Raw genomic sequence first — 72089 nt, 5'->3', positions numbered from 1 at the left:
GCACTTTCCCCAATGCTGTAGACTGCTTTTCTCTTGTTCTCCAACTTCACATGGTCATAAAACAATTGTTTTACCTCCCAATATTGTGGCATGTGCCCAACAGGAAGAGAGAAGAGCAAGAATACAAGTCAGAGTGTCATACCAGTCACTTTTCCATCTTTAAAAACCCAAACGTTTTTTTTTTTCCTGAGTCCTACTTAACCTCTTCCAAATACATGTCTTTGGTCAAACAGACTTGGGTCACTTATTTGTGTTTTAGCTGCAAGAGATTCTGGAAATAAGCAGTCTAAATAGGTGCATCATCACCTCCAAACAAATTTGGGGACTTCAATAAATGCAAAAAACATAGAGAGTGGGCAAAAAATTGTCAGTGTTTGGTACAACAGTATTCTGCCTCTCAATTTGGATTCTGCATGAGCTCAGTGGGAAAAGTCACTGAATGTGAATCAAGGAGGGGACATGTGTATAGCGGTTACCTTAACTACTAATCTCCCTTCATGATATCCATCCTTCTCTCTTGAAGTATATTTGGAAACCAGTCTGTGAGATCTTAGCATGAAAGCTTGAGTGCAGAGTAATACAACTTCAAGTGAATGATGGAGAGTTCTCATCTCTCTAATTATCCCCTAAATCCATCGAATGTTTCCAGGATTATGATAATATAGCAGATTCCATGACTGCCCCACCCATGTTCCCTTAGAATTTACCTATCCTGGGCCTGTCAGCCTGACTCCTAAGTGTATGCACCTGCGCCTTGTTGCCTGTAGGCTTTCTCTAGCTACTGTAACCCATTATGCTGAAGCAGGCATCAGGCCTGGAGGCTTGCATAGTTGATGCCCACTCTTCAGAGCAGCCTTCAATCAATGACAGTCGGGAGTTGGTGGATAAATACCCCAGACCTCTTGCCCCTCAGGTAGACTAACTATAAGATATATTTCCTACACGGTCTCTTAGAGTTCCCTAGAGGGATAATGTTCCAGTTGCCCATTGAGATAACTAGCTTGATAATGTAACCCTTGTCTGGTTTCCTTTCTTTCCTTTTCTTATTTTCAGTGATAGCTAATTTTCTGTCAACTGACTTAGGCCATGGTACTCAGGCTTTTTGCCAAACAGTCTAGCTGTTGCTGTAAATGATATGATTAATATTTATCCTCAGTAGACTTGGAGTAAAGCAGATTACCCTCCATAGTGTGAGTGGGCCTTCTCTAATCAGTTGAAGGCCTTCAGAGAACAGACTGAGCCAACTTTACCTACCTGAGCAATAAGAAATTCTACCTCCACAAAGCCTTCATAATTGAAACAACACAAAGTCTTCTCTAGGACTCCAAAAGTTAGACTTTCCTGCATATTTGAGACTTACCACCCCCAATAATTGTGTGATCCAATTCATAAAAACTCTATCAATCAATCTCTGTCTCTGTCTCTCTCTGTCTCTGTCTTTGTGTCTCTCTTTCACACACACACAACATTGGTTCTATTTCTCTTGAGAACACTGACTGATATACTCTCTCATTCCCTTATTAGTCTTTCTCAAATAAAAAGAAATTCAAATCCCTGCCTTGGGATACTTGTCTCAGAGAACCCAAAGTAAATCAGACAGATCATTTGCCTGCCTATGAAATTGATGCTCATATCTGTTATCAGTGTAAATCATGGGAGAAAATGATCTATGCAAAAATTTTGGTTTTCATTGAGGACCACAGTTGGCTCCCCAGCAATTGGTCTGTGTATCAGAAGTCAGTACCCCCTTTACCATAAAACTTTCCACCAGAATTCTTCCATGAATGTAACTTTAAAAAAAGCAATGGCATGTTTCTGAATGTCTCCATTCATATTTAGAAGAAAGTAAATTCATTTCAGTTTCCCCCAGTGATTGCATTTGGGAAGGTCAACTATGGTCAGGAGTGTGGAGTTATGGAATTCAGCATGATACCAAGTTTGTTGGAAGCAAACCGTGTGTGTGAAGTAGATAATTTCTAGAGAAGTACTCGATAGACAAAATACTAAGCACCCACTACTCCAGAGCTGAAGCTTTTCTGCCAATTCAAAAACATAGCATTAGCATCAATTATAATGGTAAAGAACATGAGTGAGACTTTACAAATGGGGTTACTTATGGATAAATCCACATCCTTATAAATATGAATGGATAACGCGCTGTGAGGATGCACATGTAAGGCTATTAGGAAAGATAAAATTACTGTAGATTTCATTTAGGGGAGGAACTTGCACATATCTGGGCTTCCTGCAGGTGAAGAGAATTTACCAGATGGAAATGGAATGAAACATGAAAAAAGTGTTTCCTCTGCATATGGAGAAAAATACTATAAATAGATATTAGTTAGGCAATAAGAATAAGGCATTTTGTGGTACTGAACCTATTCTTTATTTCTGTAAAATCTCTCAATAAGAGTTAGACAGCTTCTCACAGAAAGCCAAGCAGGCATGGCCTGTCTGTATCCTCCACCATGTACTATCTTCCTTAGCGAGTGGCTATCACAGGATGACTCTGAACAATTAATTTGGTTTTTTCTATAGCAGGTCAGAATTCTCTTTTTTTTAACTTGATGGTGTTCAGGTTGTTTCTGGCTCTGCACTCCAGAATCACCCGTGTGCTTGGAGGACCCTGTGGGATACTGGGGATTGAACCCCTGTGGGCTGCATGCAAGGTGAGTGCTCTGCTTGCTGTATTATCTCTCTAGTACCGTAGGTCAAATGTTTTTGGACCTCCTTTAATGCATATGTGTCTCTGTTGGCTGTTTTCACCAAAGAAAAGACATATGCATTCTTAGGCACTTGACAGCTTTATTATTACACAAATTCTTTCCAAAGAGAGAGAAACACCTAGCCCTACCAATCCAGATGGGGGTGGGAAAGAGAAAAGAGAGTAAGGGCTGAAAGCACGTGGCTAGACTCTTCCATCACCACTTTAGACTGAGATCCTGGAGGCTTAGGAGAATACTAGTGGCAGTGAAATTTTTGTGCTTCCCTACAGGAACTCTGGTTGAGAGACTGCCAGAAAGCATGGACCCAGTACCAATTATAGCCATACAAGTAGCAGCAGAATATAGATGGCTGTGCATGCTGATCAGAAAGTGTTCTGGGTTCGGATGGCCTACTGCTATGTAATAGATGATGCCCACAAACTTAGTGGCTTAAAGTAATTAATTTTGCTCACAGATATACAATTCAGATAGGACTCAGAGGAATGAACTTTGCCCCCTGCTTCACAAGGTATCTCCTGGACAGCTTGAAGACTGGGACTGAAATCATCTGAAAGCTCACTCTCTAACAGGCAAGTCATTCAGTGCTCACTCTTGATTGGGACTTAATGGGGATGTTATCCATACAAGTCCAATTTCTATGGTACCTGGGCTTTCTTAAAACATGGGTTCCAAGGATAAGCATCCCAAAAGGAACACGTCAAAGCTGTACTGTGTTTTTATGATCTTCGAAGTCATACAACATTACTTTTTCATTTTAGGCACTGTGATTTGCAATAATGATATCAGCAGGGACCCATGCATAAAATATTACACCACACCCTCCACCAGAATGTCAACTTACCTCACCATTGCCCCACTATCCTCACTACCCTCTTATTCACTGCCCCCTCATCCCTCATCCTACTAAAGGCCACTTCTCAGCTTCTGTAATCTTTAGGTATTTTTTGTTTGCTTACTATGTTTCTTTATATCCCACATATGAATGAGATCATTTTGTCTTAGTCTCTCTCCCTCTGACTAACTTCACTTAGCATGACATGCCCAGATCCATCCACCACGAGCATGTTGCTTGACTTTGACTTTCACTGTAGCCAACTAGTGTTCCATTGTGTATATGTAACATAGTTTCTTTGCCCATTCATCTGTTCTGGACACTTGGGTTGTTTCTGGATTTTGTATATTGTGAAAAATGTACAGCATCACATAGTCAGAATTCTTCCCAGATTCAAGGGGAGAAGGAAATGATATTAAGCTAACATCTGGAACCTCTCGCAGAAACCTAGATTTGTGTAAGATGCCCAAAATTTCACAGACTCTATGGGTCTGCAGAGGACAACTGATTGTCATTCTGGGAACTGACATCCAGTAAAGTTGATATATCTGATCCAAGTGTCAAATGGTGTCATGGTTATAAGTCAAGATACCACCAGGAATCAACATTGGGGCTGAATAGTCTATGGTAAGGGTGACTGAATTTTCTAGTTGAGGGTGGCAAACAATACTGAGTTGGCATGGTTGTTGGAATTACAGGAATGCTTATTGGCAATGGAAAGAATACAAAGCCTGAGACTGGGGCTGGGTTAGTCATAGGACATGGCAGCCTAATACCCTCAATGGAAGGTAGAGGATCTGTCCTGGGCAGAATAGGCAAGAACAGCACAGTTGCAACAGCTACATGAATGACAGAGAAAGGATTCTGATGGGAAGAATGGAGCTGATTTCCTAGGCTGAGTGCTGGAATCTGTTTACATCAAGAATGAGAGTATCCTTATGTCATCAGCATCCACACACGTGGTTCCCTCAATTCTCCCACATCAAATCCCTATGAGACAGACATGGTCAGCCCTATTTAATAGAAAAAGAGAATGGAAATAGGAGAGGTCCCCACTGGTTCAAGGTCATTTACTGAACAGTGAAGCCAGATTATTTTTTTTAATCTTTCAGTTCTGTCCTTTAGAATGTTCTGTGACAATAGAAATATTCTCTGCCTGTGCTGTCACATGTGGCTGGTGAGACCAAGGAAGTGAATTTTAAATTGTATTTAATTTTAATTCATTTAAGTTTTCATTTAAATAGGCATATGTGTCTAGTGGTTCCCATATTGGCTGGGGCAGACACAGATCATTAGCAACTCTCTGCCTGTCTAAAGGGAATGGTGGTCTGTATCAGTATCTGATGGGGAGCTTTGAAAGGTTCAGAGCAGTTTGGAGAAGATAGCCCAAAGTTATAGAGAAAATAATTCCCATGCATCTCTTCATATCAGTTTGGAAGGAAGTGCTTTCATATCAACACAGAGTGAGACTTGAGAAACTGCTCTAATATTAAAAGTGTGGAAAAATCACTTTCTGTCATTAAGCTGGAAGAATATAAGTGATAGCAAACTACCTATGGACTGAAGATTTGTGTCCTACCAAACCCCATCTGTTGAAACCAACTCCAAATCTAATGATACTCAGAGGGGTCCCCTTTGGGAGGTGATTAGATCAGAAAAGTAGAACCTTCATGAATTGGACTAGTGGGACCAGTGCTCTTATAAATGACTGCCCTGAGAGCTTCTCCCTCTTTTTGCCATGTGAGGATGCAGAGTGTTCATCTTCTTTAAGCCAGGAAGCGATTCTTATCAGACACCAAATGTGCTGCTACCTCGGTCTTGAACTTCCAGCCTTGAGACCTGTGAGGAAGAAATTCCTGTTAGTTATAAGTGACATAATTCAAAGTGTTCTGCTATAGAAGCACATGCTGACTAAAGTACAAGCAGAAGAGAACATTGGTAGCATTTTTCTCTACTGTGTCAAATTGTATCTACTGTGTCAAATGTATCACACAAAGAAATCTAGGATGACTTAGTGATACCTGCCCACACTAATGACTCTATTACAAAGATTAGAGATCAATAGTTCTCAAACTTTGAGAAAGGGAAGGAGGGAAAGATTTCTAAAAAATTTTTTTTTATTGGTGAATCACCGTGAGGTACAGTTACAGACTTACAAACTTTCGTGCTTGCATTTCAGTGATACAATGGTCGAGTATCCATCCCTACACCAGTGCCCATTTTCCACCACCAATGGTCCCAGCATCCCACCCTGCCTCTGTGGCAAGGCATTCCCTTTTCCTGAAAGGAAGATTAAAAAAATATCTCAAGCTACTATCATGGCTTAATAAACCTACTTTAGTGTATCACTATCACTATCACTATCATCCCGTTGATCGTCGATTTGCTTGAGCAGGCCCAGTAATGTCTCCATTCGTCCTATCTCTAAGATTTTAGCAGCCTCTTTTTACTCGTCCTTCCCAACGGTGCTGCATTAGAGGCTCTTTCAGGGTCAGGAGAATGAGACCCATCATTGTTACTGGTTTTGGCATATGAATATGCCATGGGGAGCTTGCCAGGTTCTCTTATGCTGACAGGAAGCTCTTGGTAGCTTGCTAGGTTCTCCAAGAGGGAGAACTAGGCTATAAGACGTAACACGACTGCTTTGCGGCTGCATGCTTCCGGGAGTTTGGTTTTATAGTCTCTGGATGTTGGTCATTGATGGGATTACATGGCTCCAGGGGCAGTTTGTGGGTGTGACTGCCTAGCTACTGAAAAATGGGGGATCTGGGCAGAAGAGGCCCAGTCCCTATTCGAGCAGGCTTAGAGATCTCAGCCCTGGGTCCCACACACCAGGGTTCCTCTGCTGGTTTCTTCATGCGTGAGACTCGTCCAAGCATGTGGAGAGTGGCCTTGAGCATGGCTGTGGCTGGGTTCAAGAGGTTTTCAGTTGCCGGGGTTCTGCTCAGAGGCGAGAGGGAGACTCAACCCATCCCCTCTGAGGGGCCCTGATGAAGACAACCAGGCGTGTGGGCAATATACTCTAGGGTATATACAACTTAAAAAGAGTTGCCTTTTAAAGTAGTAATTCTAAGTATGTTGAGAGCAATGGTAACATTACAACATTTTTAGTTTCCATTGATAACTTCTCAAAAGCGGTAACAAGCACTTGAACACTTTTATTTATGTATTCATTCATTCATTCATTCATTCATTCATTCATTCATTCACTCACTCATTTTCTTCTAAAAATCACTTATCCAATTGCTCATTTTGCTTAAAATGCAGTGTTATTGCTTTTCCATCACACCTTCTACTTGATAAAAATAGATTACCATTGCTTGATTAACAACCTGAATGCTGGGACATGTTAGAAAACAGTGGTTATCAGAAACTCTGTGCTGAGCTTGCCTAAAGATAGCCACATTTGATGCAAACAGATCGAACAGTCGGCAGTGCCATACATTGCACAATTTATCCAATGATGCCTCGTGACATTTCAGCTCTTTCTTTAGATCTTGCAAACAATAGATTTTCAAAGCAGTGGACCTGAACATTGGTAGCATTTTTCTTTCCCATGTCTCGCTTACTCCATGTTCTCTCCCATCTTGCTCCTTACCTTGATGCTTATAGGGAAATTAAGTGGTTGAGATCTTGGGATTCCACCCCTCCCCATCATGCCATTTTCTAAAAGGAAAGTTTGCTTCTTATTTGATTTTTAACAGACAGAAAGGGAAGGTCCTAAAGATAAGGCCAGAGACAGAGAAGGACCAGAGAGATACAAAGAAAATTAATGAAAGTACCTGGCCAAGGTATACATGATTAAAAACAGGGATCCAATGTCAAGACTAAATTAAACATGCAGAAACTTGCATAAGTCAGAAGTTTTGGATTTGTGAATGATCTGAAAACCATATGAAAATGGCCTAACGAAGAATGTAGGTTTATGAGACTGGGAAGCTCATGGGTATCACAAATAGATGAATTCAGACACTCAGTTAATGTTACAAGATTTCTGTACCTTACCTTTCATCTGTTTCCCCCTGGGTTTTTAGACAGAACCATTCTTACTTCTGTGGTTTTTTTTTTCACTTTGGAGTTCAGAAACCCTGCTAGAAATGTTTTTATAATTACTCCTAGTAAAGTTTCCAGGATTATATCCCATTGACCAAGCTTTGGACAAATATTTGTCGGTCCGAGTCCCTCTAGCCAGAGAAAGGAAGTGCTCTGTGTGGTCAACTCTGGATCCAGGGTGACATCATCTTCACTAAATTCATGGGGGATGGAGAGTGGGAGAAGGGTGATCTCCAAAATAGAATCCAGATGCTCTTGTCCGAAGAAAAGAGCTAAACATTGTATCAGTTAGCTCTTGCTGCATAACAAACTACCCCATAATTTAATAGTTCCTTTGACTTACCTTGTAGAGGACATTGGCCTTAACCATGTGCTTCCTGGGTCAAGTACTGGAAGAGGGATTAGTATGTGCAAAGGTTTCAAGGCAGGAGAAATTTTTGTGTAGTTGAGAAACCAAAAGATCAATGTTGGTGAAAGAAGGGGGTAGAAAGGAGAGGTTTGTAGTGAGGGGTTCACTGCGGACCTTTAACCAAGAAGTGATATTTCCAGATTTGTCTTAGAACTCTCTCTATACATTCTGGATAAAGAACTGGGTAAGATATTAGAGAGGGCAAGAGAAGAAGTGGGTCTCTGGCTCTGTAGTAAACATAAGCAAAGGTGAGGAACTGTAGAGATGGTGTGAAGTAGACATTTTGGAGAAAACAGTGTTGGTAGATGCAGACTGGGGGTGATGAGGGGTAGGGGAGGGAAGCCAGAGACATCTTTGATACTGGGCACCATGCTAAGTCAGGGAATGCTGAGGAAGCTGGTAGTCATAGGACAAGCACACAGTGGGTAGCAGGAGCATTAATTAGTTCATATTGGCCTGCATATTCTCAGATAAAAAGGCTTTGTAATCCTCAAACGAAGCATGAAATTTGGAGGCTGTGTAGCGCAAACGAAGATGAGAATGGTTGGGATGGATGGACTGAGGTCATTTGTCAATTACAGGAGCTTGAATATACTGGGTCAGGTCAGTGTTTTCCAAAGAGTGGGCACATCTGGTGGTCATAGTCTTTCAATGACCCACCTCCCACTGGAGCTGAGATGATTTTTTTTAAAAAAAATTTAACCTTAAAATGAAAGCCCTTTCCTGAAGATGATACCTACCATCAGGTTAATTTCTTCAAAAATGGAAAGATGAACAAAAGGACAGATTGAAGGGGTCTTAAGCAGATTATCAGAATCATTAAAACTTCATTTAAACCTGCGGGCAGCTTCAACCTAATTCAGAGACATTCTCCCAGTTGTGTGTGCCCTGGGAGGGGTGAGGAGCTCTGGGCAGGGTGGGAAGAGCAAAAATTGCTCCCTGGGAAGCAATTCTGGTGGATGCAGATTAGATGGCAGTTTCGTCATTTGGACATTTGATGTTTGTCCCTCTCTTTTATCTGAACATTCTTTCCAGGTTGTTCAGATAAAGCGTCAAAAATGATATTAATATGCTAGTTAGGAAACATCACCCCCAACAAACCCTGTTCATCAAAATGTTAGTGCTCTCTCCGGGGGCTTGCGTTCGGTTTGTCAACAAGCTGAAGCTGTTGAGCTGGGGCTCCGAGAGGCCCAGGAGCATGATTTAATTAATATCCTACCCATAATACCTTGCTGGGTTTATGCAAACAAAGCCCTGTCACTCCTCACCTTAGGATTTACCCTCTCCTTGAAGCAAGCATTTATTTACACACAGTTTGACCTCATGATGGTGTTCAGCAGATGTGGGTCTTACTTATTTGCATTGTTTTGTGACAGTTGCAAAATTCATTAGTGGCTCAGGGAGAAATCCTCTGTGGACTGCCCCAAAGATAGGTGAAGTAAGAGGGTTCACTTTAATTAATCCTCCCTCTTCAGCAATGCTGGATATTAATGATAGCAGAGTGCCCCTTTCACAGGTCGCCTGTATCAGTTCAAAATTTTGCCATCAAAACTGACAGAAATGGACTCTTGGCTACACTGGGCAAAGGGGATGCTATGGCATGATATAGAGAGCTGCAATCAATGATAGGAGAGAGAAAACCTGGGCAGAAACTCTGCAGAGCAGCAAGTATAGTAGACGGTAGGACAGGACTCTGTATCTGGGACAGAATGCATTTCCTCCAAGTCCTGTTCGGGCTTGGGGTTTCTCTGTTAGCCACTCACGCCCCTCCTGTGGTCACTTTTATAGCAGGGTAGTGAAGTAGAGCCCTCCTTGACTTCCATAAGGAGTTTTCAGACTCCTTGATTATTACCCACCTATGTAACACAATAAAGTAGAGGAAACTACTCACCAGCAAAGCTAGTGAACTGCCAGAAGATATGCACTGACGCAGCCTAATGAAGATTCCTCATACTACAAATTGCCTGTGAATCAATGCAAGTTTCAAGACCTGTTGCTATAGAATGTTCCCCCACAAAACATCTGAGGAAAATATCATGGGAACTGGGATTATCCCATTCAACAAAGAAGATTCTATTGGGATGGAATCAGTGGAGGTATAAGTGCACCATCTCTCTGTGAAGGTAAAAGCTTGATTTGACTGAAGTCTTTGCTTGTTCCTCAAGCCAACTGGCATAAAATGGGGGAGGGGATGGTCATTCTAGTCTATATAGATGAAAAGGGCAGGCATTTCTTCCTATACTTTTGCTCTGGGGCCATCTAGTTTTCTGGAGGAACTCTTACAGGAGAAGTGCTTGCCTGGATAATAAAAGCCAGCTTATTTTTTTATCTCTCCTGAAAGGTAAAACTGAAGAGATGTGATTCATGCAAACTCTCGGATGGGACAGCCAAGTGATATAATTATATAATACGTTCAACACATTTTTGTTGCGTATCTTTCCATGATGTGCAGTCTAGGTATTAGCAGGAAGAGTATTTTATGGGCACCCATTTGAGAACTAGGAAGGCAGCAGAGCCTTCCTATGATGCCAGGTTGTCCTGCACCTTCTTATTCTGCAGGATCTGAGCCGCAATACTGGGGAATCTTGTCCATAATAATGGGGCTATAATAATTCTAGAAGGATTCATCAGGTAAGAGTACCTTGGTTGAAGAGCAAGTCTAAGGATGGGACCAGGGAATGTGTGGACCTGAAATCCTAAGGCAAGGAGGTATAGTTGGACCATCTGTTTTCTACCTGAGAAGGTTTTATGGACAGGAATAGGATTTTAGGAGCATTTGAAAGCAACAGAATCAGAAGACACTACAGAGAGCCTGGAGGGAAAGGGCCGGATCACTACCTCTTCTCATTAACTTGTAGGGCGTTCAATTTCCTTGGAATGATGACAGTTTCCATTTGTGCATCTCATGGCCAGACAGACATCTTCAGATCTGTCCAACCACAACTGAACTCCTGCTCTATTCCCCAAATTGTGTGACTCTCCCACCAATACATATCATCTCAGAGGAGAGCAAGTGCCTCATCCAGTGACTCATTCTTGATGCCTCCCTCATCATCACCTTCCTCCCTACAAGATCAAATCCATCCAAGTGCTGCTGATTATCCTTCCCTAGTCTGTCACCTGCTGCCCACTCCTGTGGCCACAACACTAGAAAAGCCCCTTTTTATTACCTCCTGATTCACTGCAGTTTCTCACGACCATTGTTTGATTCTCCTCCCAACTACAAAACCTAAAACCATCACCCTAGTGCATTGAGGAGACAGTCACAGCTCCTTACAAGTTGCACACGGTGTTTTTCTCACTCTGGTCTTGTCACCAACCATAGTCTTTTCACTCCCTGTTCTTCAAGATCTGGCCTTTCTCTGTCTCTCTAATGAATGTGACAAGGTCTCCTTTGCCTCAATTGCAGCCTCACAGGGAAAGGGTTAGTGCGGTTGAATCAGGAGTGCCAAGGCTATTTTGGGGAGTTGGAACACCCACAAAGGAGAAGGATCAAAATTGTACTGGACAGGGGGAGTCAGGGGACACAATGTAATATGAAGTCTCTGCCTGCCCAGTGAGAGCTCCAGGTAAAAGGTGGCCATTAGAAGAGCTTTGTCTCAGGCTGAAATGGCCAACCAGCACCCTGTTGAAGAAAGTCACCTCATAAACTGAGGCTGATCCATCTGAAGGTTGCAGGCTGACTGCAGTTTGTATAGCTGGGAGGCAAGACCTCTTTGAAGGGAATCTGAAAAGTGCTTCAGCAGTTGGCCCTGGGAAATCAATACAAGCTCTTCCTCTCACTCTTTTCCCTTCACTTATATTCATAGCTTTAATAGACTATTGGTGTCACCAGTGGGTGTGCTCAGAGCACAAAACAACGTCTAGCACATAATCGATATGCAGCAAATATTTGCCCCAAAGAATCAAGAAATAAAGGGGGAAAGGCAGAAGGGTGAGAGAAGAAAGAGCCTGAATAGTGGGAAGAGAAGGCATGCAAAAAGGAGAGATGAAGAAAGGAATGGAGAAAGGAAGGAAAAGAGAGGGGGAACAGAAAGATGGGTAATTGAAAGGAATCTCAACACATTTTGGCCATCCTTTATCTCATTTCTCTCCGTCCCTATGCTAATATCCCATGTTCTCCTACCTCTTTGCATTTGCTAATCTTTCTACCTGGAAGATTCACCCTCCTACTTTTCATCCTCTCACCATTCAGGTATAAGCTTATTAATACTTTTTTCAGGGAGGCCTGTCCCTGAACCCTTTCATCTATCAAGATTCTTTCAGCCACCAGTAACAGAACAGACTTCCATCTATCAGCAATTAAAACAAGATAGAAATGTATTTCTGGTTCTTACACACAGACCTAGAGGTAGGCAGCACGGGGTAGGTCAGACAATTCTCTGAGAAATCCTCAATTACTGAGATTCCTTTTATCTTTTTGCATCTTGAGTGCAAGTTGTCAAGGTCATTCTGTGCTCCAAGATGACTATTCTGGCTCCAGTTATCACATTCATATTCCAACTAGTAGGAAAGATGAAGGGGCAGAAAGGGTCATGCTTCCACTCTTAAGAACTTCCAGGAAGCTGCCAACATTATTTCTGCCTATTGACCAAAGCCTAGTGGTCACAGCTAGCTGGAACATCAGGGAAAATCATCTCAGCTAGCCACATGGTCAATTAAAATTAGCAGGTTTGATATTTATTAAAGTAAGGATATTGGGACACAACCCCTAGTAGTCTCTTTCATAACCCAATCTAAATGAGGTGCTCCTCTTATTAATTTCCTTAGCTTCTTTTGCCCTTCCTTCAATAATTAATCCCAGTTGTACTTACTCAGAGTCTATTTTCACTGATAGACTTTTGAGTTATGTGAAGACAGTGATCTGGACAGTTTTATTTTTTTCGTCATCTTCAATGTCTAGCTACACAATAATTCTAAATAGATATTTGTTGAATGAATGGTTGAATGAGAACTCCCTCTCATACGGAGTCCCATAGTATCTGGAATATACATTATAATAACTACTAGATTCCAGTTTGTGTGTGTGTGCATGCGTGCGCACATGGGTGCGTGTGTATGTGTGTGTGTGTGTGTGTGTGTGAATTTTTGTTTTTATTGGAGTATAGGAAATATACTGAGAAATGTCACCTTGAGCTATGCCTCCCCTCCACCCCAAATGTCCATTCTAATCTTCCTGGAACAGATTTTGCATTGCAGTAGTTTTTAAAATGAGGTTTTATATTGAAAAAATCATACATGCTTATCACTTAAAAATTATTAATGCAGGTATTTTACTGTAAAGCCTGAAGCTCTCTAGGGGTAGATTAGATTGTTGGACTCAATTCTTCCTTCCTTCTGTTTCCCTCCCTATGTTTTGTTGGGCCCTTTGATTTTGGGACTTGGCCAGTGACATGTTAGCAGAAATGAAATGAGCAGCACATTGAAATGTGCTTGTGTGATTGTGCTTTCTCTGTGGTGTCTCTGTCATCACCATGAAAAAAAATTCCCCAGAGAAGGGCCACCCACTTCAATTGACTCATGACTAATATAGACTCAGACCCAAGCAAAGCTCCCCAGACGAAGTCAGGTCAGATTGACCAAACCAGTCAACCTATAGCTATATAAGAGCTGTTTTAAAGTATTGAGGTTTGGGGGTGTTTGTTATGGCAGCAATAACTAATGAATAGACTCCCCTTCCTCTCTGCCTTGTGCTCCAGTTTAGCAATTATCTTGATGTCCTCTGAGACTTTTATTCTTCTTGTGCACAATATTTATTTGTATATAATCACCTTTACAATTTCTCCTCGGGGTAGGATTTTGGGCCACACCCAGAATGACTTCTGGCAATATTTGGGAGAACATATGTGGTACTGGGGATTGAATTTATGTTCAAGTGCCTTACTTCCTGTACTTATGTCTCTGCCTTCTCTACAAACTTGGTTTTTTGTTGTTTGTTTTGGGATCACACCCAGTTGTGCTCAGGGCTTACTATTGGCTCCGAACTCAGGGATCACTCCTGGCTGGCTCCATGCTCTGGGGACCATCTGAAGTGCTTTAGCACTGTAGCACTGTCATCCTGTTGTTCATCGATTTGCTTGAGCGGGTACCAGTAACGTCTCCATTGTGAGACTTGTTGTTACTGCTTTTGGCACTTCGACTACACCATGGGGAGCTTGCCAGGCTCTGCTGTGTGGGCGGGATACTCTTGGTAGCTTGATGGCCTCTCCAAGAGGGACAGAGGAATCAAACCTGGGTTGGCCGCATGCAAGGCTGCTGTGCTATTGCTCCAGTCCATCTGAAGTGCTAGGTATAGAAACCAGATCAATTATGTACAAGGCATGCACCTTACCTGCTGTACTATCGCTCGGCCCATCTCTCTACAACTCTTTAAAGCTGGAACTGAGCCTTACTTGTTTTTACTTTTCCTCACTAGAATAGTGATTAAAAAGACAATAGAGTAGGAAGACAGGTTTTGATATGTACTGCTTCTACATTAGCTGTGTTACATGAGCTAAGTTAACTTGCTGGGCCTCAGTTTTCTTATCTATAAAGTGGGAATATTAAAACTTACCTGATATGGTTTCTACATGGTTGTAAAAGGGTTCCAATTGCTAAGTGTGAATCTCCTAAGAGGGTTCTTGGCTTAGAGCTTTTCCATAGCAGGCACAGAATCCATAAAAGTTTATTCTTTGTGGGGCCGGAGCGATAGCACAGCGGGTAGGGCGTTTGCCTTGCATGCGGCCGACCCAGGTTCGATCCCCGGCATCCCATATGGTCCCCCAAGCACCGCCAGGAGTAATTCCTGAGTGCACAGCCAGGAGTAACCCCTGAGCATCGCTGGGTGTGACCCAAAAAGGAAAAAAAAAGTTTATTCTTTGAGGGGTGGGGTCACACCTAGCAATGCACAGGAATTACTCCTGGCTCATGCACTCAGGAATTAACTCCTGTCAGTGCTCAGTGGACCATGTGAGATGCTGAGAATTGAACCTGGGTTGGCCACATGCAAGGCAAATGCCCTGCCCACTGTGCTATCACTCCAGCCCTAGAATCCAGGAAATTTTTAGGATAAGTAGCTATACCACTGATAAATAAGGAGCTCATGTGGACAGTGAGGTGGCTCAGGACTTTTAGGAACTGAAGTCCCTTTTCACTCTTGTCTTGTCATTGCCCTTTGCTTTGGGTTTATCTAACTTCATGGCCAAGTTTCATGGGAAGAGAAGCAGCTGGCCCTTTGGATGTCAACTGTTAGAATGGAAAATGCGTATGGTTGAGTTTATCCCTTAAAAGCCCCAGGGGCTGGCCCACCTGTCATTGACTGAACCTACCAATCCACATTGACATTATCATTCCTGTATTACAGGTGAGAAAACAGACTTGGAGAGGTTTCACGAGTCACCAGAGAACACAACATCCATTGCTGGCAGAAACAAGGATAGAATCTGAACCTAGAGCTTTCCTACTATACCACACTGCCTCCCAGACCGTTAGAAAAAACCATGTAATCCGACCCGAGGATTCTTCTCTGGAAGCTCCCCTAGCCTATCTATCTGAAGATAAAAACAACCACAAATTCAGTTTACATCTTCTTTTACTCCCTAGCCTGTTTGAGCCAAGGCTGAATGGTGCCAATTTGCCTATGGTGGTTTTTATGATGTGGGCTGGGATCGCTGGGGACTGTTCTGAAACCATCAAATTCATTTCAATTAGAAGTGTAACTTAATGTCCAATTTTCAAACCAGATTCCCTAGGTGAAAGAAGGCCATTTTGTTTGCTGAGCTGCCTCAACCCAATGAACAGTATTTCTGGGTGCCAATTATGCCCAGTTGTGTGCCTGAATGGGGCATTTTCTCCAAGTTAATAGGAGGTGCAACTCCATCAGAAGAGGGGTGGCAGAGGCAGCATGGAAAGTGGGGCGATATGTGAAATTTGATCCAGTGTAGATCAATTCCAGAATGTTGCCCAGGGATTCCTAAAAAGAACCCAGGGAAAAATAAATACATCTCATCCCTATTAACACTCCAAACCCTTAAATGAGTCCTGATGTTAATCCCTAAGAGATGCCTAAATGCCTATTTCAAATTGCTGCCCCACTTGTCTTATAAAACAACTTGTACTTCTTTTTATTCTCTCCATGTCCAAAAATAAAGGAAATTCCTTTTGCAGTCTAAGGCCAAGGAACAACCCCGAGCCTGGCTTTGATTACTGAGAGCTGGAGAATTTTGAGTGAAAGCTGCAGCCGGCTGCCAGCCTTGTTATTAGCAATAAGCATCAAGCGGCTCTCGGGAGAGCAGGGGCCTTTTGAGAATGGTCAGCCCACAGCCCGCGTCTCCCCTCAGCAGCACCTGCAGACACCGCTGGAGGTACAAGCCCGTCCAGCACTCCATTTCCCCTTGGCTGAATCAGCAGCTGTAATCAACAGAGAAATCACCCCTTATGTTGATATAATATCTACCTACAAGCAACTCAAATTGCCATGCCTCCTGTTTAAGATTCTACAATGGCTCCCATTGTCCCTCAGAGCAAGTCTAAATGCCTAGGTTTATTGTTCCAGGTCTTGTGACAACAGCCGCCTCTTTACTTATGCAGGAGCCTTTTTCTTTCTTTCTTTCTTTCTTTCTTTCTTTCTTTCTTTCTTCTTTCTTTCTTTCTTTCTTTCTTTCTTTCTTTCTTTCTTTCTTTCTTTCTTTCTTCTTTCTTTCTTTCTTTCTTCTTCTTCCTTCCTTCCTTCCTTCCTTCCTTCCTTCCTTCCTTCCTTCCTTCCTTCCTTCCTTCCTTCCTTCCTTCCTTCTTTCTTTCTTTCTTTCTTTCTTTCTTTCTTTCTTTCTTTCTTTCTTTCTTTCTTTCTTTCTTTCTTTCTTTCTTTCTTTCTTTCTTTCTTTCTTTCTTTCTTTCTTTCTCCCTCTCTCCCTCCCTCCCTCCCTCCCTCCCTCCCTCCCTCCCTCCCTCCCTCCCTCCCTCCCTCCCTCCCTCCCTCCCTCCCTCCCTCCCTCCCTCCCTCTCCTTCTTTCTTTCTTCTCTTTCTTTCTTTCTTTCTTTTCTTTCTTTCTTTCTTTCTTTCTTTCTTTCTTTCTTTCTTTCTTTCTTTCTTTCTTTCTTTCTTCTTCTTTCTTTCTTTCTTTCTTTCTTGTTGCATAGCATTGGTTTGTCCTTGCTTCTCTCGCAGGGAGCTTAGGTTTATTGACTTTCTCCCACAACAGTGCACCTGAGGCACACCCGGTTTCCATCAGTCACTAATAATTCTATATTGCTTTTCTCTTTCCTTTATGTCCTTTGCATGGTTTAGCAATGTCCTTTTTCCTGTAGACACAGGAGACAGTTGATGCTATGCTTTTGTAACATGGGAGTTAATTGACTCCGAATAATATTTACTCCTGGGCATCCATCATATTTACCTGAATTAAGTCTCAGTTGCTCTTACTTGCTAACATCCCCCAAAGGAGGGTCTCAGCGAGGGACAAGGATGGATCCAGGGTAAGATGTAGGCTACTCTGGCATCACGAAGCACCAGAAGTATAATAAGCACCAGAAGTATAAGTTAAGCGCACAGTAATCGAACAAACTGTGTCATGACCCAAAATAAAATAACTGAATAAGGACCCTGCTGGGGTTTAGGAAAGACTAACCTGGCCTGAGGACTGCAGTCTAGGATATATAGGAAGATGTCCTCAGGAAGAGCCAGCCTTTAAGCTTAATATATCTCTTACTGTGTTTATACAAAATGACTAGAAATATTAGTAGCACTGCACTGTAGCATTGTAGTCTCGTTGTTCATCAATTTGTTCAAGCAGGCACCAGTAGTGTCTCCATTGTGAGACTTGTTACTGTTTTTGGCATATCGAATACTCCATGGGTAGCTTGCCAGACTCTGCTGTGTGGGTGGGATACTCTCGGTAGCTTGCCGGGCTCTCTGAGAGGGATGGAGGAATCGAACCCAGGTCAGCTGCGTGCAAGGCAAATGCACTATCTGCTATGCTATCTCTCTAGTCCAGAAATTTTAGTTTGAAATAAATTTACTATGATTGTTTAGATGCTGAGGAAAGGAGAAAGCAATATGCCCTAGATGGTATCCTACCCTTGAGTGGATCTCCTAGTGATCTAGAGTGCTGAACCCCCAGATGAAATTTTGTCCTTGAGTTAATCTAGAACTTCCCCCCGAAGGAAGGCTTTACCTCAGTTGTTATGATAACATTCAACCCCACATATGTGTACTCCCACCTTTACGGTTTCTATATAACTATGCTGTAAGGAGGAGGGGGGAATAACTATGCTGGGGAAGAAATAACTGCACTGTAGGAGAAAAACTACATGGGAAGTTGAAAGGATGAGGATGAACATAAAACGAATTGTCACTGACTGTCACTCCAGCCAGCCTGGAGCCCCGTTCCTTCATTCCTTTGACCGTCTGGCCGTGAGCTTGCTGGGGAAATGGTTCTCCCTGACCCAACACACAGGTCCCATGTGACCATGCTTTTTTGAACTCACACACAAACTCTTTTTCCCTCCCTCCCTCCGTCCCTCCGTCCCTCCCTCCCTCCGTCCCTCCCTCCCTCCCTCCCTCCCTCCCTCCCTCCCCCCTCCCTCCCTCCCTCCTTCCTCCTTCCTTCCTTCCTTCCTTCCTTCCTTCCTTCCTTCCTTCCTTCCTTCCTTCCTTCCTTCCTTCCTTCCTTCCTTCCTTCCTTCCTTCCTCCTTCCTTTCTCCTTCCTTCCTTCCTTCCTTCCTTCCTTCCTTCCTTCCTTCCTTCCTTCCTTCCTTCCTTCTTTCCATCTTTGTTCTTTCCAGATTTTTGTGCCAGTTTTGCTCAGTGCTTACTCTTGGCTCTGTGCTCAGGGATACTGGCAGTGCTTGGGGAACCATAGTGGTGCCGGGGATTGAAGCTGGGTCAACAGTGTGCAAGGGAAGCACTGTACCCACTATGCAATCTCTCCACCCCTTCTGTTGTTATTTTGTTTTGGGTAATCCTTGGTTGTGTTTGGGGATACTCCAAGCTCAGTGCTCAGTTGTTATTTCTGGAAACGTTCTGGGAAACCATAGGGTACTGAGGATGGAACCCAGGGTTCCAACAGACAAAGCATGTGCTAGAACTCATTAAACCATCTCACTGGCTCCCTTTTTCAACTTCCCAGTCCAGGCATTCTTTTGCAGCCTAATAGGATTGTTATGGTGACAGTGGGAAGAGTTCCCAAGGGAGAAGGATTGGTTGAGGCTCAGTTCTGCCTCAACTGCAGGATGCTATAGGTCCCCATCCTCCCTAGGACACCAGCTCCATTCAAGTCTGTAAAATGATGCAGTCACAGTGGCCATTGAGCATGCATGTCTGTTTAGAATCTGAAATATTAACAGTACTTTGCTCAGACAACAGTGTTTTCCAGCCTTTTTCTTTCTTTCCTACTTCAATCAGGAAAAATGGAAGGGGTTAAGATGTTTACTTCCTAGCCTCTTCTTTAACCAGGAGGGCCAAACTATGTAGCTCTGGCTCATAATATGGGGAGGAATGATCTTCTTTAAGGGTATTAATTATATGGTCTGTAGATTGTAACTCATTATAGGGACATATCCTTGGGAAAGGAGGGAATTTGTATGTCAAATCCCTAAAGCTCAGGACAGTCACAGTCAGTCTATAGAGACAGAACCTTTAAGGGAGTGATTAACTTAAAATGAACTCTAAACCAATCTATGGTTGTCCTTTAATGAGGGCACCTGGAAACAGCAGGGATGTGTGTGCAGAGAAATGACAGTGTCTAGATAGAGGAGAAGATAGTAACTCTCAACCAAGGGCATGGACCTTAGGGATGTCCTTCCTCTGATTTGGGTCTTTTAGGCTTCAGAACTGAGAGACAATTTATCTGTGCTTTTTTCATTTAGTTAGTTTTGTTTTGTTTTCTGGGACACACCTAGACTTCTGCCAATACTTGAGGCACCATATGTAGTGCTGGAGATTGAAAATGGGTTGCAACAAGTCTTGCGTGTTGTATTTTCTCTCCAACTCCTATCTTGAAATGTGAGTCTCCTTCCCCTGAGATGACTTGAATATGAAAGTCCTTTGTTATATAACATGGTAGCCTGTGGTCCTGTTATATGACATGGTGCTCCCTGCCTGCACCATGGGAATTGTGACTCTGCCCATTGCCCTGAATATGTGGAAATGTTCTTGCTATGTGGCCTCTGAGAGATTTGGGGATTAAGGGGGCTTCCCAAAGAGGTTGAGGACCACTTTCGGTGATTGTCAGTTAATTGGATTGCTGGTTCAATGGGCCCAAGAACGGTGCTACTTGGGCCTTGCAGTGCTGAGCTTACTGGGGCCATACCCAGTGGTGGTTTCTGGGATCTTGTGGTGCTAGGGATGGAACAGGGGTCAGCTGCCTGCAAGGCATATACCTCAACTCCTGTGCTCTCTCTCTGGGAGTGATTGGAACTCACTAGCTGATTGGGATTTCCAAGCCCTCTCAGAACCTGAGCTCCCTATACGCTGTGAGCTCACTTTCCTCATGTCCTTTTGGATTCTGTCTCCTTTCCACCATTTCTTCCATCCCCCTCCTTGACCTCATCTTCTGAGCCTGAAGCTACACCTTCACGGCCTCCTGCTCCTCCCAAGGGGTTCACTAGTCAGGACTTAGAGGTGCTCAGGACTTACTGCACTGCTCCTTCTGCTCATTCCTGGGTCCCCTTGGCTACAGCTCCATAATCATCACAAAAGTATGTGGTCCTCCCCTGTTCGATGTGGCTCAAAGATTTTGTATGTACCACCAAACCTGCTTCAGATAGGACCCTTAAAACCTTTCCTTGGGGTTATTGGAATAGCTTCTTAACAGGTCTATTCCTCACTCACCTTGCCAGCATCATACTCACTATGCTCTGTTAACAGCTTGTCCTTTTAAAGAATACCCCTGAACAAAATATTTCCTGACTAGGACATTCAGGAGTGCTTATTTCTTTCCTTTTAAAGGGATGGCACCCCAGCAGTGCTTGTGGAATTTGAGGGTCACTCTCGGCAGTACTTGGCCTGACTATGAGGATCTGATGATCTACTGCTTGGGCTCAGTGGTGCTGCGGACCACCAGTGCTAGACCCAGTGATGCTTTTGGGGCATGCAGTTCTGGGAACGGAACTTGGAGTGTTGTGCATGCAAGACATGTGTTCCACTTCTTTGAGTCATCTTCTCGGACTTACTACATTTTTAAAAACACCATTATAAGTATTTTATTTATTTTTTATTGAATAACTGTGAGATACACAGTTGCAAAGTTGTTCATGATTGGGTTTTAGTCATACAATGTTCCAACATCCATCCCTTCACCACTGTACATTTCCCACCATCAATATCCCTGGTTTTGTTCCTGCCAACCCTCCCGCCCAACATCTGCCTGCCTTTATGGCAGACACATTCTCTCTCTCTCTCAGGACTGAGTACTTACTTCTTTTTGTTTTGTTTTTCCACTTCATTTTATTTTATTGCTAAAATGATCAGTGTATGATTGTGAGGCTATGCCTTATGTTTCTAAACCTCTTCATTTTGCTGATATTGTCCCCTTAACTTCACTCCCTCCATCCCACCATGGAATGTCAAATTGACATTTCAACCTTTGGGCATCCTCAAAATGCCGTCTCCTTCCCTGCTGGCCTCTCAGATACCCAGCATCAAATTAAAAGTTGGTGCTCCCCTTCATCCGGTGCAGGCAGTAGCTTTGTTCTTGCATTCAGCACTCTGCATTCTATTTTGAGATATATAAAGTCTGGGCTAAGGTGTGAGTTAGGTATAACCCACTGCAGGAAGCATTGTCCCTTGTAACTTCAAGGTTACACTAATTTTTGGATTCTTGATATGCCCACTGACAACCTCATTCTTAGCACTAACTTACTGGATTTTCACAATAGCCTTGCAAATGAGTGTGACACTCTGTTTTGCAGACATGGAAACTGACATCCAGAAAGGTGGCAACATTATTCCAAGTTCTCACAACTTAGAAAGTCCCAGAGCTACAATTCCTATCTTAGCTTCTCTCTGTGTAGCATACAACTGCAAGAACTCCTCTCTTGAGTGAGTCCTGGCTACTATCTGTAGGAAGAATGAATGTGGGCAAGGCTAGCAGTGTGAACATGTTAGCAGCCATCAGATAGCCTGGCACCTGGTACCAGCTCTGATGGGTACTTTGCCATGTAAATTTGACCAAGCATCTTCACAGTTCTGAATTTCAAAATTTATGAGTTAGGGATAAAAACAAGTCCAGTCCACCTCACCTGAAGATACTTTTACAGGGAAGACTTAAGCTAGAACATGTAAAAGCCTTTTTTATTTTCTTGATAATTGGTTGGAACCTTGCAAAATTGACAAGGCCCAGGACAGAGAGGTTACAGGTGGGGTAATTGCAGCCTGTGGAGGCCGATGCTGTGGGCAGTATGACACTTAGTCACAAAGTGATTCCAAACATGCAAACTCAATATGCAGAAGGTTAAGGATTCTTACCTTCACCAGTTCCTTTTGAGTATATTTTCCTTTGCACAAGAGTGCTATATCATACAAGCCTGTCTAAATAAATTTTCAAGTGCTCTTTTAATAACTATGCAATAAAAATTCTAAGTGAGGTGAAAGCATTGTATTAGAGTTTAAATGGTGGCATACTTTTTTTTATTGGTACATAGAATAATGGAAGGTCTTATCCCTTACAGATCTCAGATCAATCACATATTCCTTTCATGAAGGAAAAATATTACCTGCTCACGAGAGCAGGTAATGGACTCCTGACCCTATCTTGGGCATCAAGAAGGGCTTCCCTGAGGAAGTGGCATTAAGTTGAGGCTCATAAAAGATCAAGAAATCTAGGAAAGAACCTTTTAATTATATTAGGAGGGAAATATGGGTCCCATTTCTCTCTATTCTCTCTGGAATACCCGTTGTAACTCCTATGCAGGGCAGACTATTGGTTTCCTTTGATGCAATTCAAGTTCAACAGAGCTTTCAATGATGGTATTAGTTGGTAAGCAAGGACTAAATGATACCAATGAGGACAAGGCCCAACTTTATTATTATTATTATTATTATTATTATTATTATTATTATTATTATTATTTTAGTGTTAACCACACCCAGCTGTGATCAGGGCTTATTCCTGGCTTTGCACTCAAAGATCACTCCCGTCAGTACTTGGGGAACCATATGTGGTGCCTGGGATCAAACTCAGGTAGGCTGAATGCAAGGCAAGTGCCCTACCCACTGTACTATCTCTTTAGACTCAACAGGGCTTAACTGTTTATTCTCCAGCTTGTGCTTGTAGTGTCTCTATTTGTGACTCTAACCATGCCAGATTCAGACATTGATTTTGTATCTCTTCAGTTTAACTTCAATTTGAGGCTTCATAACTGTTCATTTCATTCACCATATTTCTCACCATCCTGAACAGCATCACTAGAAAAAGGTTTTTCTTAAAGTACTATAAGGGGAAGACATTGAGCCTTTGGATATGTCCACAGTGAATATCAAATCAGGAACTTGGTGAAGTTGAAATAAACAAAAATGGTGATTTTCGGATGCATAAGCCATCAGACTAACCAGTAAGGAAGCTAGTGTAGTCGAGAGGAGACTCTGTGGCATATGTGCCATGATTTCCTTCTTCTTAACTCCTGGAATAGATGGATTATCCACCATGGGACTCCTACTCTTCTCAGATCTAGCCTCAGAATCCTCACCACATTGGTGCCAGGAATCTCCTGCCAATCAGTTGTGTAACTGACATCAATACTTGGGAAAGAAGAGCTGGAATCCCAGTCAGGAGATATGCTAACCATGTCTGCTTGTTTTTTTCCCTCATCTATAAAAGAAGAAAATTGATCTGACATTCAGTTCTCTTCTGATTGTCATAGTCTAAAGTTATGAATAGCAAAGAGCAATGGCATCAGAAATTGATGTGAAAAGTCCATGCCACATGGACAGTTTGAAGGGCTACCTCATGATAATTCGTCTGCATGGAAACAGAAATGTCAAGCTGAACATGCAAGATTCTGCATGTGTATCTTGGAGGTGAGCCTGGTGTCTAAGAAATAATTAGACAAATGAGAAAGTCTGGGACAGAGAAAACCTGAGAAGAGAGAGTTCCACCTGGAATGGATAGAGTTACACTAGTCAACCACTACAACAGTTCTGTGTAACTGCCTCCCCTCTCCTCCCCCCAACACACATGATCTTAGTGATATATAACAATGCACTTTGATCTCATTCCTTGGTCTGTAGATTTGGGTTACTCTGGGCTGGACTCAACTGATCACTGCTGGGATTGCTCATGCATCTGCAGCCAGCGGGGGTCAGCTGGATGACTTTGTTCACCTTGGGCCAGACTCACTCACATGTCTGTGGGTCTGGCTCATAATCAGCTCATCTAGAACGGCTGTGCCTGCTCTGACCTGGCTCACTCAGATCTGCTTCTTACTCCTTTCCTTGCTGGCTGGCTAGTCCTGGGCACGCTCTCAGGACATTAGCTCTGACCCTACAGTGCAAAGGGAAACACACACGCACTTCTTCCATCTTGCATCACTAGGCTCACTTCCTGGAGGTGGAGGAAAGCCATCTGCAGCTTTGCTTTCATAACCTTGAAGATGTTGCTTTGGGGCTGAAGGACTATTTTCCTCAAACTGGAATGAGTGATTATGCCACCCAGCAAAAGATTACTGAGCCACTTCTGTAATGAGTTGGTCTGTACAGTGATTTTCCCTGTAGATTGTTTCAGGGAATAGTGGAAGAGGAAAGGTAAGACTTTAGGCTTTGACACTGCAGCAGGATTGGGGAACATAATCCTTAATAGGGATCCTTTTGTGATTTTCTAAGATGGTGTTCAGGAACTGTTCCAGACCAAGTTGAGTGCCACTCTAAGTTTTCTGTGTCCCATCTCTCCCCACCTCCACTATTTGGCTACTTGTGCTTCCTCCTTCAGAATAGTGTAGGTGACTGCTCTGTTTATACAGTTGTGAGATACTACCCTCTTGGCTTATCTGTGCTTCAGCCTGACCTTTCACTTGTCCACGCCATATCTCTAGAACCACGAAGAATTTGGCTTCTGTAGAAGTGAACAGTCAGGTAAAGGGAGGAATGTAGCCTGTATTTTCTGGGGAGTTAACAGCCTCTGACACAGGCAGTTGTTGAGAGACATGGGGCAAGAAGTGATTGGCATCTTCCCAGCTTCCAAACCCCCAGCGAATTCTGTGGTGGATCCATAGAGCTTCTTTGAAGATGATCACCATGGCTGTGCTCTTAACCTTTCATCTTGTATAGGCCCTTGATCTCCCTTCCTGCCCTGCTTTTCTTTTCTACTCATACCCCATCTCAGGGATCAACTCAGAAAACATCAGCATTTTTTTTAACTTCAGCATCTATTTGGGGGACCCCAGGTAGAGCATCAACCACACTTTCCTTCTGCAGTTTTGACTTCTAGGGTATATAAATAGGAAAGGGGACTCCAGATTTCCCAGATTTTTATTACACAACCCCTTCCATTATGTCATATGTACAGAAGCTTGTGTAAAATGGCATTTTGGATTTATAAATGAGTTTCATATGAAAAAAAAACATTAGAAAGGCACACTCATTATATATATATATTTATATATATCATTGACCAAGATACTGAGCCAAGGAGACTGAGTTCAGACCTTGGTTTTAGGTCTTAGGTCTTAGGTCTTTTGTCTTCGGACAAAACTATAAGGAAGTGTGAGGATTTTTTGCTACCTCCTTACTTCTTTTCATGGAGAATGTGCCCTCATAGTCCTAATAATGAAAATGAGAACTAAATTCAGACAGATAACAAAGTTGGAAAAAATATGATAATCCTGATTAAAGTAATAGCTCAATCATGATCTGAAGGAAAATTCATTTTATTAGGGGACACTTGAAAAATAGAAGACTAATTTCAAAAGAAAATGAAAAGATCCAGTGGATTTTAGACACCCTATCAGTTGCCAGGTAAAATGTTATGTACTGAACTTTGGCTTTTGTGCCTCTGCAGTGGTGACTCCCACTGACCCTTTTGTAAGGAGAAACAGCAAAGAGTATCTCACCAGGCACTAGGAGATGTGATGTGACTTGTCCAAGATCTCCTTGCTGAATAGTAGCAGGATGAGAATGAGTTCTACTTCCTCTACCATTACTCCCATGTGACATGAAGAAGACCAAAATATTGTTGACCCTTTCTGTAATACTATGACCTTTTAAAAAGGTCCTCTTAGTTCTCAGAAAATCCAAATTTGATGCATTAAGTTCAGCAAAGAGACTTGTTTTGGCAAAGAGCATTGCTGTTACAGCTGTCTTACCTTTTAGATCAAGACCTGGATTCCAAAGGATAGAGTCCCTGGTGGTGATATGACAGTGACAGTCATCCCGTTGCTCATTGATTTGCTCGAGTGGGTACCAGTAATAACGTCTCCATTGTGAGACTTGTTGTTACTGTTTTTGGCACATTGAATACACCACAGGTAGCTTGCCAGGCTCTGCCGTGGGGGCGAGATACTCTCGGTTGCTTGCCGGGCTCTCTGAGACGGGTGGAGGAATTGAATCCGGGTTGGCACGTGCAAGGCAAATACCCTACTGCTGTGATATATTGAGAATTTTTGCAGCCCAAGAAGCAGCCTAAAAGCTCTGGCCAGAACTGTAGTTGGGGCCAGAAACAAGGCCTGAAATGGAATTAAAGGGCCTTCAGCATGCAGGCCATGTAGAACTGAGAGTGGTACAGAAAGTCCATAAAGCCAAGTAAGTGCCAAGACCCTGTTTCTCAGACAAATGAGGACACGATTTTATTTTCCTATCTCCAAGGGTTATGATGCAGTGGCACAGGGAGAACTTTAAGTGCCACACAAATTCAGAATGTTGATAGGAAAATAAAGATCTTCTATAGCATACTATGACTTGAGAAAAGTGGTACGTATGATTTCTTATTGCTGTAACAGAAGACCACAAACTTGGTGACTCAAACAAATTCACATTTCCTTATTCTCTTACAGTTCTGTGGATTAGGCTCAGCAAGCTTAAGCTAAAGTGTTGGCAGACTGGTTTGTTCTGGTAGCTCTGAGGGAGAGATTCATATCCCTGCGTTTTCCAATTTCTAGAGGTTGTCTGCATTCTCCAACTCTGGAATCCACATTCCTCTCATCATTTCACAGTCCTTAGTTCAATCATACTGCAAAGTTCCTCTTGCCATATCAGGTAACATTTTCAAAGGCTATGAGGATTAAGATATGGACATCTTTGGACACTTTATGAGCATATCCTGAAGTCTTTCCCTTCCTCCCTAACAGAATCACTTTTTGTAACATTCTCAGAATAATTCTTAGCACATTCCACCTATGTCCTAACCTTGTGTGCATTTTTGTGCATGTGGACCCACTTCCAATTGACCAATCCATAGTGAGCGGCCAAGTTTGTGATCATCTGTTACAGCAATAGGAATACGAATCCATAGATCAGTACCTTCATCTCTGTCTGAGGGTTTGGGGCCACTGTGTGTGTCAGACAAAAGCTATTTTCAGTACCCTTCTCTCCAGACCCTGGAAGGCTTCAACCAAAGCCTAATTGTTTTTTTTTGGGTCACACCTGGCAATGCACAGAGGTTACTTCTGGCTCTGCACTCAGGAATTACTCCTTGTGGTGCTCAGGGGACCATATGAGATGCTGGGAATTGAACAAGGGTTGGCCACGTGTTAGGCAAATGTCCTACACGCTGTGCTATCTCTCCAGCCCCAAAGCCTAATTGGATCTAGTAGATGAATGTCTTATGTCTCCTGTCTCTGGGTTGGAATAACCAAAGAACGCCCCCAGAGGAAATCGAGGGATGGCTTTGCAATTGGTTAGAATGTCAACTAGTTCAACAACACTCACTTCCTTGGTTGCCTTTTCTGTTCTACCCTTCCCCATTACCTTACTGGTGTTTTCTAGACTTAACTCCCCAAATAAACTGCCCAACTCATTAACCCTTTCCTCTAAACTAAACTAAGATCTGGAATTTGTGAGTATTTTGTTTGTTTTTGTTCTGGTGCTTAGGGTTTACTCCTGGCTCTGAGCTCAGAGATTATTCCTTGCGGGGCACAGGGAACCATATGGGGTGCCGGGGATAGAACTTAGATTGGCTGTGTGCAAGGAAAATGCCCTATCGGCCGTACAATTGCTCTAGGATCCTTGTGTGTATTTATTCATTCACGCAATTATACCAGGAATGTTTTTTTCACTTCTCAAACCCATCAACTCCTCTTTCTAAGCCTTTTTCCCTTACTGGGGTATTTTCCAGCACTTCCGAGGCTGCCAATCTTTCTCCTCCTCCAGCCTATCCTAAGTGGTCACAATAGATGTTTTCTGTCTCAAATAATTGGAAGACATAGTGCAGTGCAGCACGTAGGTTAAAATTTTAAAGCTAGACTATGTGGATTCAAACCTTTCTTGCCACTCACTTACATACTAGTCAAGTGATTGAAAGGGAGCAGCTTACTTAACCTCTCAAAGCCTCCACATGGGGGTGATAATTGAACCTACCTTTGGAGTGGCCTGTGAGAAACAGATGTTAGTATAGATAGTCTTCTTAGACCAGCAGTTAGTAGGTAGCAACCGCTGAAGAAGTGGTGACTATTATTAGCCACTTGAACCAATATAGGCAAGTAGACAGGGAAGGGCCCATGACAATGGGATTCCTAGGATGTAATAAAACCAATAGCCCAATGCTGCAAAGAGCCCAGCGTTGTGAGCTCAGGCCTAGTGCCACAACAGAACCAGAGAAGGCTGGAACACCACTGTAAAAAACTAAAGCTCGAGAGGGGCATGTGCACTCACGGGCTCTCCGGGCGGCTCTGTCTCACCGCTCGCGTTCGGTGCTCTGGAACCGCTGTGTATGGGCTGGTTCGGGACAGCCGTTGGCCAAGGACAGGCGAAGGAAGAACGAGGACCAAGCTGGTTGCTGATTAGTTACCATTTATTCAATCTTCCATCTTTCTCCTCTCCTGCACTCCCAGCTCCATCCTCTCTAGATCTGCTGCTGCCTTCTGAATCCTCTTGTCCCTCTCCTCCCTTTTTCCTCTCTCGCCCTTGCCCCCAGGTTACACCCAGACAGGTAGCAAAATCATCATAAGAAAGCCCTTCCTGAGGACAGGGCATTCCAAATTCCTTCCTGACTCTTAAGGTGTTTTTTTCCTCTCCTTATTCCAAACACTCATTAACATCTTAATATTAGTTATTTTTGTATGGACATAGCAAGAGATACATTGAGGCTTGCAAGGCAGCTCTCCTGGCAACATCTTGCCCCAGACTCAGACCACAGCACTCAGGCCAGATTAATCATTCCTCACCTTAGCAGGGTCCAAATCTAGTTATCACTGTTTGGATCATGACAACATTTGTCCATGATCAAGCTCTTAACTTATAGTTAAGCATTAGGTACTTTGGCCAGGCCCATCTCGATGCCAGGGTAGCACACAACTCACCGCTTGCCCTGGGTCCGTCTCATCCCTCGTCGGGACCCTGCTTTTGGGGGTGCTAGGAAGTAAGGGCAGCCGAGGCTTAGGTTGAGAGAACAGATGCCCAGGAGGAAACTATCATGTAGAGTCAAATGACTCCCAGGTTACAAAAGCATAACATTTGCTAAGTTTTCCTGTGTCCATACAAAAAGGACATTACTCTGAATAAACTATGCAAAAGACTCAAGGAGAAGAGAAAAACAATATTTATAAGTCAACAGAACACTAAAAAAGAAGCTACAAATAAATGAAGAGGAGTGGGAGCACTGTAACGGGAGTAACCCAATAAACCTAAACTACCTGTGGCTATGTTATCCTACACACCACCTCTAAAAGAAGCTCCAGCAGAAACAAAAGGCCAGGAAAGGAATTTCGAAGAAGACCATCAACCACTCCCACCTCCACCTCCTTGGCAACCTTCCTAGCAAAGGATTTTTACCTAGGTAGAAGCCCCACATGGGGGAGGTGTAAGAAAACCCTATAAAAACCACCTTGAACAAAGGAAGTACGCATATAGGTCTGAGGGAGCCCATGTGCTGCTTGTGCCCATGTGGCCAAGCACATGTGGTGCCTGAGTACATGTGTTGCCCTCATCTCCTCTCTTGAGATGTACACGTTCAAGCTTCATATCTAATGCTGGGCTGCGTTGTAGGGGCTCTCTCCATTTTTGGAGAAACCCACGTCTTGCGCATGTTACTCTCTTCTTACTTTTGCTCCCTCCATCTCCTTCCTAAAACCTTCTGAATAAAATCTGTTTTTACTTCATTGCTTGTCTACTACTGAAATTCTTTTCTATGAGGCGAGACGAGGACACCGAGACCCTTCGTAAGGCCTAGGACTGACTTTCTTTCCTGCAAAGAGCAGATACTTGCTCCAACTTGAGTCCATGGCTCCCCGGAAAATCAGGTGGCGGGGATCAACTCCCATACCGAGATGACCAAGTGGACATCAGGTGTGACTTGATGGCCACCTGGTGGAGCTGTCGGGGAGGTGGGGAGGGGGAGCTCTGGCCTGTGCCATGCAGGGGGCTCATCACAGACTTTTATCAGTCCTAGTCTTCCCATCCAGTCCCTGTAGAAGAAGCGGATCAGGAGAAAATGACCCTCTCTCCCCTCCCCACCTAAGCCACCCATGAGGACCCACTGACTTGAGAACTAGTTACTGTATGCTATATGTAAGGTTTTTTTTTTTTTTAAATTTTTTATTGAGTCACCATGTGGAAAGTTACAAAGTTTTCAGGTTTAAATCTCAGTTATACAATGCTCGAATACCCTTCCCTTCACCAGTGCTCATATTCCACCACCAAGAATCCCAGTATAGCTCCACCCCACCCCTTCACACCCCTAACCCCCCCACGCCCCTAGCCCCCCCACCCTAAGCCCCCCTGCCTGTGTAACTAATAAATTTCACTTTACTTTCACTTTGATTGCATACAATATTTCAACAAAATTCACTATTATTGTTTGGAGAGTCTCTCCCCTATATGTAAGTTTTGCTGCTGTTGTCTATAGTAAGCCCTATTGTCCATAAATTCTTGGAAACTAACTTTAAGTAAAATGACACATAAAAAAACTGTCTTTAAATGACATCATTTGTGGCAACTGAGACAGATTATTTTTGGTCATGGACATTCTAATAAAGCAATGTAGAAAGAAACAACATTATCTGAGAACCTGCTGTACTTAGCAAATTGGCCATCAATTAGCTTTGTTGAGTCCAAATATCATTTTCTCCTCTGGGATGCAAGCTCTTTGAGAGCACAGATGATTTTGTATTTCTCTCTGTTTATTCCCAGGTCCTGGAAAGATGAATCAGGGCTGGATAATAAATGAACAGTATACGAGGAGAGGGAAGGAATGAGTGTCTGCATAACAGGACAGAAAGAGGAAGTGTCCACATGAGGAAAGAGCACCCACTTCTTTGCATTTCCCAGGGGTTCACCAGATGCCCCCAGGAAGCCCTGGGCGGCGTGCAGAACCAGTTCAACCTCTGAAAAACAGAGAGGCACAACTCACATCAGCCTCCAGAAGCTGGCTCACTGGCTAGTCGCGAGCCCTTGCTCAGCGGATAGCTACTAACCAGCTGCCAGCTCCTCTGGGGAGACCCTCAACTGCTGAGAGCTGTCTGACCCGAGGTCAGACTTTTCCCTGGAGTAGCCCAAGGCCCAAGAATGATGGTAAGGGAGGCTAAATGGCCAGCCACTTCTGTCCAGTGCGAGGCTTTCTACAGGTAATCCTTGTCAACCGGTCCCCCCTGGAGCTGGGTGAGTCTTAAGTGCACAAGGCAGCCTGACAACCCCTGCACCAAAACTGCTAGACTTCCTCCCCCGCTCTCCCACAGGTGTTGATTAGGAACAAACATTCTTGCCCCACAAACTCTATCTCAGCACCCAGAGAGCACAGTCGTGACCGGAACTAAGATTCAACATCCTTCCAAGTTCAAGTTAACGCTTGAGGCTCTCTTTGGAAGTCCAGGGACCCAGAACCACCTTATTGTTTTCCTCTCCGGGGCAATCTGACTCCTCAGCTACATGAAAGTCCTGCCTTTAGCCTGGGAATGTTCCCAGCTCACTGTCCTGTGGCCCAGACAAAAGAGAGCTGTTTATCTTTCGACTTCACTTAGAACAGTAAATAAAAAACCTCATTAATTCAGACTGTTCTTATTTGGAATTTGTGATGATCCTGAGAGGGGCCCTGCGGGGTGTTTGTTTACTTTTGCATTATCAGAGAAATAAAAGAGCTTGCCAAGCAAATGGGGAATGTAAGCAGGATAGTAAGGGGACGTTTCAACATTTTGAAGGAGGGGGAGGGGGTGGGGGCCCTCTTTTCCCCATTTAAAAATGTCAATTTACAGGCAAAACATTCACATGGCCTTCTTATCTGTTTATTAAAGCTAATATCAAAATACTCTTTAAAGCCACCCATTGGTGGTCTAGTTGACATCACTCTATGAACTGAAATCAATTTGACATTTACTGAGCTCCTATTCCCTGCAGAGCCCTGGCTGGCGAGCTCCTGCGAGATAGTCCAAGATGAAAACAATGCAATCCCTGCTCACAGGGACCGAACAATCACCGTGGATACTATCGCCACATTAAAAACATTTATTTTGCATTTCTTTTCAAATGTTTAAAAATGTCTCAGAAATAGCCAGCCCCGGCCTCAAGCCTGAACTATACTAGTTATACTGTTAAGTTTTTCTTGAACCAAAGAGCTCGGAATTAGACTGACCTTCTCTCTTTGCTGGTCACCTGGGGGACCTGCAGCCTTTGCTCCTTGGAGCACCAGAAGGTGGTGTGCTCCCCACTGTGGCGCAATTGGTGTCTCCTGTATCTGGCTCGCCAGCCCCCTCCACTCCTGCCCTAGACTGCAGACATCTCAGAGGAAATCCTCAACCCACAACAATCAGCTCTGATCTCAACCTTTTGGAAACAAGATCCTGTTTCAAATGGCAGTCGTGACCTTGGCTCCACAGGCTTCCCAGGGACAGAGCTGGCTGGGTTTCTGGCCTGCGGCTCAGCCTGCGGGCATCCAGAACTTCCAGACAATTACCATTCCCCTGGAATTGCCCTCTCTCCTGATTGCTATTGGTTAATTAAAGAAATCTAGGCTCCAGACTATATTACCCACCCATATGTCACATCCGATGTAACTAACGAGTTCTCAGCAGCACAGGGATGTGTGTGTGTATGTGTGTGTGTATGTGTGTGTGTGTGTTAATGTTAAATTTGATGCACGAGGCTCTTCTTCACAGAGAGGGTTTCCCTTTTCCCCCTGTGACTTTCCAGCCACTGTGCAAATGCTTGCATTCTGCTGGCTGTAAATCTGCATGTTTTCTAGCGTCGCCCATGAGTTGTGAAAACTTGGCTTTTTTTTCCCTGTTTTTTTTTTCTGCCCTTAGTCAATACTCATTGGAAGAGCCTTAAACTCTTGATAAACTCTCACCACGCTAGCAAGACAATCCCACACCAACCTAGATGTTCTGAGTATGGTAAATAGAGATAGGGTTCCTGCATGCTCACCATGGGCTTGTGGACAAAATGAACAAAAAGTTCTTATGACTTTGGCAGAACAATATATTTAACTCATTCATCCACACAATACTTTCCGACAATGTTTATGGAGCACTAATTAGTTCAGGTTAGGGCAAAAGGGCAATTAAAAGGTTCCCTATCTATCTATCTATCTATCTATCTATCTATCTATCTATCTATCTATCTATCTATCTATCTATCTATCTAGAGCTGATGGGCAGTTACTTCCCAAGAAAAATGTGTGCTTGTTTCTTGTTTCTCCTATCATTGAGCTGATGTCATGGTGCAGGTCTGCAGCTCAGCTCTACATACTTCTTCAGGAATCTGAGAGATCCTTTTCTCTGGTGCCCTGCTACCCACTAGGGTGTTGTCCTCATTTGTAAGGTCACAGCTTTCTCAGGGGTGCCAGTATACTTGTATTTGTGGAAAGGGGGAGATTTGGGACAAGGACTTTGAAAGGCTGTGTGAGTTCTTGCTGCACACATGTCCATCTTCACTCACTTGGGGGAAAATTTTATTGTGTGGCCACGTCTGGTGCAAGGAAAGCTGAATGTGGCAGCTCTACCCAGATGACCATGGGTCTCAGAAGAAACAACTTAGAGAAGCGACCAACAGACATCAGAGCTTTCCCAGATCCCTTCAAGTGATCAAGAAGACATGACTGTTGGCCTCAGAGACCTTCAGTTCCAGGGGGACAGGCTACAATAAAGCAGCCACTTCTCTAGTTTGGAGCCAGATGGAGCCCAGATCTGACAAGGCCTGTGCTCTGAAGCCTGATGTTGTCAGAGTCCAGAACTTCACACCAATACTTTAGAATACTTTTCTGCTTCCCATTTGCCAGTGCTTCCCACAAGCTCAGGCTCAAAATGCAGACTTTCTTAGCAGCACCCTAGGAGAGCTGGATATGTCTGCCTAGGTTAGTTTCCTGGGCAGATTACCCTCACAACCCTTGGCTTCAATCATGATGAGCTCCTTGCGGTTTCCTAAAAGCCGACGACCCTTTCATCATCCTTTGCCTTTTCCCAAGCTTCCCCTCTCTGTGTAAAACTTTCCCTTGAAGAGTACCTAGTGCCCCTGTACCACACACTCACACACATACCAGCCCAGGAGCCTTGAAATGCAAGTGATCAAATCTGCTGCTTCTGCTCTCTTGCCATTATATCTGGCGCATGTCTTAGTGAGGCAGGGACCTTTGTATGATGTAGTAGGAAACACTTGGCCTTGACAATTAGAATGAACTGAGTTCATGTTATATCTTTTTCACCTACCAGCTATTGCCCATATGAGGGGGCCGACTTTTTCTACCTGGAGATATTACTATGGAGGAGGGTGGGCTTGGTTCAAACTGGGCTTCTTATACAGTACCTGGATCAGAACTTATGCTCAGCAGAGGGGAGTCACTGTATTGCTATCATGCATTAGTTTCACATAAGCCATGGAAGCTTCTTATGGCAAAATCTCTACTTTGGGGTCCCAGGGCCTAAAGCAAAGGAGGGGCCGGTTATATGTCTGTGAAATAAGTAGATGTCAGGTTCATAGAAATTGATTACTTTTTACTACCTCTTTCAGCGGGCATATAGGTGTTAAGAACCAAGGAAAGATAGAAACATTGAATACGAAGAAGTGACCTGCCAGTGGGATTTTAGACGCTCTTCTGGGACAAATGAGCACATTCTAGCAACTAGCCTGCACACCTCCCACTACTTGCTGAGTCCTGTCTTGCCCATGCAGCCAACATACATGTCTTGCAACTGTTCTTTGTCCTCTTCTCCACCAGGGAGGCAACCAACTGCTTTATGCTCCACCTCCAGTCAGAGTGGGGAAATATAGCAGGGCAATTCACTTACATGGAGCTGCCCAATCCTAGTGCTGCCAGGGGATGGGCACCTGTGAAAGGTGTGAAAGGTGTGTGCTGCTCTGTGTCTCATCAGTCATGGGCATTTACCAAGGCCTCACTCACCTCTGTGCTCTTGTTTCCTAGTCTGTGAACTTAAGTCACTTACCAGAGCTGCTGGTATCTAAAGTCCAATAGGACAACTGTGGTCCAAACATGAGGCTGTATCTTGATAGAAGGAAGCTCCCTTATGAAAGATAAACAAATCAGAACTTCAGGAATCAAGTATTTCTGAGCATCATGTCCACTCAGCTACATAATGATGCTGCAGAAGTGGCGTGTTTCCAAGGCCCAGATCCACAGAGTGGTCTTTTGCCCTTTTCTGTGTTCCTAACCAAGGCCAGGGGTCTCTAGCTATAACTCTTGCTTTTCTTTATTGTCCTTCCTCGGCCTTACATATTGAGCCCATCTCCTGCTAGAAGACTCTCTTCTCCGTTATAACTCCTTGTCCAGGTTCATGTCAGCCTTGCTCATTATTATTCAGTCCAAACACCTCTGTCATTCTGGCATTTTCATTGATTCAAATTAGGAGTCAGACTAATAATTAATGCAAACTGTCCCTCCGTCCTCACCCCTTGACTGATGGATTCTTGGTGTCAAAACATTAACCTTTAGGTTTGGGACTTGTGCATTCAAACCCCATAAGCACCTGAGAAGCAAGCCAACTATAGAGCCTTTCCCTAGATCAGCTCTTTGTAGCTCCTCAGCTCTATTTGTTTGTGCAACTAGATCTTTATATTTTAAAAAAATTGTTATTTTTTTATTAGTGAATCACCGTGAGGGTACCCATCTGATAGATCTTTATCTTGAAAAAGAAAACAAACTTATATTCAAAAACACAGAGAGAACCAAGCTGCTCATCATGGCTAAGGTGAAATTTGAATGTCATTGACTAGTTTTTCTCCTTCACTTGGATGGAATGAATGCAGTGAACTAAATCCCTGAAAGATATCACACAAGGTACTATGGAGACCCAAATTAGGAATTCTGCCAGAGATAGGGCCAGATTCTTCCAAGCACAGATGAGGTATTACAGCTATCTATTGCTGGGTAACCAACCACCTACTCATTAGAGGCTTACAAAAACAACAAGCCCACATTTGCTCATGATTCTGCCTTTTGAGAAGAGCTCTGTGAGGAAGATTTATCTCTTTTTTATGCAGCAATAGCTGGGACTGGAAGTTTCACTTCCAAGATGGTAGACCGCGGCACCACTGGTTTGGTGCTGGTTTTTAGCTGAGTAGCATGGCCAGAGATGTGGTCCAAAGTCTCTGGCTTCCTTCATATCTCCTTTCCATACTGCATGGGATTCTCACAGCATGGCATCTGCATTCCAAGAGGATGTGTACAAAAATAAAACCCCCAACTTTTAAACAGTGATTCAGCTTCTGCTTGTATTGGCCTTGCTAGAATCCGATTGGCCAGAGTTGGTCACATGACCCCCCTACCTGAGGTCATTGTCAGGGAGGATTCCATAGATATGACAATACCATGGGGTATGTATGGTTCATTGGGACAGAGAGAGGGCAAGAGAAATGTATAGTTTATCACTGGTGGTATCTAAGGAAGATCATTAAAATAAACTTTCTTTAAATACAATAATCGGCTATCATATGATTTGAGTATTCTTAGTAAGTGATATCCAATCATCTCTTTTGAAAAAAGGAAAAGAGGGAATTTTTGGCTCTTTATAATTTTTGTTTATAACACTGGAGAGTCTGGTGGCTCTAGAATCTCCAAGATCCATTTTAATTCTAACATGCTATGACTGTGTAACCTAGAGGCTTTGGTCTTCTCCCTCAAACTCTCCATCAGGTCCTATAGAGGGACATGACTTGTTAATGAGGCATATTCAACTTGCTCAACGTTTGAATTAAAAACAGAAGCCTTTTAATGTATGGAATCAGAGAACTGGAAGGGAACCAAGCCATCATCTGGCCCCTCTCCCCGTTCTGAGAGAAGAGAAGAAGCTAGGGAACAATGAAGGTGCTAGTTTAACATAGAGGAGAAGTCATAGAGATGAGATGAGACCTCAGGGCCAACCATTCTCCAGGACCCCTTGTATGATACAAATCTGGATTCTGTTATGAAGTTAGAGCACTACAAAATTATCAAAGAGAGATGATACAATGCAATACCAATTGGTAATAAAAGTAAAAGTTAGAGAACCGGAGAGATAGTACGGCAGGTTACCTTGTACCTGGCTGATCTGGATTTGGCTCCCAGCACCCCATATGGTCCTGAACATGCTGGAAATAATCCATCAGTGCAGAGACAGAAATAAGCCCTGAGAAATGTTGGGTGTGGCCCCAAACAACCAAAAAATTAATAAAAGAAAGTGATTGTGGGACATTGGTGAATACAGTTCTGATTCCTCCTCATTCGAAGAACACGCCTGTGTTTTGAGTAAGAGCACCACTTACCTATAGCTCTTAGAATAAATTACTTCTGCTTAGTAGATTCAGTTAAATACTCATGGAACCAACATTCCAAGCAACATTTCTGCTGCTGGAACACAAACAAATTTCTCCAAGGCAGGCATCTTTCATAGCAGAGTTGGTTCCTGCCTTTGGCAACAAAGTGTAGGTCCCTATTAGAAGTAATGACCCTTTGTAAAACATGGGCCTGAAACACTTGAAGGATGAATTTTTAAATTTTTCTCTATCATTTTTCAGATATTTGCAGTGAGTTTGACTAAGAAGTTATCCCTGTCAAAACAGGCACAGAAGGCACCATTCAATTCCAAGCAGGGGGCAGCCCTGTGATTTATACTAATCTTGAGGTGACCTGAGTAGTTTTTGTTCCACACATTCTGGAGACAACTGGGTCTCTCTTGTTTCTACTGGATAGAAGAACTTGATTTTGGTGTATAATTCCATAGAAAAGTTTAATAGTATCGAATGTAAGCCACCTTTAGTTGAGATCACAGGCTATCAACAGTCACCTACAACTTCCAATTAACTACTTAGCAGCAGCCTTTCCCTCATCTCTGTGTCTCTGTCTCTGCTTCTGTTTCTGTCTCTGTTATTGGGAAGACTGACTGTTTCCGGATGATTGAGAGAACAGATAAGAGCACACGTATGATTCCAACCATTCATCCATCCACCCATCTACCCATCCGTCTATCCATCCATCCATCCATCCATCCATCCATCCATCCATCCATCCATCCGTCCGTCCGTCCGTCCATCCATCCATCCATCCATCCATCCATCCATCCATCCATCCATCCATCCATCCATCCATCCATCCATCTCTCCATCCAATGAACTTATGTTTAGTGAGCAACAGTTAAATGTAAGAACCTCCATTTGACCATTGAATAATTCAGCTGAGAAGGACACTGGGGAAAATAAAATTTTACGTGGAGATCACAAGTGTTTAAAGGCAGTATATGGCAATTAGATTCAGATTAATTTCCTGATAAATGATTCACATTTGTAAGGAGGATGGTGAAGGTGGGAGGGGTCAAGGAGGGTTATGGACTTGGCTGAACTTAACTTCCTATTCCTTACTAACCTTGAATTCTCCTCTATAATCCAGCAAAGCCCAGATCCCCACTTTAAGAATGAGACATCTGGGAGCCAGAAATGTAAGTGACTTGGAACAATGCTATGTAACTTGTATATAATGGAGGGGGAATTAGAGATGAAGCCAGTTTGGCTCCAAAGGCACTTCTATCCATTACAGCATGCTGCTCCCTCCTTGAGTACAGATAATTACTTCTCATCTACCACACACCCCAGTCATTGAAGGACCCTCATATTTGTAAACACACTAAGGAGACAGGTGTTTAGGAGTGAACCCTAGTGCTTTGGGGCCACATTTTGCAATTAACTGTAGTGGGTTAGACCCTTGTTACTCAGAATGTGGTCCACAGGCTAGCAACATTAGCATTGTCTGGGAGCTGGTTAAAAATTTGGAATATCAGGGCTAGAGCCATAGTACAGCAGGTAGGACAATTGCCTTGTACGGGTTTGATCTCCTTAACCCCAGACTGTTCCTTGAGCCTGCCAGGAGTGATTCCTGAGAGCAGAGGCAGAGTAAAACTTGAGCATAACTGGGTGTGGCCCCCCAAATAAGACAAAAAATGGAGATATCAAGCTCCAACCAGAACTACTGAATGAATATATGTATTATAACAAGATGCCCAAGTGACTCAAATGTCCATTAAAACCTCCATCTGTGCCATACTACCCTGAATGCACCAGATCTCAAAAGTCCATGAAATGTTTTTAAAATATTGGTTTGAAAGACACATAGGAGTGCCTCATTTTAATTTGCTTAGGCTAGTACCTTGAGATCCAGCTTAAAACAGAAGGTAAATGTGTAGAAATAGGGTAAAGTGATATGCACAATACCCTATAGCAACAGTATTGTAAACCACAGTGCCTTCAGGGAAGAAAAAAAAAGAAGAAAAATGTACCTCTATTGCAAACCACAATACCCAAAAGGAGAGATAGAGAGAGCAAAAGGGAATGCCCTGCCACGGAGGCGGAGGCGGGGTGGGGTGGGGGATGGGGTGGGGGTGGGAGGGATACTGGGATCATTGGTGGTGGAGAATGGGCTGGTGGAGGGATGGGAACTCGGACATTGTATGACTGAAACGTAAGCACAAAAGTTTGCAAATTTGTAACTACCTCACAGTGATTCATTAAAAAATAAAAAGATGAGCCTGCTATAGACGCAGGCTGGGTGGTGTAGGTGGTTGGGAGGGAAACTGGGAAAATTAGTGGAGGAAAGTGGACACTAGTGAAGGGATTGGTGTTGCATGCCTGAAACTCAATCACGAATAACTTTGTAGCTTAGTAATTCACTATAATTCAATTAAAACACTTGACCCCCATAAAAATAGGTGCATTAAAAGAGGATTCTGGGGGCTGGAGCGATAGCCCAGGGTAGGGCATTTGCCTTGCACGTGACCGACCCGGGTTTGATTTCCAGCATCCCATATGGTCCCCTGAGCACCGCCACGGGTAATTTCTGAGTGCATGGACCAGGAGTGACTCTGAGCATCGCTGGGCATGACCCAAAAAGAAAAAAAAAGAGGATTCTGTCCTTTAAAGAATTCACCAGTTGGTTCTGTTCAGTGTTGACTATACTTATAGCACTCAAATTGTGATGCTATTTCTGACTTCTCCGGAATGTATCTTGCAACTTCATTCATACCTGGTCAGAGAGCTTTAATCCATTGGGTAAGGGAAGCTTCAAGTGGATATAGAAAACTTAAGCTGATTAAAAGGAGAGAAATAAGAATATGTGCTGAGGATATTTGGAAAGCTAGATTGATGGGGTCCAGGTGTGCCTGTGAAGTGAAATCCATTCCAGTCATGTGGACAGAAGTCTCCTGTCTTCCTTTCTCTCCTCTCTTCATCACAATCCCCAGATATAGGATGGCAGGCTGGTCTAGACCACCATCTTGAATTCTTCTCCAGCTTGGCTGAGGCCAAATGAAGCCCTTTGGTCAGGCAGGCATTACCCTGGAGAAACGCAGGCATGATCCTTGTGCTCCATGGCCTCCAAATTCTTCAGCATCCACCAGCTCTGGCTTGGTCTAGTTTCACCTAGCAGTGAAGAGCAGTACAACTTTGTCCTTGCTTCAAGGGGCTCCAAACATTCATCAGTACAGTGGATCATGATGAGTTTCCACATGTGAGTTCTCCACCTCTCTTCTTTTCACTCCATGTCTTCTTCCTGCGCATTTTCTCCTGGTTTAGTTTCTCAGTATCTTTCTCCCACCTGCCCCTGCTTTGAGCTAACTGAGCCACTCTATCTCTTTTCCTACCTCTGGTCTCACGAGCTCCTCCAAGCCTTCTGAGAGCATACAAGCCCTTTTCCTGGTCACGGACTGCTGAGCTTCCTGAGCCCACCGAGGAGAGGGTTTAGCTTTGCCCCTGTGCCTATTGTGTTGGTGCCAGGCCTTGAGCCCTCATTTGATACTCGACAGCTCAGTCAACCATTATTGAGAGGTTTCCGTGAAGAGGTAAGCCTTCTGGGAAGGCTCTAGATGGAAAGACAGAGTGGGGGAGGATACAGACTACAGGGAGGAGTCTTGCCCAAGATATGGATGGGAAGCATTCTCTCTGCTCCCTGGGGTGGGGTGATAGAATGTAAACTCCGACTGAGGCCCCTGGGGAAGGGGTTGGTTTCCTCTCTGAAGTATGTCACCACAGTTTCTGGGTTTTAATGGCAAATAAAAGGGGTCATTCATGGAAAACTATTTGATTTTGAATAAGAAACTATGAAGGCTCCTTATTTGTCTAAGAGAATGCTCCCAAATGATGCTTAGAGGCTTGTGTGCCACACAAAATGATTCCTGGGTGTAGGATAACATAGCCTCAGGTAGTTTAGGTTTATTGGGTTACTCCCATCACGGTGCTCCCATTCCTCTTTGTTTATTTGTAGCTTCTTTCTTCGTGTTCTGTTGACTTATAAATATTGTTTTTCTCTTCTCCTTGAGTCCTTTGCATAGTTCATTCAGAGCAATGTCCTTTTTGTATGGACACAGGAAGACTTAACAAATGCTATGCTTTTATAACCTGGGAGTCATTTGACTCTACATGATATTTTCCTCCTGGGCATCTGTTCTCTCAACCTAAGCCTCAGCTGCCCTTACTTCCTAGCACCCCCAAAAGCAGGGTCCCGACGAGGGATGAGAGGGACCCAGGGCAAGCGGTGAGTTGTGTGCTACCCTGGCATTGAGATGGGCCTGGCCAAAGTGCCTAATGCTTAACTATAAGTTAAGAGCTTGATCATGGACAAATGTTGTCATGATCCAAACAGTGATAACTAGATTTGGACCCTGCTAGGGTTAGGAGTGATTAATCTGGCCTGAGTGCTGTGGTCTGAGCCTGTGGCAAGATGTTGTCAGGAGAGCTGCCTTGCAAGCCTCAATGTATCTCTTGCTATGTCCATACAAAAAGGACATTGCTCTGAATAAACTATGCAAAGGACTCAAGGAGAAGAGAAAAACAATATTTACAAGTCAACAGAACACTAAGAAAGAAGCTACAAATAAACAAAGAGGAATGGGAGCACTGTAATGGGAGTAACCCAATAAACCTAAATTACCTGAGGCTATGTTATCCTACACCTGGGTAGCTTGGCTGACTGTTCAATGTGAGGCCTCAGGATGTAGTGCTAGGAATTACCTGGGGTACCACAGCAGTGCCTTGGGGCTTCCAGGGCTACACCCAAAAATGCTTGGAACCTCCAGGATAGTATCTGGCAATGGTTGGAAGACCATGTGGTGCTGGGGAAAGAACTGGGGTCTACTGCATGCAATGCATGCGCCTTAATTGATGACAAGCCCTATACTATCTCTTAAGTCCCCGAAAGATGCATATACATTTGGTTTTGGGTAGCTATACACAGTGGTGCTCATGGTTTACTCCTGGTTCTACAGTAGGGATCACTTCTGGCCATTCTCGGGGACCAAATGGAGATGATGGGAAATATGCCTGAGTTGGCTGCAGGCAAGGAAAGCCTCTAAAATCTCTTTATTTAACCTCATCAAATTCCTTTTAATCTCTAAATTGCCCAAACTTGGCCTCTCTTGCTGTCACTACCTACATCTCATTCTGTCTCCCCCTATGCCTTACTTTGTCAATTTTGGTTCTTCTCTACCTCGGTCTCCACTCACTCACTGTTTCTGTTGTTCTTCCAGGCACACTCATCTTTTATCCTCCTTGGACATGCTGGCTAACCAGGTTTTTCTCATGGAGATGGGAGGATCGTGGGAGAGTCTCAGTTTGGTGTTTGGTCACTTCCTCTATGTGACGTCTGTCTCTCTGTCTCAGTGTTTACTGGTGTCTTTCTGTCTTTATCCCATGTGACTCACAAGCTTCTGTTCCCTCCATGGGAAACTGCTTCTCCCCACATTTCTCTTTGGGCCTCAGTGTGTACATGTCTCTGTCTTCTCAGGGGTTCTCAGTTCCTGAGTCATTCTCTAGTTGAGTGTCTTCTCATGTGCCTGCATCCATGCTTGGCTGCTCTAAGACCCCCGACTCAACGTCTCTTCCCTGCCAGCTGAGCAGGTGGCTTGGGGCCTCTGTCTGAAGCTTTCTCAGAAAGCAGTCCTGATGCTCACAGCTGCTCTGCAGAGCAGACCCTTCCCAAACTGGCATAGACAGTGAGGCTGCAAGGCCAAGGACTCTTGTGGGAATTCAGAGTAGGAGCCCAGATCCAACTGGAAGGGCAGAGAACACACATACACAGCACTCATACTCAGACACAAACACTCCCACAGGTGCATCTTGGTAGGTTCATTGACAAGGTCTCCAGATTCTCCCATCCAGTGGGGACTTGCTGCCCAGCTGCTGTGAGTGCCAGGAACAGCCTGAGCAACAGTGCTTCCCTACAGCCATGCCCTTTGCCCATAGCTGGCGATGGAAGGATACAGGCTAGGCCTTCGGTTTCCCTCTCTGCAGGATCGTCCTAGCTGCATGTTCCCTGTGGAGTTGGCCAAAGCTGTCATCAGGCCTGTTTCTTGCCAGCTTGTCAGCTCCATCTGCCCATTTCCACTTGCTTCTCTTCCCTTCCCCAGATGTTGATCCCTTGGTCTCTTCTTAATTAACATTGTGCGCGGTAAACTCAGTCCCCAAATTTGCTTCCTGGGCAACCCAGCTGGTGACACAGATAACCTCTCTGTCTTTCTCTCCTCTTCATCCTTGTCTCTTGTTCTCCCCTCCTTCCATCTCTCTCTCTCTCTCTCTCTCATACACACATACAGAGCAGCCATAGCATAATCCCTCTACCTATTTTTTTTCTCATTATGCTTAAACAGCCTTTCTTCTTGGATCTGTTCTTTACAACATCTCTGTCCTCAGGCAACACATCACTCCCTCATTTCTTGCTCCCACAGTCCCTGGCTGCCTGGTTTAGACCTTGCAGAGGTATCTCAGATTGTACCAGAATGTTTGTTTTTTCCTTTGCATTTTCCTTCTCTGCATTTTCCTCTGGAAAGAAGCCAGGATCAGAGGGGAAACAGGTCTGGTTTGGAGTCCTGAACCCTTTCACGAACTGGCTATGGAACCTCATACAAATTGCTCTCAGACCTCATGCCTCAGTTTCCTTATCCTTATCTGTGAGGCTCCCAAGGAGTGTGAAATGACATCTGTGTGTATTCCATGCCTCGCTACATTCTTCTTTGTTAGATTAAACAAGTCAGGTGGATTATTTAACTCATGTGATCATTTCCCCCCTTATTCTCTTTCTTAGTCCTTTTGCTCTTGGGTCTCTATTCAAAGGCAACACAATCCTCACACAGAACAAAGCCAGTAATCTTTTTTATTGAGCCCTTCCTGTGACTTTTCCTTCTTTATTTTTTTTTGGGCGGAGTGGATTTGGGCCACACCAAGTGGTGCACAGGAGGGCCCTTGAGGGTGCTCAGGGGCTATTAGTGCTGGGGATCAAACTAGGGTCAGCGGCATGCGAGGTAAGCACCTTACCTTTCATATTATCTTTCTGGCTGGATTTTTTTAGGAAACCTGTTCCATCATCCTCTCCTATGCACAGGAATATAGAAATTCATGAGGGTGAGAATTTCTGCTGACCCAAAGCTGCATTTCCTGGCATCTGAAGCCCATGCTGCAAAAGTGAAAGATCCCTGTCTCTGACATCCTGACTAGCAAGTGCCATGAGATGGGAAGGGATCAATCCATGGCTTTAAGCCCCTCTACTTTCCCTGCCAAATCTTAGGCATAGGATGATGACCTTGACATCTTCTTGAAAACATGATTCTAGTCTATGCACTATCCAAAGAACCAGGCCAGGGCAAGGCAAAAAAGGGCTTGTGGCCAAGAACCCTGAGATCTAGTCTAACTTTTCTTTTTAGTCAATTGGGACACTTGCTCTTATCTCTTTATTACAGAGGATTTTCCTTTTTGTCATAGGGTAAATAGCTCCATGACCCTAGTGATTCTTTTCTGCAAGTATTCCAATAGTGGCCCTCTCAATTCTATGCCTGCTCTCTACTCTGGCCTTCCACATTCCATCTACCTTCAGCTAGCAGTGCAGATCTTATAATTTACCAGTTGTCCTTAAGTACTTTATCCTGCACTGACCTCCTTCATTCCTGTCTGCTTGTAGATCTACATCCTTCTATATTCATGCCTACTCATGTTGCCATGATAGCAGAGTATGGGAGTTCCTCCTTTGCATTCAGACCTACATTTGAATCTAGACTCTAAAAATTAATCTGCTGTGTGACTTTGGACAAGTCACCCAATGCCTCTGAGCAGTTTCCTCTTTGTAAATCACTTCACAGGGTGATGGTGAAAAACAGGTTTCATGTATGGAAAAATTCAAGGGATTCTATCTTTGTTTATACAATCATTATTATGACTAATCAGAAGTTTGTATGAAATCTGATAGAGCAATCCTAGAAGGCCAGAGTTTTCTTCTCTGTAGTATCTAGAATATTTTGTGCATACATTTGGGCACTAGACACTTGAACTGACCTGACGTGATATTCAGTAAAAAAAAAATATCTGGTGTATTTTCTGCTAAGCAATACATGAGGATGGCTGGGTTTTTGAGAAGCAGATAGCCCCCCTTCCACTCTGGCCTTGAACATGAAAATATTAACCTTCACCTTTATAAAGCATAGGAACAAATAATTCCTCCTATCACCCACTGGCATAAGTCAGAATATTCATTTTGCCGTAAGATCAAAGGATGGAGGCTTCACCCCAGGATAGCTCTATGTGACAGGCAGCTGCCATATTGCAAACACAAATCCTGACTCTCTGAGGCTTTGAGCCAAAACCGCCTGTCTGTCAGCAGAAGCACAGGTTCAGAGGGGAGGACAGACTCTGAAGATGGGAAGTAAGGGATAGACTGTTGCAGGACTTGAAAGAGAAAAACTTTCTTTTTGAAGACAGAATCAGTAATTGTCCATGAGACCCACACAATCCAAGAGAAGCAGGGAACAATGTTTGGATAATTGACGGGAAACCAGCCACGGGTAAAGATATTATGTGTCTGGGGTGTTTTGTGTTGTCTTTTAGTCCCACAACTGCTCTTTCTTATTCTGCTCTGTAGCACTTGGATGGGCACTCAGAAGGTTCAATTATCAGCATCCTTTGCAAGTTGGTTCTCTGTTCTACTGATAATAGGCGCCGATAGGAGATATGAAGGCAGGAGGTAGGAAGCAGCATTGCCTGCTCCTTCTTCTTCACTTCTTGTTTTCTTCTGCTCTGGGGGACCCTGGGCATGTGTCTCTGTTTCTGGTCTCAGTTTCTAAGTTACATGTCCTTCCTTCTCACACATAGGAGTCGGTAGCTGCTCTCTTTTGTTCTCCTGGCCTTAGGGCCAGTAACTGTTTTTTGCAGTTGGTAATCTTTGCATTTATTTAGCTTCTTTTTTGGGGACTTTTTCAGCTTGCCAATTCTTGGGTAACCAATGCCCTGTTTTAAATCCTCTCTGTTTGAGAAACCCAGTCACTTTTTTTGTTTTTGAATGAATTTTTTGTATTTTATTATTTTTAAGTTGAATCACTGTAAGATACACAGTTACAAAGTTGTCTATGATTGAATTTCAGTCATAGGATTCCCCAATACCCATCACTTCACCACTGTTCATTTCCCACCACCAATGTACCCAGTTTACTTCCAGCCCCCACCTCCAGGCCCCATTCCCACCCCAACCTGTCTCTCTCTCTCTCTCTCTCTTCTCTCTCTCTCTCTCTCTCTCTCTCTCCTTCTGGGCTTTATGGTTTACAATACAAGTACTGACAGGTTATCATGTATATCCCTTTACTCACTTTCAGCATCATGACTATGATAGTTGGAAATGATTGCCCTGGACAAGAATTGAATGCTGAGTTTCTGTTTTTTCTTAAGTTGATATTCTATTATATGAAGTAGACATAAAAGAACAATAGTGTTTGATGAGAGCTATTGTGGAAATTTCTTGGCGATTAACCTCATGGTCATTTGACATCACAATCTTAAGTTGCAAAAGGTGTTTGAGACAAATAGGTTAATCGTAAGAGTAATGGTGTCTAACACATAAATACCATTCTAAGCACTAAGTGTAAATTAACACATTTAATCCTCTCATAACCCTGAAAATGGTACTATTTTGTTCCCTTTTCTAGAGTGAGGTACAGGACACAGAAAGTGGTATTTATTGCCTAAACACCTACAAACAATACAAGCCAAAACTAGCATTTAACCTCAGAAAGTCCTGTTTCAAAGTCCACACTCACCCCCTGTCTCAGTGTGGCTTTTTCCAAAGCAGGCCTTGACACACACATTCAGATTCAGATCATTTACTTGAAAGATGGCTTCAGGAAGTTCAATGAGAGATGAGACATAGAAGCAAGGAAAACTGACAATACGCTGATAAGAAGGTTACCACTCTAAATGATTCCATGTAGCTGGGAATGCTCTGAGAGGTTGGATTCAACCCAGCGTAGAGGATCATTCTTGGTGCGTTAATCCTCAGAGCCTTTTAGTCAGTTCCTAAAGAAGCCACACGTGGCCCCATTCTTAGAGAAGAGCCTCAGTCACTGCCATGGTCGGCCATAGGGCACTTTTCAGCTGAGACCTCCCAGGTGGGTTGAGATGACAGGGGTCAGCATTGGCCATATTTTCTACACATAGCAAATAATACTGCATTGTGCTTAAAACTCAACTATCAATAAATTTGTAAATCATGGGTCTTTAATTAAATGAAAACTATTCTAAAATACATTGAGAAAAATAGAGCTTTACATGATATTGATGCTAAAGGCATCTTCAAAGACTTAATATAATTGGCTAAGAAAACAAAAATAAATAAATGGAACTACATTAAGTAGCCTTCCACAAGTATAAAAAAACAATATTGTTACCATTGTTATACATGTATACATATATATATATATAATCTTCTATACTGAGAAACAATAACTAGAATTAAAAGACACCCTACTGACTTAGAAAAAATATTTGCTCACCATATATCTGATAAAGGGCGAATGCATAAATTTATAAAACTTAGCAACATAAAAGCAAAGAAACCTATCAAAAATGGGGAAAGGAATTGAGCAGACATTCTCAAAATACATACAGATGGCCAAAGGGTATATGAAAAAGTGCTTTTCATAATTTATCTCTAAGAAAATGAAAATAAAAGCAACAATGAGATATCACCTCACCCCAGTGAAACTGATACACATCAAAAAGTGTAGAAACAAACAGTGCTGGCAGTGTTGTGGGGAAAACATTCATCCGCCATTTGTGGGAACATCTGGTTCAGATTCTATGGAAAAATGTATGGAGACTACATAAAAAATTAGGAATTAATATTGTGTATGACTCAGCAATTGGGTTAGATACTACCTGGCATCTATCCCAAGTGTCCCAAAATGATATTTCAAAAAGACATTTGCACTTCTATGTTCATTGCAGCACTATTCACAATAACCTAGATCTGGAAACAACCCAAATACCCAAGAACAGATGAGTAGTAAGGAAATTGTTCTGTGTACACAATATAATACTACTCAGCTACAATGAAAGATAAAATTATACAATTTAATGCCATATCCGGGCTGGAGCAATAGTACAGCGGGTAGGGCATTTGCCTTGCATGTGGCCGACCTGGGTTCGATTCCTCTGTCCCTCTTGGAGAGCCCAGCATGCTACCGAGAGTATCCCGCCTGCATGGCAGAGCCTGGCAAGCTCCCTGTGGCATATTCGATAAGCCAAAAACAGTGACAACAAGTCTCACAATGGAGACATTACTGGTGCCCACTCAAGCAAATTGATGAACAACGGGATGACAGTGCTACAGTGTTACTGCCAAATCCATGGAACTAGAGGACATCATCTGAGTAAAATCATTCAGAGGAAATAAGCATATACAGAATTATCTTTCTCATATGTGGAACATAAAAAACATAATAAGGAAATAGCAAATGGTCACCAATAATAATGGACCCTGTGAGTTGGCCAAAGGGGTAGGGTGAGGGGTGTAAGAGACACTGGTGGAAGGACACTGAATTTTGGTGGCAGGTATGGTGTTAGAACACTGCATGCCTAAAACTATTATTAACAGCATTATAAATCACAGTGTAGAAATAAAAACTAAAAGAAATACTTAGTGCCCTCCTGGAAATGTATGTAATTTAAACAAACAGGAAGCCCCCCCAACTGCACCCAAGGAAAATACCACTTCTCCCTCTCGCACAATTTCAGTGCCTTTCATGAGGATGTAACACCCACTTTGGGAACCACTGATCAATGATCATGTTTTGCATCTCTCAGGTGTAGTCCCCTTTTGGTGACAGAATAAAAGTACAGACATGTCACCAGGGATCTAGCAGCACAGCGGTGTCTCAAGAAACCAGAGGCATGTGATGTAGGTACCTCAGATAGATAGGAAGAGTTGGGAGAACATGTTTTTGGTCCTGGTGTACAGCTTATGGGCCATATGACCTTGGGTTTGCCTCTGAATAGTTTGGGGATTCCCTCTCCTCATCTGTAAGAGAGACTGACTCTCTTCCTTGCTCTGTCTATGTTATAGAGTTGTTACAAAGCCACAATCATGAGAAAACACTTTAGTGGATCTAAGGGATCTCAGGCTGACTTCCCAAGTAGCAGACTCTGAAGCTGGAATGAAACAGGAGTTGTTGATATAAGAGGAGATCCAGGAAGTACTGAAGGGGGGATGATGAAATGAGTCAGGGAAGAGAAACAGTTCATAAAGGAGTAGTGGGTAGGTGACTGATCTGAGTGCCTGGAGCTCAGTCGCATTGCCCCATTATCTTGGAGATGTTAGGGAGCACACCTTAGAGTTGTTCCACTCAAGGTGGGTATTCTTATAGCACCTTCCTCTCTGATCTTGGTTTAACGATGTCTCCTCTGTCCCTCTACATAGTCATGGGTCAGTGGCATGAGCAAATAAGAACTCTAAGGCAGAACCTTGCCTGTAAGCTCATTTGTGAGCGTATACTTAACTTTACTTTGTTATTTTTTATAGAAGCTGCTCACAGCAGTGCTCAGGCCTGGTGGTGCTGGAGGCAACCAGGGACAACACAGTGATGCAGGGGATCATGCAGAGCTGGATTGAAGCCAGGGTCTTGTACATGCTAGCTATGGGCTTTGTCACTTGAGCCAGTCCTCAGCTTTAAGAGTACATTTATATGGAGCTCGAATGACTGAAAGCACTTGTATTTATGCAGCACTTAGAGTTAAAGCATAGTCGTTGTGAGAGCACCAGCCTAAAGCCAGATATCCAAGGTTCAAATCTCACTGCTGCCACTTACCTACCATGTGCTCTAGGGCTGGTTATTCAATCTTTTTTTTCTTTTTGGGTCACACCCAGCGATGCCAGGGGTTACTCCTAGCTTTGCACTCAGGAACTACTCCTGGAAGTGCTTAGGGGACCATATGGGATGCCGGGGATCGAACCCGGGTCGGCCAAGTGCAAGGCAAATGCCCTACCCACTGTGCTATCGCTCTGGCCCCTAGTTATTCAACCTTTCTTTGCCTCCATTTCTTTTTTCCCTTTTTCTTATCTTTCCTTTTATTTTCTATTTTTGAGTTACACCTGGCAAGGTTAGGGGGCTATTCCCAATGACGTTTGAAAAACACGTGGTATTGAGTATCGAATCCAGGGCCTCACACATGTGAAGTGAGTGGCTTATTACTGAACTACACTACAGCACAGCCCCTCACTTCTTTTTTCTTGTTTTCTTCTGGGCCATACCAATAAGTACTCAGGGATTTTTCCTGGTTCCATGCTCAGGGATCACTCCTGGTAGGGTTCAGGGGACCATATGGAGTGGCAGGGATTGAACTGTGATTTGCTGCATGCAAGGCTAGTGTCTTACCTGCTGTACTACTATTTTCTGGCCTCCTGCCTCCATTTGTGTTGTGGAAAATTGGGGTAGTAACAGTCCCTATTTGGGGAGGTGGCCTGGGAAAATTAATAAATTAATATATTGACACCATTTGATACCATGTCAGGCACTTAGCTTTTGATATTGCATGATGTCCTTCAAAATATCGTTTAAGGCGAGCAGAGAATGTCATTCCTCTTTGAGAGCTGGGAAAGCATGGAGATGCTGCATGTTGGTTGTTACTGTTTCCTTCAACTCAGAGCTTGGCTCCTTCATGGGCCTTTCCTTTCATGCTAGTCTAAGATAGAATAGGTTGCCTTCTGGGAGCTCATGTGCACAGTTGAAAGCACATGTGTGTGTGGTTGTGTGGTTGTGTGTGTATGTGTGTGTAACTCAGTAGATCTAAATGGCAGGTGTTGATGTAGAAAGAGGCGAGTGCTCACAGCCACTCTAAGAGGTTTGCTTCAGGAGCAGGGACGGGGTACCCGTGGACAGACTGGAGTAGCAGCTTGGGATCCAGAGCTGCTGGGATCTTCCCTTTATCTCCCCGGGGTTTCATTTGGTGGCTGTTCTGGTTCATGCTCTCTCCCAACAGGTAGACGATCACAAACCCTGATTTCCTCTGCTTGTGGTATCTTCTAGAGATCTGGGGACACATGAGGTGACTTGGAGAGTATAGGTGAGTGTCTAAATTCAGATCAAATGTTATACTATCTCCTTGTCCTTGGTTCTTTGTTCTATGATGTGACAAGGGATAAAGAGCTTATAGTCAATGATAGAGCAAGCGAGTGAGAGAGAGGAGAGAGAGGAGAGAGAGGATGGGGTGGCAAACAGAGACAGATATAGAAAGATACAGCGATGGAAGCTTGTCACAAGTGAGGGTGGGGGTTGGCAGTTAGGATAGAGAAGGGAACACTATGCAATGAGAGTTGGAAATGATCACTCTGGACAAGAACTGAGTGCTGAAAGGAGGTAAGGGATATATCGGATAACCTTACAGTATCTGTATTGCTTACCATAATACCCAAAAGGAAAGGGGGAAGGGATTGAGAGAGAAAGAAGAAAAGTGCCTGCCACAGAGGCAGGCTGGGGGAAGTGGTAGAAGGGAAACTGGGGACATTTGTGGCGGGAAATGTACACTGGTGAAGGGACAGATGTTGGAACATTGTATGACTGAAACCCAATCATGAACAACTTTGTAACTGTGTATCTCATGGTGATCCAATGAAAAAAGAAAGATATACAGAGAGAATATGTCCCATAAAAGAGTAAGCAGCAAAAGGCACAAAAGTGCATAGATGCAAAGAGAAAATCAACCCCCCTGATCTAAAGATAGAGTTAGGAAAGAGAAGAGAGTTCTAGTCTCTGTTTTGGGCTCTGAAGGTCTGCAATGATCATGGACTCCTGAAGCCCCGAGTGAAGGCAGAGAGTTTGAGAGCCCATGAGCCTGTATGGAGTCTGTGAAGGACAGTGACATTTTTAGTGTGAAGGGAAGAAGGCAGCACGAAGTGAAACTGTTCCAGTGGGCTCTAAATTGAGCGTCTGAAACTGTCCTGGTCACAGGGACCTGACAAATAGGAAGGCAGCTCCAGACTCTGTAGTATGTGCCCCAGATCATGGTAGCACCCAGGCCATAACGTGCTGTTGCTGGGGCTTTTGCCAGAACCCTGAAGCTATAATTGTCTCCTTCCTTTTTCAACTGTGCTTTTGGAACCAAGCTGGGCTGAATTGGCCTGGGGAAAACTTTATCCGCCTTCTCCGTTTATGCATGCAGACATTCATCATAAACAAGGACAGCTACCGGGGCCCCTTTGATTGGCAGATACGAGGGCTGCACAGATAAATAAGATGCCAGCCCCAGGCTCCAGGAGTCTGGAGGAGGAAACAGAAACATCTTTCGAGAAGCCGCCTCCACAACAGAGAGTTGCAGGATGACATGGATGTGTTTGCGTACTGTACAACCGCAGGGACTTCAGCTCCAAAGAACTGGAAACTCCGTGACAGCGCTCTGAGTCACCTACAAGGTGTGATTTTAGAATTTGAAGCCTTTGACACACACATGCACCAAGAGCCGCTGGGGAAGATGAGCGTGTCTTCTGGAGGATGTCTGAGAAGGGATGAAGCTATTCCACTGCGTGGGTTGGAACTTTCTTACCTGTTCGGAATGAGCTGGCGGGCCTCAGTGCTTCATAGCTGGCTATGCTGAGCAAAGCTTGACTAAAGACCCTCAGAGGCCAGTTGCTGTCCACTTGGGCAAGGTAAACTGCTCTCTGATGGGGTGATGACAGTGCTCCAGGTGTGCCCCTAAGTTCTCCTCTCCCCGCTTCTTCTGTGTTCCAATATTCTAATTGTTAATCGTTAATATGAAAGAAATACTTTCCCCTAGATGGATAAGAATGACTTTCTTCCATCAGTGGAAAACTTCAGATCTCGAGTATCACTTACTCTGGGCTATTCTGGACATCAATTCCCCGAATGTCCAAAACCTCTAGGGGCACCAGGTTTGTAGGAAAGAGACCTCCCAGTGGTCAGATGTAGTTGGAAAACCTGTGGAATGTTGGCAGTTCCTTAGCCCCCCCCCCTTTTTAGGGCTCACGGGAATTGACAGATTCTAGAAGCACAGAGAGCGAGGTGCCCCGTGGCCTTTAGTAGCACTGCCTTTGGGTTTAATGTGTCTTTAAGAGAGAGGCTTACAAATGTTTCTCCATCCGCAGACTGCGCTAGGCTCAGGATGTGCTATGTGACAGGGTCTCTATTTTTAGAGACAAATTAGTTATGGCTTCACAATGTTGAAAGGAAGTGGGGCATCAGCTCATGGTTGTTTCTTCCAGAGGAAACCCTTTCGTTTTCATGTATCCATGCAGAGTCGAGCACTGGTGGCAGACACGGATGGTTGTTTAGACAAAGGCCATTCCCTTTTCCTCCAGGCTAAAAGAATAAACTGGGTTTGTTCAGTCATAATGGGCCCAGGCTCAGGGGATAAATCATGATTAGACCAAGACCACAGGACCAATTCTGTTTTTTTTCCCTATTGACTTATGTATCCTGTGACCTGATCCTGGCCAATGACATGCAAGAGATTCTATAATGGGTAACTTGGAAACACTAGCCCCCCGGATAAAACAGACTACAGGAAAAATAAAAGTCTTTTACACCTTCCTGGTTTCCTGTTTTAGATGCTGCTGACATGTGAGGAGGAGGCCTGAGTGGCAGCAACCATCTTGAGACCATGAGGCAACCAACTTGACAATAAAGATAATAGATTAAGGATAAAGCAATGGAAGGTCTTGGTTAGATTTGTTAAGTTGCTGAACCAATCCTGTAACTGTCCATTTCCAGAAGACTTGTTAAATAAACCATGGGATTCTCAAGGTAAAAGCCACTCGCAGGCAGGCTTGTCTGTTGTTCTGAAATATATCCTAACTACTACTTAAGACTAATGAAGGAAATTGGGTACCAGAGTGGTCAATAAATTGAGAATATGTACTGAGAATTCTGCCAGATGGTAAATAGAAATTGTTCTTCACTTAACTAGAATGCTGAACTTTACCAAATCTATTTGTAGGCTGATTGATATCTACTGCTTCTCGTTGTGAAAGATCCCAGGATAACAAAAGAAGTCAATGGACGGGTGTCCATTGAGACAACTTTTAAGTCCCAGCTCTGTGGGTCTCATAGAAAAAACAGAAGGGGTTGAAATAGTATTAGTGTTTCTTGACATTCAATTTGGCATTGATCCCGATCAAATTTTCCAGACAGCAAAGTTGCCATTAAAAACCTTTACTTCTTAAAATCTATGATATTTGTCTTCAAACTAAAGAAAATATCTCTAATGTGAATTAGCACTTTATATCAGTAAGAAAAGAAATGAATTAGAAATAATTTAAGTGAGTCTCAACTGTTTATCGACAAAATTAATAAATATATATCTGTGTAATTTTAATTGATCCATGGTAGAGACTTAAAGGGCTTGTCCCTGCTTATAATATAGTTTGTATTGGGAAACACTGATCTAGAAGGATCTTTTTTCTTTTTTCTTTTTTGCTTTATGGGTCACACCCGGCAATGCTCAGGGGTTATTCCTGGCTTTGCACTCAGGAATTACTCCTGGTGATGCTTGGGGGACCATATGGGATGCTGGGAATCGAACCCGGGTCTGCCGTGTGCAAGGCAAATGCCCTACCCGCTGTACTATCACTCCAGCCCCAAGAAGGATCTTTAAGAGTTTCCCGAACACTAACTCTTTAATTCTAAATGTAAAAAAAGATGTTGGAGTGTTTTGCCAATACAGAGAGTCAAAATGGCAGCTTTGGCTCATGGTGTTCTAGTTTCCAGGAGGCAGTGAAGAAGTGCTCAGAACAGGAACAGGTATGGTATCCTGGCTTCCAGCCTGTTGTTCAAGCTTACACTGCCTTTCTGGCTCAGGGTGCTGTTGCCAATATTGTGCTTCACTCATGACCCTGAATGAAAATCTGAACACAGTGTTCTGTGGAATTAAAGCCCAAAGCCCCCGTTTAGGAACCCTGTCAGATCCTGGTTTTTGGAGAGTTATTTCTTATGCCTTTCTAATTCCCATTTTAATAGAATAGGATCAAGCACTGAGAGCCAGATTTTCAAATGATGAAGGACTATTTCCTGTGCAGTGCTGCAGGTTCAGTGCTGTGTGAAGATATGATAGTTTTTTTTCCCCAGGATGTCTGCATATCTATACTCTAGAGAAACTGATATGACAAGAGGCCCAATTCCATTTTTTTTGGATGGGAGAAAAGCAGTTGACAGTTCCATAAATGGACAGATATCATTATTTTGCTCTGGAGTGGAGCTGCTCTCTGATTTGATTAAATCAGACATGATTAGCCCATCTCAATGACTATTGAGGCTTCTTCCTTTCAGGGTGGCCTCAGAGAGCCTGTTGGACTGAATTGTCTTGATTCAAAACCACAGCTGAGTTTTGAAAATGAAACCCAATATCCCCAATTGTCCTCACGTGACAGCCCAGGAGTGTCTTTTTATTTTTCCAGAGAGTCAAGGATTTAATACATCATGATTTTCCATCACAGAATCTTCTGTAACCGGGCAATCTGAAGTACCAGTGAATTAATTGCATTCTTTATCCCAGGGCCAGCTTGGTAGAAGATATCCTCTAAGTTCTGTTTTATGTTTATCTGACTCTTAGTTATAAGATGAAGCAAAAATATGATACTGTCTCTTTGGGGATGAGGGAGTGACTTAAGAGAAAGGGGATCCAAATCAGAAATTGAGTCAGACTCAAAGAACATTGAAGGTAACAGAAGATAGCACATCATCTTTTCATGTGGCAGAATACTGCCTGGGAGTGAAAGTAATTAATACCAAGGAAAGCAGAATAAGAGAAAGGAAGACAGATTCTGAATTTGAATTCCTATGTCTAGACAAAGACTTATGTTTCTGAAATCTATAAACCAATAAACTCCCTTTTCTATTTAAAAGAATAAAAGCCAAGTGGACCAGAGGTGGATCCAAAAAATCTAGTTGTGTTTTATAGTAGGAAGATAATAGGCAAGGAGGGTCTCAGAATATTTTGGAAGGTCAACTAAAGTAAGAACCCCATCCCCTGCCCCCCAAAACACTGGACTCAGAGGCTGAGAAAAAATAGTGATGGTGCTAAAAGTATCTAATACTTTCTGAAACATTATCAGCTCTCAAGAGCACACCATATGCACCCCAAATGTGGTCTCCGTGCTGCAGTCACCATGAGACTATTAGGTCTTTGATCTGAGTATTGTGTTTCTAAATACAATCTAGGATGACATTAGTTTCCTTTGTCATGTCATTTGATTACCACATGATTCCTATGGGGTTGGTAAGTCAAGTATGCTAATGTATTATTGTTCTCATCTCTATTATAAAGCAATATTCAAGGTCACAAAGCTAGTAAGTAGCAGAATTAGTAATTAAACACAGAACATCTGACTCCAAGGTCAGTGCTCTTTCCACCAAAGGAAAAATCCCTTTATTTCCCAAATAACCCACCCACCCACCCATTTATCCATCCACCTGTCCATCCAGACATTGTATTATACTCATTCATTTATCTACATGTTCACTTTTTCAATAGACACCATTAATTGTATGTGACAGACACAATTCCAGATTTGCAGGTAATAAAGTATCCTTAGTACCTAGGCTTCTGTAGGTTTTGAGGACAAATGAGGCCACAGAAGAATGTTATCTGTAGTAGTCGGGGTTCTCCAGAGAAATAGAACCTACAGCATATATACTCACATTCTGTTGGTAGTGCTTCTCTGGAGACCCCTTACTATGTTGGAAGAGAAAGAATTATTGGGGAGAAGCTCCTGTGAAATAAAGTAGGTGGTGGAGTAGATGAAGGTAGGAAGAGCTCCGGACAATGATGCTGATCACATTTGGAAGAAGTGGAGCAAGAAAGGATACCTGGACAGGAAGAGTGAAGAACGTTGGACTGCAGTACAGTTTCAGAAAATATTCACCATGCTAATGAGGAGTGTTTGAGCCAAAGCTACTTGTCAGGGATGACTCAACATCTTGCAGGAGTAGGCCCACCTTCGTACAACCACTGTACCCACTGTCTGAGAGCAGCCTGTGGGAAATTTAGCCTCATCAGCAGCTCAGATCAGCAATCAGTTTTGGTTGTCTGCAGCAAGATCTAAGGGCCTTGTGTTAGTTCCAAATAGTAGATCTTCATTTTCTAATGGACATCTCAAGTTCCATTGCCACAAATAGAACTCCTAATTCTTCTCAACATGTAGGTGCTGCACTTAAGCATTTACTTTCTTTGGTAAACTAACCTCGCATCCCTTCAAATGCTAGTCAAAAACCTAGGACCCTGCTTTGATTTTTTCCCATTCTCTACATTCAGACCTCAAGTAAGTCCTATGAAACGTACTCTAAAATTTGGAACCCAGGGACTGGAATGATAGCACAGTGGTTAAGGTGTTTGCCTTGCACGTGGCCAACCTGGGTTCGATTCCCAGCATCCCATATGGTCCCCAAGCACCACCAGGGGTAATTCCTGAGTGCAGAGGCAGGACTAATCCCTGTGCATCGCCAGGTGTGACCCTTCCAAAAAAAATGTGGAACCCACTGTCTTCTCTCCATCTCCACAAGTTTTACCTTATTCAAACCCACTTGTTGGGACTCAAGTCTCAAGCTCTAAAAGTCAAGTTAGCCAAGCCAACCAGGTGACAAGTACCAGCTATTCCAAGCTTCTGTCCTTACATGGCCTCTTAAATGGCCTATTACCTCTCTTGTCACCTTACAGCCAATTCTTTACAACAGCCAAAGTGATCGTTCACAAACTAACTTAGAACCTGTCACATGTCTTTGCTTCAGTGGTCTTCTACTGTACTGCCCTATATAATTGTCACACCTTGCTTTTTTCATCCAAAAATCAATTTATCACCTTTACCAAAAAAAGCTTTCCATAAGGGTCATCCAACTCTTTGCCAAAAATGGCATAAAATATGTGAGGATTATGTGGTGAAATGTGGTATAATGAAGAACTACTCAAATCTAAGCACACCCTGCTCTTATGTCCCTTGTGATCTGTCTCTAACCCACTTCCCCATGCTCTTTGGGATCTAAGCTCACACACTTCTTCTCTATTTCTAAGACACTCCCACCTTCACCGAGAGCTTTTACAAACACTTTCTCCACATCTTCACATCATTCATTCATTTTTCTTTCCGAAATCATCATACCATTGTCCCATTATAACATTTTTCTCATTATAATTTTTAAAAACACACTTCAACAGCTGCATGCAGCGAATATGATTCTGGCTCTGTTCTCTGTACCTGGCATGCTCTGCTGTCTGTGATACCCAGGACTGTAAGCAATTTCCAGCTGCACTGCAACCAGGTCAGAAGCCTGGTTAAGAGGGAAACGGAAAATATGTGTGAACACTGTGGCCAGGGATAAAAACCCTGGCAAGCACTGTGGCCACCTGTATGAGCACCACAACTTGATGTGTGACTTTTGGTAAGCGCCACAATTAAATGTGCAAGCCCCACAACTAAGCATGTGCTTGATTCCTGTTCATCAAAATATCAACAGGTGGGAAGGGAAATTATGTGTGTGAAGAAATAAAAAGCTTTAAAATAAACCAAATATAGACCCCAAGTTGTGCATTAGTAGAGTAGTGATTATTTCTTTCTTAACCTATATTACTCTCAAGCAATGATCTCATCTATTTATCTTATTTATATATGTAGTTGCCTCTTCCATGTGAATCTAAGTTCTATAAGAACAAGAACCTTGTCTGTCTTATTTAATGTTATTTCCCCCAAAGACCATCAAATACTTCAAAATAATAATGAGAACACATTAGTTATTGGTGGCTAAGTGAATGAACCTCTTTTCTCTAACAAGGCCTACAAATGGTGTTTCATATGCTATTGATGATTTAGTTAGAAATAGATTGCCACCTATAAAAGTGGCTTAGTCAAATGGTGATTAAATTTTTTTTTTGCTTTTTGGATCCCACCCAGCACTGCACAGGGGATACTCCTGCTCTGCACTCAGGAATTACTCCTGGCGGTGCTTAAGGGACCATATGGGATGCTGGGAATCGAACCCGGGCCGGCCGCGTGCAAGGCAAACGCCCTACCTACCCACTGTGCTATCGCTCCAGGCCCCCACCCCATTTTTTTTATGGAACAAGAAACTGAGAGAAGGGAGTCAATTGAAGACTGAAGTATGGTTCTGCTATGCCACCACGAACAAAAGATCCTTTACCATTTTCATTTGTCCTGAATGTGTGACTTATATACTGTGTTTCTTATCTCATGATCACAAGGTGGCTGCTGTGTCATAAGTATAATGTCTATGTCCAGGTAGGAAAAAGGGAGAGGAAAAGATCAAAAAAGGTCAACATGAGTCTCTTTGAGATGTTGTCAATTCATATTGAGCCCTCCTGAATTGAGCCTCTTAGATGGAGATTATCCTGTATAAAGCTAAGTAGGGACTACCCTCACTATCAACACCTAGAAAAGGGAGAGAGGAAGGAAGAAGGAGTTGGCAGAGGGAGAAGTGGGAGCCATACTGTGGTCCCAAAGAAGACCTTAGCAATATTATTTAGTTCTGTGGTACGTAGGTGGCCCTTCAGTTGACCCAAACTGGGATGAAAGAACCAGATATTAATGTTCCATGTTGATGTAAGTGATGCTAGCCTCCTGAGAGCTGAGTCAAATTATATAGGTGCTAATAGTCAAGTAATGTCTGTTTACAATGTTCCTACTAGCAGAAGCAACAAGTTCTTCATTCCTGAATGGAGATCTGAGTAGTGCACTGAGGGCCTCCTACATAAGCATTCTGGAAATCCCACACTATTACTTCTACTTATAACTCACTGGACCTGTAGTTACATTTAGATGCCAAATAAGTAGAAAATGTAGTTGTAGCCGGTGGATACTTTGAACAAAATGAAAATTATGTTGTCAAGAAATTGGGGGTCCTACTTAAGATATTGAGGTTGGCCACTGATAGCCTCAGTCATGATAATCGATTGTCATAGCCTCTTCTCTACATCTTTCTTTTCTTGTCTTTTTTGGTCACACCCAGCAATACTCAGTGGATACTCCTGGCTCTATACTCAGGAATTACTCCTGGTGGTACTCAGGAGACCATATAGATTGCTGGGGATCGAAGTCTGGTTGGCTGTCACTGTCACTGTCATCCCATTGCTCATCGATTTGCTCTAGCGGGCACCAGTAACGTCTCTATTGTGAGACTTGTTGCTACTGTTCTTGGCGTATTGAATACGCCATGGGTAGCTTGCCAGGCTCTGCCATGGGAGCGAGATACTCTCGGTAGCTTGCTGGGCTCTCCGAGAGGGGCAGAAGCTGGTTGGCTGTATGCAAGACAAATGCCCTACCCACTGTACTATCACTCCAGCCTTTTACATCTTTCTTTTTTATTTTTGTAGTGTTCCAGCATGAAAAAATAAGTAAACAAGCAAACAAACCAACAAATATGAACAAATCCTTTTCCTTTGTTAACCAAAACAGAAAAGCTCCCATGCACATAAAATTTCATGCACACAGATCTTCAGTGAAGGTGGTTATCACCATGCTAAGGACAGTTTAGTCTTCATAGGTACCAGTTGAGCCAAGAACAAAGAAATGTAGACTCTACCCTCAGGGAACTTGCAATAAAGAAACAGACTAATATAAGATAATCTGATATAAGATAGTGCCTTAAATAGGAGAGGAAAGTTCTATTAACAAAAGGACCAAGAAGGAAGAGCAACCTGGTCTGTGTCAAGGAGTCAGGGCTATAGAAACACAGAGATACTGGAGACATCATCTGAAGAGAGGAGCAGATATTTTCCAGAACCAGAGGGGCAGAGAGTTGGATAGCCAATATACAATATACAATCTGAGCTCATCCAAACCTGGAGGAGGAAGAGTGTGGGTCAGACCCAACAAAAATAGGGATGACCAAGGGCCATGGTTCCTCCTCTGCTCCTTGCTATCTGCTCTCCAGATAGTGAGGAATGCCCAGAGATGTTCTTCTTGGCAGGTATCCAAGCTAAGACAAACATGGCCTCTGACAGGATTTCTGGAGAGGGAAGGAAAAGGAGGTCTGCAAACAATAGCGGTAGTGGGGAAAGATGGAAGGTAATGAATAAATTAAAGTTATACAAACAGCCCTTTCACAAATATCTGGACAGGAAATAGAGAAGGGAGTGCAGTGGAAAACATCAATTGTGCCCACGCACCTAACTGTTCCAATAACATGAAAGCAGCAGCAGCTGGAGGTACTTAAGGCTGCCGTGGTATGACGGAAAAGGCCCTGGGTTTGAATTACAGCTGTAGCATTTACTACATTCATGGTCACAATTTCTGAGCCTTGTTTTGCCTCTCTTAAATGAAATGCAGTGGATTCTGTTGGATACTTCCCCAATAATTAATTACCTTCTTTATCATTCCTTTGTATGTGTTTGGAACTGGGGGATTTGCCTTGCTCAAGGAGACCAGGAGATTCAAAGAAAGCAGGACTCAGATCTGTCCCCACAATGCAGAGGAGGCCTAAGACTCATCTCTAAGTGAACTCTGCCAGTCCTGTTCTCTTTGGTAGCAATTAGCTAGTGATAGACATGTGGCTGAATTTGGGCCAGTGCTCTGTGAATGGGAAGTCCGTTGAAACCTTCTGGGACAGATAAGCATGAGAGATACAAGAAGACAGCAGTCCTTTTTTTGGTATTATACCTGGTGATATCTGCAAGTCACTTCCAGAACTACAACAACCTTCTCTTGTGGAGGACAGGACAATGCATCCAGAAAGCAGAGGAAAAGATGAAAGGAATAGGAGACCTAGATGTCATCAGTGAACCAGCAGTTTAACTGAACCTAGAGTTCCCCCACATTGGACCTTCTTCTCACATGAGGTAATAATCCTTTCTTGTTTATATCAGCTGCATTGAAACTGTTTGTTATTTGCCACTAAGGGCAATCCAAGGGCTGCTAAAGGTGTCAGCCACACCAACTATGAAACACAGTGATGTATGAAAGCACCGATCAGAAGGCACTGGGTCCTATATATATTCATTTGTTCAAATTTCATTTTAAAAACTGTCTCAAAATCCCTAATAGCAAAGAAAATAATAATATTTTTATTTGGAAATGTTCTTGTCTTTCACTCTGCCAGCAGGAGCCAAACCAGGTCCCGTCAATTTCTTCCTTACTTTGAAAAGTGGTCTAGAAATGGTCCTCAGAGCATCTCTCAGCCAGAACCCACAGCATGGGACTCTGGACATAAAAGCTTCACTTCTAATTTTTGTCATGAAAAATTTTATTAAAACTGAATGAAAGAAAATATGCTCAAAAGAGAAGGAAGACTTCTCCAGAGAGTAACGAGCTTCGTGAAGTAAAATAAAGGAATCACACACCCTATCTTGGGATGTGGATGATTCCAGAGTGGAATGTCACAGCCTCTGATTTGGAGCATAAGGTTCATTCTTCCCAGAACAAGACATCCTTAAAGGCAGCCACATTTTGTAGAAAATATGGTTTAAGAAAACTGGAATTAACTTTATTTGGAAATCATTCTCCTAACCAAGTCAGGAACCTCCAAAAAGAGCTCTGAATTTACAGTTTCAGTATTCTTGTGTTTCTTGTCCAATTTGGGAATTAGTGCATAGACTCCAGATGAAACAATTTGACAGCACAAAAGCAATGTACAGTATAAATATTCTTATTTCCTAACTACTTGTCAGCTATTTCCAGGGAGTAAATATTTACACATTTTCCTCTCCCCCTGCGGAAAGCAGTACTCACATATATGAACATAAATATTTTGGTGTATGTAAATATTTACTTGCACGAGCAATATATTTCTTTCTCCAGTCTCTCTTGTAAGTTCTTTAATAACAGAACAATTCCTGATTACAAATAAATCCTGTTCTTGAGATTCTCCTAGAATATTCTGTAAATGAGAGACATTTGATACTAGTGGTTAGTTACCCATTAACCAGAACAACTGAAGCAAATTCTGAACTCCATGGTTAGATTAGCTATGTGACCTTGGGTAAGTTAATAAGTCCCTCTGATCCCTGTGCTTCCTTATCTGTAAGGTTTGGGTAACAATAATATCAATCTTATAGGATTGTTGAGAGTTTTTAAATGATTTAATGCATTAAAAGTGCTTTAAAGAATACCTAGCACATTATAAACCCTTAATAAATACTAGGTTTTATCCTTGCCAGCTAGTAAAGTATTTCATCATTTTTTCCTACTTAGTACTATGAATATAAATATGTTTACAAACAATACTGTTACTTTGTATAAGTATTCCTTTTTCCTTTATGCATTCAAATAATTTTTAATGTAACAATAGGTTTCATATGATTTACCCCAGACCACTTTTGGCTACTTCCCATAATCCACTGGGTCTGTGGTCATCGTTTATAAGTCATTTGTTGTTGCCAGTCATTGTGCTTTGCGCTTTAAAATGCAATATTGCATTCAATCATCAAAGAAAGCTCATGAAGGAGGTAATATTTGCACCTCCATTTCCATATTAAGAAATAGAGGCTCAGTGAGGTTAATTAGCTTACATTATATTAAGCTACTACAGAGTAGTGGGGACAAAAGGTAAGTCTTCTCTCCACTCCTATCACTGTGAAATCTTGTTTCAACATTCATATGAGCTTCCTGTGCAGCAAGGCCCAGGGACCTTTTTACTATTGTTATTGCTAAAGAAGTAGAGTAAATTCCATCCCACTTTCTGACCCTTGGCGAAAGACAGATCACCAATAAACCAGTGTTGCCCCCACTTAAAGTCTCATCAATAGCATATTGTAAAATGATCTTGGAGGCTTGCACAGTGTTCCACCTTTTGAATTTTAGCCTAGATTCATTCATAGTGGTCATTCTTCACCAGATATCGAATCTCCCTGCCCCAGTTTCTGATCTGTATGCTTCTAGATTGTGTTGTGGGGACTTTGGGTTTGGGACTATTCCCACAAAATCCCTAGAAGTACATTCCTCTGATAGGACCTCCTTGTTAATATGAGGTAATCTTGCATTTACTAATTTGGAAACTTTGTGTGTGTGTGTGTGTGTGTGTGTGTGTGTGTTTGGGGGGGGTGACCCAGTGGTGCTCAAGGCCTCCTTTTGCCTCTGTGCTCAGGAGTGGCTCTTGGTAGTGCTAAGAGGACCATATGTTGATTTGAACCAGGGTCATGACTGAGACAAGGTTATGCAGTGCAAATGCCTTACTTCCTATACTATCTCTCTGGCTTCATGGAACCTTCCTTACTCTTGGAAACCAGCATCTCAGTGGTAATTAGGCCAGGGATCACTATGTTTTCCAGTACCCCTGCCCTGATAGCACTTTCTCTATATTCTATACGGGGTTTAGCTAGTCAGGCATCCCAGCCCAGAACTTCCAATTTCTGCTTCCTCCTCTTCACATGTGCAGGAAATTTTACTCCCTCTTCCCACATTAGATTCCCAGTCAACAGTCATGCATAAGGAATCAGTATAGTAAAGACAGTAATGCATGCAGGTATTTCAAATGGAAAAGGTTTTATGCTGGGAATTATGTTCTTCCAAAATCACTGGAACCAATGAAAGAGAAAGGTTCTTTTTTGGGTTTGTTTTTTGGAAACATCCAACAAGGTTCAGGGGCTACTCCCTATACATTGTTCAGGTATGTGCAGGCAGTTTTCAGAGGAACATACAATATCAAGGAGGGGCTGTCACACCAGATCTCCCACATACAAAGCACATCATCCAGCCCATTGAGCCATCTCCCCTGCCCAAGTATTTTGTCTTTTATGTCATAGGACAGGTACCACAACAGCTATGACCCAGAGGTTAGGAAACCTTTGCTCACTTCCTTCACAACCAGTCACTCACCTCCATAAAGCTGTTGAGTAAACAGTGAACTATGGAGACCAGCTGCTGCCACCACTCTTACAGGCAGAGTCCACTTTTTCATCTGAGTGGCCTCAGAAAGATTGCCTCTGCTGCTCTTCTATATTCCAAATATCTCAAAACTGCATCAAATTGGCAGAAACCTCATTTGAAAGAAGTATGCAAAATGCAGCTTTACAGAATTTCCAAATAGAAAGAGGTTGAACTGGAGTTTAAGAAAAGTGAATGCAGGGGCTGGAGAGATAGCACAGTGGGTGGGGCGTTTGCCTTGCACCCGGCCGACCCGGGTTCAAATCCCAGCATCCCATGTGGTCCCCTGAGCACGGCCAGGGGTAATTCCTGAGTGCAGAGCCAGGAGTAACCCCTGTGCATCGCCAGGTGTGACCCAAAAAGCCAAAAAAAAAAGAAAAGTGAATGCAGGAGCTGGAGCGATAGCACAGCGGGTAGGGCATTTGCCTTGCATGAGGCCGACCCGGGTTCGATTCCCAGCATCCCATATGGTCCCCCGAGCACTGCCCGGAGTAATTCCTGAGTGCATGAGCCAGGAGTAACCCCTGTGCATCGCCGAGTGTGACCCAAAAAGAAAAAAAAAGAAAAGTGAATGCAATTATCCAGCACGTTTTTTTCCAATGTGGAGATTACACAAGGGCATGAACACCAGGAGAAATGGTTCACTGGGGTTGATATATGATTGGCCAGATAGATACAGTTGAGAAAGACTCCAGGCAGGAGAAATATGAACAAAGATATGGGGTCATGAAAGTCCATGGCTTTGGGGGGCAAGTTAAGAACTTCAAGGTTATTGATGGGAGGGTTTGTAGGCAACAGGAAGAATAAGAGGGCTACAGTGCTGGCTTCCTCAACAACAATCCTACCCTGTCCTCCTTCCTTACCAACTCTGACTTCCCTAGAATTACTTGCTTCCTGACCAATGTATCTTGTTCTGCTGTACTCCGAACTCTAGCTCTGCCTTGCTCACATGGATCTGGTAGCTAAAGACAGAGTATAAGATTCTGTCTGGCCACAAACTCTTTAATTTCTAGACAGACTTTTCTTTTCATTCTACCATCAATCTACCATCATCCCCAACTTGTCTTCCTGTTAAGTGTGGCCATGTTCACTAAATTCTTGGCAATGGAACATGGATGTAAATGTTGACACGAGGTTCTTACAGATTTGAAATGTTTTAAACCTGCCATTTGATTTTTTTATGTTCTTTCCCCTCTCCAGTTGGCTAGAAATAGAGAAAACACTCAGGGCAGTTTTGGGAGCATTGTGTTGAAGATGGCAAAGTCATAGTTTGGAAAATACCTGAATGTTTGGCTCATTTTACTGAGACAGACACTATTCCTGATTATGATCACCCACGTTAGATTGCCCTGTGAGTAAGAACAACAATAGACTCTTTGTTGTAATCAGCTCCAGAGATGGTGAGGGTTATCAACTACAGAAGTTAGTATTACCTTAAGTAATATAATGGGGAACCCAAGAAGAATGATAAACAGGGCCATAGCATGGAGGGGAGTGTGCTTGCCATGCATGCGGACGACCTGAGTTCAATCCCCAGCTTTCCATATGGTCAGATTCAGGAGTAACACCTAAGCACTGATGGGCTCCCTTCCAGTTTAAGGATTGATCATAGGGCCCCTCCATGGAAAAAAATTTAAGGTGTCACACTCAAGGCAAATTTAAGGTGCTACACACAGGACACCATATGGAACAATAATGCCAGGTTTGCCAGGGTTGGAAACTGCATGTGGCCACTTGAATGCACCTTACCCACTGGTTGCCCCCTCCAATTGAAGGAAGAGGCACGGTAATTCTCAGCAATGCTCTTAGGAACTGAGTATTTATAGAGGAGGCGTTTGAGTGAAGGGGAGACTGATAACTCAGGCTAACGTAAGGCCAGCCAAATCTGGGAAGAATTCTTTGAATGAGGTAATGACAGTTTTTCTTTCAATGTGACCAAATTTATATAGAGGAACATCTGGAACCCACTGCAGGTTGACTCATTGACACATTCCCATCTGAAATTGGATTTTCCTCTTCATCTCTTCAAGCATCTTTGACAACTTGTATCCTTGGAAACCCTCCATATTTAACCTACTGACAGGTGAGCAATGTAGCTTTTTGGATAAGTTAATTAAAGGAACACAGCTTCACATAAACATCAAATAATTAATACTCAGTTCTATGCTTTAATTTGATTCCTGTAGCAACCCCTTAAAATTGGATGGGAAGAATCTATTTTTTCCTGGATAGGGAAATTGAGGCTGAAGGGGAGTTGGCTATGATCTAATATAGATTTTAGAATGTTCCACGGAAGAGGCTTAGAATCTGCCAGCATCTTTCAGCTTCAGGCCAACTGTAAGCAAACTATGCTGACCTTCCCCACACACACCCTCTGGAGGCACCTACATCCATTGTCGCTGAGGTGGACATTTCTGACTTCACCCCCAGAGCCTGCAAAGCACAGCTTCTCTTCCAAGGGCTTGCTCCAGCACTGTGGGAAGTTGCTTATTTTAGCACAAGCCCAAGTGGGAAATGTGAGGAAGTTAAGGGCTCAGGGAGGCAGCCTGCAAGCCACGGGGAACATGGGCTGGTAGTTAAATGCCCCATTATCTCCATTCCTCCCATAGGGCTTCTCAGTGGATCCCAGCAGGTTCCTGGAGCTCCTTCACGCATGCTAAATTGATTGTCCTCTCTTCTCTATCTCGCTCTCCTTTGCTCCCTAACCCCAGCTCTATGGGATTGTCTTCGAAATCACCAACCACCTTCATCCCTCATATAGAGTCAACTTTTAGGGGACCACAGATTCAAGCTGTACCCACATACCAGGGAAATTCAGAAGCACTCAGCCACCTCTCTTCTCTTTGAACTGGACTCAGATCACCTCTCACAGCAGTGAGCAAGGCTAAAAGTCATATGATCCCCTTATCGGACACCTCCTGTCAGACTTCTCTCTGTCATACGAATTTGGTAGCACCTGCCAGACTGTAGTGTTCTTTGTGTTGGGGACTTTGCTGTGCTGTCCAGTGGCATGAGACACTGCATGAGCAGTCATGGTTCCTGGCAGTCACAGACGCTGGCAGCTGACCTACTCCTGCCAGTGAATCCAGGGCAGGAGCAGGAGATTACGTTTGCCCCAGGGGGAAGAGTAGAGTTCAGTCACTTGCCATGGCTGCCATGGTTCCCAGTCTGTTTCCTGTGTCCTCCAGTCATGAGGGAGGCCTGGTGATAGAGACGTCAGCTCAGTGGTGACTGATCTGTCGAGACAAGCTTAGCATGGCATAGTGCCATGGGGAGGGGCAGAGGGGTCTCAACCAGATGCCAAAGGACCCACAAGCCTGCATCTGATATGCTGCACCATGCCAGGTTGGGTGTGCAAAGATGCCACCTATAGGTTATCTCCTAGAACAGCTGTGTTCATTCATTCATGTATTCATTTGTTTATTCATTCATTCATAGACTATTTATTGATGTTGCTCATATGCCTGGCATTGTGGTGTAAGCTCAGCATGCAACATGGAATGTAGCTGATGTGATCTATCCCTTCTTTGAATTTATAATATTGTATGTCAGCAGATATTGATCAAATAGCATCTATATGTAATTAAATGGCAACATGGGGGTTTCTTTGTCCCTTTTCTCATATTCTTTCTATAACTGAGTTCCAAGGCCACCAACCAGACAGGATGTATTAAAGGCAGAATAAAGAGAGTCCTTTAGCTTGGTGAAAATGCCCAAACTGTTTCAGGGAAGAGGCAATTACTGGTGAGAAAAACAAAAGATGATGCTCAGTCATTGTATTAGCTGGGAGCATTCTAATTCTGCCTAGCATTCCTCCTCTGCAAGCCAAGGGACACATGTGAACATCTGGAAAGTGTGTCAGAGAACTTTATTCACTTTATTCATGGACTTTACATTTGACTTTAACTTTATTCATGGAAATATTAATGGGTCCATCACAGGGGCCAGCAAGCATAAAAAGGCAAAGGCTCTGAAGCTAAAATTATAATCTTTGAAAAATAGGTGGGGTGCCACACACCTTATTTGAGGGGATCTTCCTTGTGCTTCCTGCCTAAACTGGTCTAGTTAGGGGGAGCAGGGGCTGAGGCTTCCTGCTTGTTCAGAAAAGGGTCAACTCTTAGCTCTAGTCATTGATGATTTCCAGGATGACTCAAGGCCTGATTCTTGCAGATGCTATTTGGAGTAGTTCCCAAGTCATTAAACCCTCCATCCTGGGGAACTCCACAGCTGTCAGAGGAGAAGGAGGAGAGGGGGTGGAACAGCCAGCTCAGATTCACTTCAAACCACAAGTGGAACGATCCCCGTTACATTGTTAATCCCCGGAGCCATGTAAAATTTCATCTGTTTTCTCTCAATGATTTTTTTACAAGGTACATTTTCCAAAAGCTGCAAGGCCTATGACCAAGCCGTATCTTTCACATGTGCACGAGAATCCTGGGGTAACTGCTGTACACCTGATGACAGAGGGTGTGAGTTCTAGGCCTGCCTTTCACCCAAGCCAACTAGGTGGCAATGGATGAGTCAGTTTATACCTCTAGCCTACAGTGTCTGTGTTCACTGGCAACTACTGCAGACCCACCATCTCAGTAGCATCTGGCAAGAAGCAGTTAGTACCACCACTGGAACAAAGGCAGAGCCGTAGACCAATGGAACAGGGTGGAATATCCCTACACACAACCCCAAATGTATGACCATCTAATCTTTGATAAGGGAGCAAGAGATGTGAAGTGGAGCAAGGAAAGCCTCTTTAACAAATGGTGCTGGCACAACTGGACAACCACATGCAAAAAAATGGGTTTAGACCTTGACCTGACACCATGCACAAAAGTCAGATCAAAATGGATTAAAGACCTCAACATTCGACCACAAACCATAAGGTACATTGAAGACAATGTCGGCGAAACCCTCCACGATATTGAAGATAAAGGTATCTTCAAAGGTGGCACGGAACTAAGCAATCTAGTAAAAACAGAGATCAACAAATGGGACTACATTAAACTAAAAAGCTTCTGCACCGCAAGAGATACATTGACCAGAATCCAAAGACTATCCACAGAATGGGAAAGGATATTTACACAATACCCATCAGATAAGGGGTTGATATCAATGGTATATAAAGCACTGGTTGAACTCTACAAGAAGAAAACATCCAACCCCATCAAAAAATGGGGCGAAGAAATGAACAGAAACTTTACCAAGGAAGAAATACGAATGGCCAAAAGGCACATGAAAAAGTGCTCTGCATCACTAATCATCAGAGAGATGCAGATCAAAACAACCATGAGATACCACCTCACACCACAGAGACTAGCACACATCCAAAAGAACAAAAGCAACCGCTGTTGGAGAGGATGTGGGGAGAAAGGGACCCTTCTTCACTGCTGGTGGGAATGCCGACTGGTTCAGCCCTTCTGGAAAACAATTTGGACGATTCTCAAAAAATTAGATATTGAATTCCCATTTGACCCAGCAATACCACTGCTGGGAATATATCCCAGAGAGGCAAAAAAGTACAATCGAAACAACATCTGCACATGTATGTTCATCGCAGCACTGTTTACAATAGCCAGAATCTGGAAAAAACCCGAATGCCCCAGAACGGATGACTGGTTGAGGAAACTTTGGTACATCTATACAATGGAATACTATGCAGCTGTTAGAAAAAAGGAGGTCAAGAATTTTGTAGTTAAGTGGATGGGCATGAAAAGTTTCATGCTGAGTGAAATGAGTCAGAAAGAGAGAGACAGACATAGAAAGATTGCACTCATCTATGGTATATAGAATAACAGAGTGGGATACTATCACCCAAGAACTGTAGAAATAAGTACCAGGAGGTTGACTCCATGGCTTCGAGGCTGGCCTCACGTTCCGGGGAAAGGTCAACTCAGAGAAGCGATCACCAACTACATTGTAGTCGAAGGCCATGTGGGGGAAGGGAGTTGCGGGCTGAATGAGGGCTAGAGACTGAGCACAGAGGCCACTGAACACCTTTATTGCAAACCACAACAGCTAATTAGAGAGAGAGAACAGAAGGGAATGCCTTGCCACAGTGGCAGGGTGGGGTGGGGGGGAGATGGGATTGGGGAGGGTGGGAGGGACGCTGGGTTTACGGGTGGTGGAGAATGGGCACTGGTGAAGGGATGGGTTCCCGAACTTTGTATGAGGGAAGTATAAGCACAAAAGTGTATAAATCTATAACTGTACCCTCACGGTGATTCTCTAATTAAAAATAAATAAAATTAATTTAAAAAAAAAAAAAGAAGCAGTTAGTACCACCAAGCTGATGACTGGTTGGGTGTCGGCTGATCCTGTTTGGGTTCAGCTCAGCAGCGGTACTTCAGGTGGTAGTGGCTCTAATTCATGTCACAGACTGGAGCTTTACTGGGCCAACTCTATTCCATATATCTGTCTTTTAGTCAGCTAG

The sequence above is a fragment of the Sorex araneus genome, chromosome X (assembly GCF_027595985.1).
Source record: "Sorex araneus isolate mSorAra2 chromosome X, mSorAra2.pri, whole genome shotgun sequence".
Classification (NCBI taxonomy): Eukaryota; Metazoa; Chordata; class Mammalia; order Eulipotyphla; family Soricidae; genus Sorex; species Sorex araneus.
The sequence above is the reverse complement of the archived record's forward strand: the minus strand, read 5'-3'. Positions refer to the sequence as shown.